Raw genomic sequence first — 72,089 nt, 5'->3', positions numbered from 1 at the left:
GCTTAGACCTTATAAGAAAACCCCATATAAAACAAATTAACGTCCTGAAAATTTGATGTGTTTTACAATAACCAAACAGAATAGCTTGTTCATACATTATAAATAATAGTACGGAATGGGTAATTTGACATAGGTATCTGTTAAAAAAAACACAGCAATTTGACAGGTGTACATATTTGTTTTCAAAAACTTGCGTTTGTTACAGTGCATATAAAGACATGGTATTGCATCTCGATATCATTGACACTCCCAGGGACGGATATTCAATATGGTTCCTATGAGGGTGTTACTGTTGTTCGCAATACCACTGATTGGTATTTTTCTGCAAAGTAAATATCAATCTATCATTACTGTAAATTTCTAATTATACGAGAGGAATTTATTATCGCGTAGTTTTGCGAGAAACATCACTTGCGAAAAATATTTGACGCTTTTTTTTTTATATTGCTAAAATACATGCAAAAAAATTAATCAACAGAACACTCGCGTATTTATTTTTTCGCGATTTGATGTCCATGAGTGATTTCGTAATCATAAATGCTCGCGTAAAATAAAGAATGTACAGTATCTACATGTGCAACTGTAATATCTATCGTGTTATTTTCATTTATATTTACTGAAAGCTGTGACTCACAAAACTTAAAATTTCAGAATCATCCAGCAGGAGCATTGACGAAAGTAATCATGTCGAAAGTTCCTCAGACCTCGGTGAGTAACTTCATCTGCTTATGAAATTAATAGCATTATATATCTAATTCCGTATTTAATCACTGTTATTTACTGCGGGCTACACGTGTTTACCCATTGGAGCTATACGCCTCACGCTGGGTGTTGCCGATTCAAAATGGATGTTTACTCCTCCTAGATTCCCGATCCCACTTTTAGTATATCTAAGGTTCCATATTTGTACAGCCTTATTGAATACCCTAGAGCTTGTTTTCCATATGAACAGTTATTGCATTGAGGCAGACTAGTGAGAAACAAACTGATGTTACATTGGTTTCAACACTCCCGCTTAAACTTAGTATTTCACAAATTATATGGCCGTTATAACGACATCGTTTACTAATACAACAGGTTGATCGAGGTGCTTACTCCTACTAGGCACATGATCACACTCCTGGTATATCCAAGGGTCCGTGTTTGCCCGACTCTGTATTTTGTAATGCCTGTAGGAGTTATAAGATTGATCACTGTTCGTTATCTTTACAATTCAGTAGTAATGTACCTTGAAATTAACAATGCTGGTCTTTCATATCTATATGGAAATATTCCATTATCAGTTGCATGTAAATCAATGTTCGGTTCTATTTGCAAACTAGATTGCTATAACGACCATAGAATTTGCGGTATGCTGACTTTAAACGAAAATGTTGGAAGTCCTGCACCATCAACTTGTTTGTCAGTAGTCTTCTTCATCAACAAAAATGGAAAACGCAAATGTTCATATCTATTGATTACTCATCTAAAAAATTACTTTGTTAATAACTACTCTGATTCCACACACAAATACTTTGAAATTGAAATGAGTTCCTCATTGATAATGTCTTCATAGTCTTTGGTGATCAGGTCTTCCTAAAGTCTGTTGAAATACCTATGGGCACGAATTGTGCTCATTTGCTAGCTGACCTGTTTTTATATTCATATGAAGCAGAATTTATTCAATAACTTCTACTTGAGAAAAAAATCCCTTGCTGTGGTCTTCAATGCGACATTTAGATTTACCGATAACGTTTTACGTATTAAAGATGTTAATATTCATTCATACGTAAATTCGATATATTCTTGTGAACTGGAAATAAATGAAACCACAGAGTCATCCACTTCGGGTTCATACTTAGATATTTGATTTAAAATAGATATTAACGGGAAATGAACAACTCAACTTTATGATAAACGGGATGGTTTCAGCTTCTCCATCGTCAACTTCCCATAGTTAGGCACGTATAACTCGTTATCACCTACACATGGTGTTTATATCTCTCAACTGATTCGATACACACAGGCGTGTTCTGCAATTAACCAGGTTATACAAATAAGAATGACCAACAATTTGATGGTGCAGGGGTTCCGACAGTCTCGTTTAAAGTCAGCATTTTGCAAGTTATATGATCGCTATAACAATCTCATTTGCCAATACAACTTATCATTGGGTCTAATGCTGACCGACGTATTTTATGGTGATTGCTATGCCGTTCTTGGCACACTGATTTTGACTACAGATAAGTCCGTTGACCTGATCAAGATATAGTACTCAAAGCGGGTGTGATCGGTCGAGAATGGATATTTACTCCTCCGAGGCATCTGATCTCAGCTCTGGTATATGCAGGGGTCCGTGGTTGCCCAACTTTCTGTTTTGTATTGTTTATAGGTGTTATGAGATTGATCACTGTTCGTTATCTTTATCTTTCAATAAGCAACTGTCTATAATGCCATATCTTTAAAATGTGATACCAATTGTTTGGGCGTTCTTGGCACATTCATTTTGACTTAGGATAACTTTGTTTACCTGATCAAGATATAGGGCCCACGGTGGGTGTAGCTGGTCGACATGGGATGCTTTATCCCCCGATACATCTGATCCCACATCTGGTATGTCCAGGTGTATTTCACTCAAAGTCAATAAAAGCGTGCAATCGATGTCGCCGGCACTTTATTAGAAAATAAGCTATACCAAATCATATATTTTGTGTGCTATACATTCATGGACCCATAGCCTCCCTAGGCATGGTATACTTTTTATTTCCCCTTTACTTATAAACTTGGTAGGAAGCGTAGATACCCCAATTTTGTAACGTACGTGACTGTCGCCGACTCAATTTTTAAAATTGAACAAGCAAATATAAAAATCTGAGAGCGTGTTTTTAAATTTTCTTTGCGTTAATATCATTTGTATTTCCTAAATTTTCATTCAATAAAAGTTTAACAACTTTTGCGTATGATTTTAAGCAGTGGTGTATATATTACTCCATGTCGCCAGATTATATTATGTGATCATAGGGTCAATTAAACACCCAATGTATGGACAAAGATTTCGTATTATCTTTATGTTTTTGATCTATTTTGGCGCTAAAATATTCAAAAACTGTGTGAAAATATTCATCAAGCGATATTTGGATGTGGCATTGAGAAGAAGTCATCATATTCTCAAAATTTCGAATTCTGATTTTAGAAATGTAACATACGATACACTAATTTTTTTTATGAAAACGTATTTGCAGAGCAAATGTTACCCCTTTTATGAAAATCTCGTAGTGTACAGAGAATGAAAATATAAACATTTCTTTTGCAGAAGTCATTGGTTGGTCTGAAATTTTACAAACGTGTCAAGATGTAACATTCGTGATGTAACATTCGTTACCGAGAAATTAATTAAAGGGAATGATAGAACAATTTCCAGCGTATTTTTGCTCTCTCTCTGCATGATGTGGTATACGACATGAACGTCTACTATGAACATTTGAGTTTGAAAGTCAATACGTGTTAAACTTTGAGAATTAGGATTAATTTTCTCTTACGGTAAGTACTGTTACAACAACTGCAATGTTTGATATACAATATTGATTAAGCAGATGAAATGTTTTGGTCTGAATTTGTTCTTCTGATATCAAAGAATGTATATCGTATTCCAAATATCTCGAAATTCTTCTGGTGTAAGAATTACATTGAGTAGAATGCTGGTAACATACATTACTCAAAGTAACATACGCTACTTAAGGTAGTACTCTACATCGTCATAATGGCTGACTTCCTGTAAAAACATGGATGAAAAAATCGATATCAGCAATATTTTACTTTTCCTTTACAATTTCAATACCTAGCCGAGTAGCTCAGTGGGTTTGAATACCGACTGCTGAACTGTAGGTCGCAGGTTCGAATCCAGCAGGGGTTTTAATTTTTTTCCAGTTTACTTTCTAATAAAACTGTATTTTTTGACAAAATAAAGTAAATTTGAAGATTTTCAACTTCAAAATATTGTTGTACATATCCTCCACTTTTCATCCACATCAAATTTCTCTGGTGTAGCATACCTTCTTAATGAAATGCTTGATTCGACATCAAATATTGAACTACATATTGACAAAATATCATCATTAATGATATGTTTGTTGAATATCAACTATGTTATGAAGAAACAAATGTGTTATTGTTCCCGTATTCACTAGCATATACAGATATCCTCTGCAAGAAATACAGGCCATGTTTTTCTCTGCTACTGTCCTATTTATGATACATGTAACTATGCAACTCTACATTTATCAATTTGCTAGAATTCAGCATCTTTTCATAATATATCTTAGAAATGAAGGGACTAATCTCTGATGATTGTTCTATGCAATCTTATGGAGAAATCAATCAAAAATATTTTATCTGAGTGTAACATATGTTACCACAAATTCCGTTACGTAATATTATTCTACTTGTTTTTAATTTTTTATTTATTTTTTTTTTCAGAAATGGCGCTTGTGAGAGTAGAAGTACAGAATAACTACCATGAAAAAAAATGTATTAAAACATAAGAACAACCATGAAAAAATGTTTTAGAAATAATATTATATGCTCCACTTGTGGCAATACTGAAAAGGTAGAATGTCTGTATAGACAGTGAAAATAAAGGTTTAACTACCGGTCAAAGGCTACCATAATGATACATGTAAGTTTTGTCTCTCAAAATACTTATAAGCAACTGGTCATTTGAGTAATTTTGTATGACCTTTGACCTTGTGACTTGGAATCCAATGGGAGTCATCTATTCATAAGGGGCACCAGTGTTTCAAGTTTGATGTCTATCAAGGAAAGATTTCTCAACGGACAATAGCGTATGTCCAGAGTAGTTTAACCGTTGTCCTTTTGACCTCAAAATTAATAGGGGACATCGTTAAATATTCATTCAGAACACCGCGTGGTGGATTATACTGACAGTTTCTATGGAAAGGTATTCCAAAATAAGCAACAAAAACATAAGATTCGGTATACATTTAATTAAAATGTTGGGAAATTAAACATTTTCTTTATATTATTATTGTAAACAGATTGTTAGAAATGGGTACATATGATTCTTTCCATTTTTTGAATAGAAATGGTGTGTTTATAGTAATGAAAGGAAAAATAAGAAACATACGTTACTTTCATTGTTTATTATAACAAAGAGCAATCCAGGTTTCAAAACATGTGTCTGTTATTTCTATAAGAATCATGAGCATTTAAATAGCGAAACATCAATCTATCACTTTTGTTTTAATCGCACATTTATTGCAAATTAACAAATTCAGAAGAAAAGACACATTTGGTAAAAAATTTTGCTTGTCTACGTTATATTTCTATTAAAATTGGTATTTCCATTGAATTAAGTGATGTCGTTATGATTTTGCAACATCAATCGTAAAGAATAACTGATGGTGGCATCGTTTTGGCACAATATTTTCATGGATGTACTGTTGTGTAAGTGTTGAAACATACGTTACATAATAATAGCGCTACTTCATTTACATACAAAAAAGCTATCGTTCTATATCTATTGCTAGTCTTTTGTTTTCATGTTTCATAAATATTGAACTGTTCGAGAATATTTGTTAATCAATTTTATTTTTTGCCATTTCAAAGATATTGAAAGTGATATCTAGTCGTTTATTTTGCGCTCTTAAAATCTTATTGCTGACTTTTACAGCAGATAATTTCTTGTTGTGTTGATTAAATATTTTCTTTGAAAAACTGTATTTATTGTCTTTCACAAATTAGAAAAATATATGCTCAGTCAATTCTAATACAAATTATGGAATAATACATGGAAAATTAATGTTTATCTTAAATATTATCATGTCAAGGACTCAGTAACGAAGGTTACATGTGAGAAAAATCTCGAAAAATATACCATACTTTGACCTACTGTAAAAAAAAATCTGTCATACTTAACTTGAAACAATTTGAGGTGAGTGTTCAACAGATATTTACCATTAATAAATGCATGTTACCATATATATTTTGAATGGTCGATAAACTATGATTTTGAAACCCTCAATTGCACGCTTTTATTGACTTTGGGTGATTTGTTTCCCCAATGCTCTATTTTGTATTGCTTATAGCTCTTAGGGCGTACACGTTTACTATTATTTCGGATTTCAAAATTTCGGTTGAGCATCACTGAAGACACATTATTTGTCGAAATGCACATCTGGTGCATCAAAATTGGTACCGTATAAGTTTTACATTATAAAAGTTATGAGATTGATCACTGTTCGTCATCTCCAGCTTTCATTAAAAAGTGTAGTTATTATTTCATCATGAGGAATGGTCGTGCAATGTGTTTAAAAGTCATACGTTTTGATGTTGTTGATTTGAGAAAAGAATTGTTTAGCGTCCACATTTGATTACCACCATTTCTGGCATTTGTAGTCGCACAGTACGTTTCAACTTTCTCTTTCACAGGTGTTGATATTCGTGAGGAGCAAAGATAAATTCGTGGTATGACATTTACTGGATCCAACAATGTATCTTTATTTGTAAGGGTTTTTATGACGTTTAAGAATGCAGAATAGGTTCGGTAACTCATATTCACCCAACCCATTGACTGGGATATTAAATGTGTTCAAAACTGAAGCATGGTTTTGAAGAATTTCATCTTTTGAAAGGGCAGTTGGAGTATAAGTACGATTGCCAAAAGTAGAATTGATGCCAATTCCGTTTAAAATACAATTGTAATAACGAGCCTAACAAACAAAGACAATGTTGTTACTAGCTTTGTCAACTGGAACCAAAACATATTCCTCATGTGACCTATCTTATTCTTTTATCACTTCTGGATAACTAACCTCATACGGATGGATTGTACATACTTTTGTTTTGATATGTCGTTTGTAATAACAACCCATGCATCCAATTTTTATATCATATTCTATAAACACATTTGCAATGTTTACTGGGTATATATAAAAGTCGATTAAAATAGATTTAGAAGATAGTTAGATATAACAATCTCACTTTTCCATCAAAACTTTTCATTTAAATCCAGTAAATGTTACATTTCAATAAAAACAGTAGAATTAGATGGTGATATCATAAATAACCCAACGGTATGAAAATTTAAAGTCCCAATTTCTGAAAACAAATAGTAAAACTCGCCTCATAATTATAAATCTTTTTTCAGATGGGAAGGATATGCTGATTCGAACCAGGCGAGATATAGATAGTGCAATTGCAGGTAGTATAGTGCCTAAATGATTTTGTATGTATTGCAGATAAAATTATCTCTTAGATGGTATGTTACGAAGAATAATTAAAACTTTTTTTCACATTTTTCTTAGATATGATAGAATATAAACGTGCAGTGGGCGATTCAGCGCTATCAAATGAGGGTAAGTGTTTGAAATCATTTTAGCATCAATGTTTTATTTGAGATTACCTGTTTGAATATATATTTCATTTCGAAAATATATAACATGACAGCAGGAACTGTGAAGTTTAAGGAAAGTTGATGGATGCTAGTTAACGTTTCATAAAACACATACTGGTGTGAAATCTTGCTGTTTAAACAGTCATTTTCAAATATGAAGTTTTTTCTTACATTTCTTCATTTCTGTTGAATTTGCAGCCATCATAAAATGCGTCCTATATTTTACAACATATATTCTGTCACTTTTTTGAAGTTTTCAATCATATTAGTGTAGAATACTGAACGATCTCTATCTCAATATAAATATATTATTGTAGAATATTTTCTCGCATTATAAATATATTAGTGTATACTACTTTATCTCAAGATATTCATGTAGATTACTGAATAATCAAGTATCTCATTTTGTTATTTTCGTGTAGATTACTTTATCTCTTTATAACTAAATTAATGTTGAATACTCAACAATCAGTATCTCATTATAATTATATCATTAAAGAATACTGAACACTCACTATCTCATTGTAGTGTAAAATACTCTCTCTTTCATTATAATTATATTAGTGTAGAAGACAGAGGAATCTCTGTGTCATTATGATTATATTAGTGTAGTAGACTGAACAATCAGCATCTCATTATAAGTATATTAGCGTAGTAGACTGAGGAATCACCATCTCATTATCATTATGTTATTATAGAGCACTAAACAATCACTAACTTCTTTTGATCATTGATTGAAAATATCAATCAAAATTGTGAATTATTCATCAGATGAAACGCATGACATACAAAAACGTTGGGGCCGACGTAGGAGAAAAGGGGGCCGCAGGAGGTCACGTCGTAGAAGGAGACTCGGCCGTGTTATGGAGGGAGTAGGACAAGGTAACTACAAAGCTTCACCTGATTAATATAATGGCATATGAGTATGTGAATATGTTTTTATGTTCATGTGTACCTTAAAAAAAGTGCAATTTATTTTGTATGAAATCCAAATGCATTTTATTTATTGTTACATATATTCACTTAGTACTTACAACTCTTCTCTTGGAGCAGATTGGCTTTCGTTTCCCATCTCCGTTTCGGGACATATTATGTGTTATTCATTGTCACATCGATCTGGTTTGATAACAAATAAGTATATATGTGTATGTTCAAGTAAGAGAAAATGTCCCTTCTGCACCAACAAGAACTGTTTCTAGTTCTATTCCCTCATTATGGGGTGCTGTGGTCATAGATAACGCTCGTGAGCCATTTATCTATTCATTTATTCAGGCATCTTTTCAAGAACAATTTAGCAATCATTCACTCCAATATGAGGGAATGGTTTCATGTTTGTCCGTTAACCTTTGATCAATGTGTGGAAAATTCAGATTTTTTTTTATGAAATACATATATGTATAGGCTCTTTTCACTGAATTATACGATTTCTGAAAGTGTATGGTGCAAGATTACGTCATCAACCGTTGTTTTCGAAACTGGATGTGAAATGACACGTGTTTTCTATCAGGTAGAATTTCCACGTCATACAATTGATGATCACCGTTTACATTTTGAATCACTGATATTTATCATTTTTGGTGATTAAAGACTCTATAAATGCGTTTTTTTGTATTGTTTTGCATTCATCCAAGTAAGAAAATGACACCAGTCATTGCTATATAGTTCTATTGAGATACCTGAAGTGTCACTGCTGCTTATCAATACCAGAACTTAAGAATCGTATGCAAGTACAACTTTGTTTTCTGATGTATACCTCTACTATTTTCACTGATCTCAATATTGAAAGATGTATTTACTATATGCAGGTTTAGGTATCGCACAGTCTGCCAAGGATCTTTTTTGGGGATGAGACACTGGTGGGAGCGATGACGACAATGCATAAGGATGAATATTAGAATGAAGATGCCTAAAATGCATGCACAACAAATCATACCAAATTTAAAAAAATATTTAGTAATGGCATTTTTTTCTTTCTACACAATGAAAAAAAACTTTCAATACAGACAATTGTTTTCCTAGTTTTCAGCTATCAGTGTGGAAAACAAAAAGTCCATAAGCATCATTGCTCTCCAGAGCAGCCGTACGTTCCCATGTAACGACTCAAATCCCACACGTTTCCTCACCCTTACTGCAGGATTCCGGGTACGAATAAAAAGTGAATGTGCACTAAAGAAACACGAATGTGTGTAAACACTTCCTACCGCTCTACCTTGTGATTTTTAAGAGAGAATTTAAAAAACAAACTTTCTTCAGATGTACACGAAATGGGGATTCCAGCAGACTTCTCAAATCCTTTAACACAGTTTCCAACAAAATACCTTAAAACCACCTTTTCTTCCTTGGTTTTAAGAATCATATCCAGTTATATAGCCACTTTTGAAAAGACTAATCAGATTAAAATGAAAAGACGCATATACACAATGGGGTAGATATGGCAACTTTGTTATCAAATCGCATGCTCCTTTATTGGCTGACCTCTTCTTTCTATTCTTACCAGGCAGAATTTATTCAAAAGACATATGACACTGATTTTGACTGCGGATAACTCCGTTTACCTGATCAGGATATAGGGCTCACGGTGGGTGTGACCGGTCAACAGGGGATGCTTACTTCTCCTAGGCACCTGATCCCACCTCTGGTGTGTCCAGGGGTCCGTGTTTGCCCAACTATCTATTTTGTATTGCTTATAGGAGTTATGAGATTGATCACTTTTCGTAATATTCACCGTATGAAGTTGGCTTCTCCAAAATCCATGACAAGCAAAATGATAAAAACAAAAATCAATGTTTAAAAATGTCCAGTCTTCATTGTCTTCAACAGTAGGGCAGTGGCGGGAGTTTAGGTTAGAGTCTTTAAGTGCCTTAAAACTCCCATTCTTCATTTTCTTATATCATTGGGGGAGGGGGGAGTATTTTACTATTTATGTTCATACTTCACTTAATGGAATGTACTCCTGACTTTCATGCTTATATTAATCGCTTTCACTGCTACAGCTAAAATAAATGATTGGTGGTAGAGGGCAGTCACCCAATATATTTTTCTTTTGTATTAGAAAGTAATGAATAAAGGTCATTGTCGAAAAAGGGAGCATCCCCCTGCACCCTGATTCTACGTGCCCAGAAACAAACAAACCAAAGTCGTACCTTCAAAGAATTTACAAAATGATTGTAAGAGCCACAAAACCAGAATGGTTTTCTTGAATATAATTGGTTAGATCAACGCTATGATGGCATTGCCAAAAACTATCATGAAGAATGTAAAGCTTGTCTTTGCAAAAATACATTGGAATGTAATTATATCAATTTTATTAATTATTTCCCAAATGATAGTAAGCTTGCACTTTTCTATCTAAATATTTAATGTAATGCGCTGTACATGTGTTATTCCTGTTGGGGTGTTGCGGTAGAAATACAAACAAAATGCGACATAGTTCGTATTTTAGAAATTTTGTCGCGATCTTGAAGTTTTTGCATCAAAACATTAAGTGAACATCCTGTCTCAGCATATACCCTGTCGATAAGGTAAGAAATGACACCGGACAACTTCTTTATTTCACAATTTACACAAGAAAAAGGACTGATCTGCAATATATATATATATATGAGAGATAAACACGACTGAAGAAGAGTTCATGGTAATTGCATGTGAAATCAGAGTATTTTTTAACAAAGTAACTTTTTCTATTACTGGCTCACTATCCATTGTATATATATGAATATATCTGATTTCCAATTTTGTTAAAGAGGCAACTGGCAATGATGTCTAAAAATATAGTCTTTAATTTATCGCTACGAATGGTAAAGTGTTAAAAAGTCAAACGTTTTGATGTTGATTTGAAAAGTTTTGCAATTTCAAATTTACTCAAAGTTGTTTAGAGTTTAGAATCCGCGTTTGATTTTCACCGCTTCTTGCAAATATAGTTGCACAGTAAGTTTTTCCTTTACAGCAATCAATATTTTCATGAGCTTTGTAAAACATTTACTAGATCCAGCGATGTATCTTTCTTTCTAATGTTTTTTATGAAGTTTATGAATCCAGTTTAGGTACGGTAACACATATTCATCGGACCCATTGACTGGAATATTATATGTTTCTAAAACTGAAGCATGGTTTTGAAGAATTTCATAATTTCAATGGGCATTTGAAGTGTAAAAAGTTTGCCAAAAGTGGAATTAATGTTAAGTTCGTTTAAAATACAGTTCTAATAATGATACATGTATACACTTGTGTACAAGTCGCAATTCTGTCGTTTACCTCTTGCCCCCGTCATGAAATAAAAATGGGATATACTTTGGTATTTCAATTATGGAATTGTTAAAAGTGAGGTTACCATGGACACAGAAGTGATTGGATCTTAATGTTTAAATAGTGGGCACATATTCATATATGTAAATAACTAATACATACGTAAAACAATACAGAATAGATAGTTGGGCAAACAGGGACACCTGGACACACCAGAAATGGGAACAGGTGCAAAGATAGAGCAAGCATCTCCTGTCGACTGGTCACATCGCCGTGAGCCCTATCTCCTGATCAGGTAAACGGAGTTATCCGTAGTCAAAATCAGTGTGCCAAAAACGGCCTGACAATCAGTAATCAAAGGGAAAATAAGGACCATTTCTACACAAACAATTTTCATAACTAAAAGTACACAGTTGACAGGATTGATTGATTATTATGGTTTTACGCCCTTTTTTGGCAATATTTCAACCATTTTACGGCGGTGAGGCATACTCGCTGACATTCGTAGCTTTCTCATCAGATTTGGTGTTCCCCTTTTTTAGTATAATGTGGTGGTAGCACAGATTATATAACAGTCATTTTTCTTTCGCTTCAAAAAAGCCACTGCACACTCGTATCTGCAGTTACACATCTACCAATTCGAAAATCACGTATGCAGCTACAAAAAGTTTTGTGAATTCAATCATTCGAGTACTTAACTCTAATCTTAAGTCAGACGTAAATCCTAAGTTTACGTTTGCTTCTACGAACTTTCGTAAATATGTATTCATTTGCCTAGGAGGAGTAAGTATCCCCTGTCAGCAGGTCACATCCACCATGACCCTTGTGTTTTGATCAGGTAAAAATGAAATAATACCTAGTCAAACCCAGTATCCATAGAACGGCCGAACATAAGTATCAAACACGTCAGACAGCATTTAACCCAATGGCAGGTTGCATTGGTAAACTAGACCATTTGGACGATCATTGAATTTGCGAAATACTAACTTGAAAGGAGACTAATGATACCCCTGTAGGACCAACAGAACGATCTTGCGCATCAAGAACCATTCTCTGTGAGCATCAAAATGTGGAAAACGACCGACACGGATTTTGACGAAATTTTACACAACGTATACAAACTTTAGTCCTTTAATCATGACACCATTGAAAATGTAATTTCTTTTGGTGCTTAAATGGCAACAAGACATCCGATTTTATGCAAAGACGTGAGTCTCACTAAATGTTAAATTTTCCCTCCAAAATTGTATGTATTTATGTTTCATTCAACTTCCATTTACTATTTAACCAAGCTATGAAAAACTTATACGGTTCCAATTTTGATGCACCAGATGCGTATTTCAACAAATAATTTCCCTTAAGTGATTCTCAAGCCGAAATTTTGGAAATCCAAAAAAAACTAAACTTGTAAGAGCTAAAAGGAAAAATAGAGTGCCAAAAAACTGGAGCCAAATTCGTCGAAAGATCAGAGTTATGCATGAGGGAAATACTTCTTAATTTTCAAATGAATTTCAAGTAAATATGCATCCATATTTTCAAACTAGTAACGAAGTACTTAGCTGCTGGGCTATAGATATTCTCGGGGACTAACAGTCCACCAGCAAAGGTCTCGACCCAGGGGTCGTAATGTAAAACATACGGTACCAATTTTGATGTACCAGATGCGCATTTTGACAAATAATGTCTAATCAGTGATGCTCAAGCCGAAATTTTGGAAATAATGAAACAAGAAAGAATAAAACAATAAACTTGTTAGAGCTAAAATGAAAAACAGAGCGCTAAAGACTGGAGCTAAATTCGTCAAAAGTGCTATGTTGTTTGTAATTTTTGAAAATAAAATCCATTTGCTGGAACGCCTTGACACGAAATATATGCTCTCAAATACCCCAAAATTCTACTGAAAATAAAAGAAAATTGCTTCTATATTGTGCAGAAACACAACAACTGGTGGATTTTTCTTACATTGATAAATGTATATCGTATCTACTAGAATAATATATCAAAAAATTAGAGATGTCTTATGTCATCTAAGAAAATAAATTAATTTCAAATCTTACGCTATTGCAAAAATATGCGAGTTTTTCCAAAATCTTGATCACCTCGACTCTTGGCTGCAATGATTATTCCAAGTATATTCATGATCAAGACAAGTTACGTCCCTTTTACGAAGTGAAAGCAGAAATTTGTGAACTCAGTGAAGAGTGCTTTGAATATTTGAGCCGGTTTAAGTCTTTGAATCAAGTAAAAAAATTCATTTGATACTTAAGTGTTTGTCGTAGATCGTTATGCTCTTGGTGGGTAGCTTTCAAACATGACATATTAGTGGATTTACCCTGCGATCATCTTTACAATTGGAATAACTTGAATGAAAAAACCTCTGAGAAAATTAGCCGGAAAAAATGCGTCCAATGCCACTCTCATAACAGTTCAGATCCGTGAGTAGTTTATTGTTATTCATTTTTGTCTAGTTTGTAAAATAATTAGACAGTAAACAAATATATCTGCAAATCACCGTTAAAACTTGTCACATTAAAATGAGTTCTATTAATTTATTTTAGTCTTAGTACCATATACCCCGTACTGAGCCCTTGTCGTCTCAGTTTCTTATCACTGTAAATATTCCATTTGTAACTTCAGTCCACTGGACATTTAAACCGCCAATCCGTGCTACAATTCATACTGCAAACGGTAGTCCAGGGAGAAGGATGTCAATATACTTCTCTCGTTATATTTAATTGTATTGCCATTAAATTCTTTATTATCCACATGACTGGCACTGTGATGACAAGTTTTATCTAGTTATATGGTCCTGCTTTTCTGAAGTCCTGTCCTGTTCGCCTGTGTATTCCTTCTGGTGATTCCTAACAACCTGCTAACCCGAGAAGCCTGGTTATGTGTGGTGTCCTACCTGTGGACAAGTAAGATGTGTGTGTGTGTGTGTGTGTGTGTGTGTGTGTGTGTGTGTGTGTGTGTGTGTGAAGGGACCGGTGGTTTTTTTTTGTAGAACAGGTCACAGGAGCGGAATGTATGAAAGACAAACCAGTAGCGACAAACCATACCAATCAGCATTTTATGTTTATACTTGTAACTTGATTATTAATTCCATTAAATATGTAAAGTGTTACAAAATTCTTATTTTCTTTGGGTTGTCTCGACGTAAACCGCCATTAGCTCAGCTATTCGTAACAAACATAAACTTCTAGCAAAACTTTAAACGAGAAATGTCTGTGCCGATAGGTGTTTGTGAATAAAGTTGTATCACATTTGTAACTATTCATAAATCTGACAATTAAATTGCATTTTGAAGTCTGTAATTGATCAATCTGATGATATGAACGTATTAATCAGCAAGAAACATTTATTATTTTCTATATGTATTTAGTTCTGACGGTCAGGGATGCAGATTCAAGATTGGATGTTCTAAGTAAAATTAAGACGGCAATGTTTTCTGTGAGGAATGTATTAAGACTCAACATATCATATGGCAACACAACTAAGGGTAATTAAAATTCAAGTGTATCCAACATGGCTGTAACTTGTTTAAAGATTGATCTGCTGGAATGTAGCCACTGAGAAAAATCACAGATGCTGAGATTCTTGGATAATATTTGATGGAGTGTTTTTTAATTTCTCGTCTTTCTTGGAAGGAACTGTGTACAACTGAATAATGCAAATGTAGATGTAATTTACTGAAGAATATTGATAAATGTAAAATAAATATCGTGTGTTAATCATTGTTTACAAACTCTATTTTATATAAATCTTGAACATATAATTAAAGATTGATTAATTCATTTCCTGCACTGACTGTGAGCTTTAGAGTCTGCAATTTAAAATGTAGAATTCTTAATCGAATAGAAAGCAATCAGGATAAGTCTGACAGAAACAGAACAACTTTAAATTCCAATTCTTAATATAACCAAAACGGACACAAAATTTGCTTTCAGCAAGAAAATAACACCAACACAGCACCCCGTTTTGGAAGGTGGGAAATATTTTTGAAATGCCTGTATTTTATAAGTCATTCACCTATAGTATATAAACCCATTTAATTTAATTCTGATAAATAAACCTTAAGCTCATTTAAACAACAGCAATCCACACGCCTGTAAATTGTGTTGTTATAAACGATGGATGTGTTGGAAATTTTATTAGGCATCAATTTTCAATTTTGCATTGTGAATTAACTTTTTAATGCCATCATCACAGAATCCAATATTCATGAAAATGAATGAAATTATTTGCTACAAATTAATTAGAAAAATGCGCTTATGTTCTTTTGGAGAGAGAACTCACACAAGCCAAAAGACCATCCCTATTCAGTTTTTTCACTAAAGTTGGATTAATCGGGAAAGAAAGAAATAAAATGAAAGGGCTGTGTAAGTATATTATGACCTAAGTAACATAATGTTTCTGATACCTTGCAGCTTTAGTTGACATATAAAACAAATTAGAAAGCTTTAGTGCATATGTAACAGTGTTCAGAATGTGGATAGCTGATAAAAATCAGTGCCAAAAAATGTTGGGAAAAGCATGTATACTCGATCATTAATATACTAGAGTTACGTGTAGCTGCTACAGTTCCTATTCAATGTTTCCATGGAGACAAAACAGTCAGATTACTAACATTTTTTAATAGGACTTTTGGACTATCTCTGGTCAAAACTGACTCAATTGAGTATAAGTAGGTAACATACTTGTAGATAATGTAATTAAAAAGAGATTTGAATAACCAACATCATGTTTCCATAGAATTAGTTTTCTATAGCAACGAAACTACAAATTGAATCATTCTTTAATTAGTATAGTTAAGCCAGCCTATGAATACAAAGATAAAGTTCTGATATTATAGAATCAATCTACTGAACTACATTGAATTGTTTTCAATGATTATGGTTGCTGGCCCTTTCATTTGCATAGTAACATATTTACCTTCACATTTCCCCTTTGTAATACTTAAATCTAAGCAGAGTCATATAATGTTTTTTATAGGAAATACCAATATAGATAAATATCTAGTTATCTTATCTTGTGAACAGCCAAAATTACATTCGATACAAAGTAATTCAAACACATTCAAAATATAGATGTATGTTGTCCTGTTTTCCTGTAAATGATGTCATAAAATAGCTTAAAATTGATTTTTTTTAAATAGTCAATATGCCAAAACATTAATTTTTCAACTTCATGAACAAAGTGTAATTCAATATTGACTTATTGATGTTTTATTATGTATTTGCTATGCTTAATCTAATTTTTAAGCAAGCAATAAAGAATTGTGTACACCAGTAAAATTAATTTATTAATGTTTAATAAAAACAGGCCAAAATCGGGCATTTCTAAGCATCTTGGGAGCTATTTTCAAGGTGTTCTTGTAACCATGGCAACGGTACCTCAATTACAAATTTTGATGACGAATTCTATGCGAGGGAATCAAATAATCACTATATGCCAAATTTCAGCAAAATCGGTGAGGGTACCTATCCATCCCTATATTCAAAATGTTGATGCTTACAAAGAATGGCTCTTAAAGCAGTTGAGAGAAATGATCACTATATCCCAGCGATAAGAAAACATTGGTACATGAATTTTGGAAATCCACGATGGAAAAGCTGAAGTCACCCAGTTTGTTTTACAGATAAATTCTTATTTTGCCGTTAACACAGATATTTAATACAATATCTATTTATATATGCACCTCTGGTATATCCAGGAGTCCGTGTTTGCCCAACAATATATTTTGTATTGCTTATAGGAGTTACGAGATCGATCACTGTTCGTTATCTACACCTTTCTTTCTTATCAGGCAGAATGTATTCACACGATTCTACATGGGAAGGCAAAATTTCTTCCTGTGGCCGAGTACGTGGCAGATGTTGAGTATACTGTGAGTGTCTTTTTAGTTCAATCTAGCCATCACACTTGACTTTCTAAACACCTGTAATTTTAGATATCGATTAAAGGTTCTTATCATGATGCACTTGAAATATCCATACTACATTTAGTCCATTTACAAGTTTGCGAATATTTATAATCTTTGATTACCACAAAATTGTTCCTGCATACCGATAGTATTCATACTTTCTTCATATATAACGTATTTAAAATTGTTTCTTCTATTCCTTATTTTAAAATATTTTATTAAAATTTTATTAAAAATTTTTTTATTTTAAAATAAAAATGGCATATCACATTTTCACTCTTTGTCCTTGGAAGCTGTTTAGGATGTTCAAAATGCTGACGGCCGATTCGATGTGATGGCTTAAAATGGTTATCGCTTATGGAAACATTTCTTGTGAAATTATATATTCACAACTTACACCATTGAGTTAAGCCATCTCAATTACCATGATGATAAGTTATATTGCAGTTTCTACTTGTGGAAAATATCATATTATGCAACATAATTATGACTGTTTCGTTGGGATTATTAATCGAAAATTATGTTTGAAGAAAGTAAACGGAAAAGTTCCCAACATCAAATACACTAAGTTACAACTCAGGTGACAGCTTGGAGAAGATGCTTATACCCTATAAGAAAACCCTATATAAATCAAATTAATTTCCTGAACATTTGATGTGTTTTACAATAACCAAACAGAATAGGGTGTGCATACATTGTAAATATTAGTACTGAATGGTTGATTTGACATAGGTATTTGTTTAAAAACCGGCAATTTGACAGCTGTGATTAACGAGGTAATTTCATATACGTATTTGTTTAAAAGACATGCGTTTATTACAGCGTATATAAAGACATGGCATTTTCTCTCGATATAATTGAGACTCGCAGAGACGGATATTCAATATGGTTCCTATGAGGGTATCACTGCTGTTTGCAATACCACTAATTGGTATTTTTTTGCAAAGTAAAAACAACATATCTTTATCTCTATGTTCAACTGTAGTGTCCATCATATTATTTTCATTTATATTTATTGATAGTTGTGACTCACAAAACTTATTATTTCAGAATCATCCAGCAAGAGCATTGACGAAAGTAATCATCATGTGGAAAGTTCCTCAGACCTCGGTGAGTAACTTCTTCTGCGTATGAAATTAATAACATTGCATATATTAGACCGTTTTTAAAGAGGTTTTTTTATACTACGGACTACGCCTTTTTACCCAATGGAGCTATATGGATGGTGGCGGTTGAAAGGGTGTGCTTACTCCTCCTAGATACCCGATCCCACTTTTGGTATGTCTAAGGTTCTATATTTGTACAGAACTTAATTTTGTTTTTCTTATAGAAGTTATATTTCTCAACTAATTGAATACCCTAGAGCTTGTTTTCCATATGATCAGTTAGTGAATGGAGGCAGGATAGTGAAAAACAAATTGATCTTACAGAGGTTTCAACAGTATTTCACAAATTCGTTGGCCGTTATAACGACCAAGTTTAGCAATACAACTGGTTGATACAAGTGCTTACTCCTCCTAAGCACATCACACCTGTGGTATATGCAGGGGTTCGTGTTTGCCAAACTCTGTATTTTCTAATGCTTCTAGGAGTTTTGACATTAATCACTGTTCGTTATCTTTACCTTTCAGTAGTAGTGTACCTTGAAATTAAGAAAGTTTCTCTTTTGTCAACTTCCCATATTTATATGGGAATATTATATTAGCACTTGCATGTCAACCCATGATAGGTTGTACTGGCAAACTAGATTGCTATACTGACCATATAATTTACGAAATGCTGACTTTAAATGAGACCGTTGGAACTCTTGCACCATCAACTTGTTTGTCAGTACCCTGGTTCTTCGACAAAAATGTAACACGCAAATATTCATACATATTGATTACTCATAAAAGGTGAAGATAACGAACAGTGATCAATCTCATAACTCTAATAAGTAATACAAATTAGATAGTTAGGCAAACACCGACCCCAGGACACACCAGAGGTAGGATCGGGTGCCTAGGAGTAGTAAGCATCCCCTGTCGAACGGTCACATCAGCTGTAAGCCCTGTATCCTGATCAGGTAAACGGGGTTATCCGTAGTCAACATCAGTGTGCCAAGAACGGCTTCACAATCGGTATGCAACACGTCAGACAGCATTTGACCCAATGATAGGTTGTAATGACGAACTTGATCGTTATCATGATTAGAATTTGGAAAATGCTGACTTCAATCGAAACTGTTGAAACCCATGTGTCATCTACTTGTTTGTCGGTAGCTTGCCTCAATTTAAAAACTGACTATACGCAGAACAAGCTCGTGCGTATCATATTCAGGTGATAATGGAACATTGCTACATAAATATGGTAATTTGACAATGGAGAAGCTGAAATCATCACCTTTGTCATTCTGTTGAGTTGTTAGTTAATGTCTACTTTCAATGAAACGTTTAAGTATGAAGCAGAAGTGAACAACTCTGTGTTGTCTTTTACTTCAATCTTACAGGGATATATCGAATCGACAAATGAATTAATCTTATTATTGTTAATGGACAAAACGTCGTCGATATATCTAATGTAAAACGTATACGGTTCGAATTTTGATGCACCAGATGGGCAATTCGACAAATAATGTCTCTTGAATGATGCTCAAGCCGAAATTTTTGAAATCCGAAATAACTATAAACTTGTAAGAGCTAAAAGGATAAAAACCGAGTGTTAAAGACGGGAGCCAAATTTGTCTGAGGATCAGAGCTATGCATGAGGGAGATAATACTTGATTTTGAATTGAATTTCTAAATCTTATCACAGCAATTAGTTATACATCCATATTTTCAAGCTAGTAACGAAGTGCTTAGCTATTGGACTGTAGAAACCCTCGGGGACTACCAGTTCAAAAGCAGAGGCCTCGACCCAGGGGTCGTAATTTAATACGTATATGGTACCAATTTTGATACACCAGATGCGCATTTCAATCAATAATGTCTCATTATTAAGTCCAAAATAACAATTAACTTGTAAGAGCTAAAAGGAAAACCAGAGTGACAAAGACTGGAGCCAAATTCGTCTGAGGATCAGAGCTATGCATGAGGGAGAAAATCATTAATTTTAAAATGAATTTCTAAATCTTATCACAGCAATTAACATACATCCGTATTTTCAAACTAGTAACGAAAGACTTAGTTACTGGGCAAATGTCGAATTGAAGGCAACAGCAAGAGATGTTTTCTTTTCGCGTAGAAGCTTTTGAATAAATTCTGCTTCATATGAATATAGAAACAAATTCGTGCCCATGGCAATGTCGGAAGACCTGATCACCAAAGACCACGAAGATATTGTCAATAAGGAACTCTAGCATGTACTTCATTTCAACTTCAGAGTACTTTTGCGTGGACCCAGAGTGGTGTTTAACAAAGTAAGTTTTTGGATGACTAATAACTAAATAAGAATATTTCATTTTTCATTTTGTGTTGAAGAAGCAACTGTCTATGATGTAAAAAAGTCTAGTCTTTGATTTATCGCTATGAATGATCGTGTAAAGAGTTGACAAGTCATACGTTTTGATGTTCTTGATTTGGGAAAAGTTTTGTGATTTCAAATTTACTAAAAGAATCCACATTTGATTAACATCACTTCTGGCATATTTAGTCGCACAATAAGTTTGAAGTTTCTCTTTCACAGCTTTTAATATTTTCATGAGGAGCAAAGATAGTAGGTCATCCAAAAATTACTTTTTTTAAACACCATTCTGATTTTACGCACTCAGTACTCTGAAGTTGAAATTGAAATGAGTTCCTCCTTGACAATATCTTTGTATTATTTGGTGCTAAGGTCTCCCTAGAGTCTTTTGGAATACATATGAGCACCAATTGTGCTCCTTTGCTTGTTGACCTTTTTTATATTCATGAAGCAGAATTTATTCAGAAACTTCTACGTGAAAAGAAAAAAATATCTTGCTGTGGCCTTCAATGCGACATTTAGATATACCGACAACGTTTTATCTATTAACATTGCTAATATTCTTTCACATGTCAATTCAATATATCCCTGTGAACTCAAAATAAATGACACCACAGAGTCATCCACTTCGGGCTCATACTAAATAATAATAATAATGATTGGTTTTATATAGCCCCTTTTCCAGCGTATGCTGCTCAAAGCGCTTTACAATAATCAATGTACATTATTACCCTGGCAGACCTTATATCTATCTAGAACTTTCTCAGCCTCCTAGGAAGCATACAGTGCAAGCTGCCATTACAAGCGCTAGAGCACTAACATTCTAACAATATCTTTCACTGTCTATAGCCAGGTACCCCTTTTACACTTGTGTGGAGTTAGGAAATTCATGTCTGATTCTTTTATCACTTCTGGTTTACTAACCTCAGAAGGATAGATTGTTCATACTTTTGTTTTGGTGCGTCATTTGTGAAAATAACCCTTGCATCTGATTTTTACCTCAAATTCTATAAACATATTTGCAATTGTTTACTGGGTATATACCATTAGAATAAATTTAGAAAATACTTAGCTATAACAATCTTAAAGAAATTCATTTAAATCCAGTAACTGTTACATTTCAATGAAAAAAGTAGAATTAGGTGAGGATGCCGCAAATAAACCAACAGTACGAAAATTAAAAGTCCCAAATTTTGAAAACAAATAGTAAAACTCACAACATAATTATAAAAGTTCAATTTCAATTCCTTCTCCAGGTGGGAAACACGAGCTGATTCGAACCAGGTGAGATGTAGATAGTGCTATTGCAGGTAGTAGACTGTCTGGATGATTTTGTATGTATTGCAAATGAAATTATCTCTTAGATGGTATGTTACGAAGAATAATTATGATAATTTTTTTCATATTTTTTAAAGATATGACAGAATCTGAGCGTGCAGTGGGCGATTCAGCGCTATCAAATGAGGGTAATTGTTTGAAATCATTTTAGTATCAATGTTTTTCTTTGAGATTACTTGTTTGAGTATATATTTCATTTTGAAAATATATAACATGACGGCATGAACTGTGAAATTTAAGGAAAAATCATGGATGCTCGTTAGCGTTTCATAAAACGTATAAAGGCGTGAAGCCTTGCGGTTTAAAGTCATGCTCAAATATGAAGTTTATTTCTTATATTTCTTTATTTCTGTTGAATGTGCAGCCATCATAAAATGCATGCTATAATTTACAAGTAGCATTGTATTCGTACGCAGATTATTTACAACTGCAGCTCATTCATGAGGAAATAGCTACCAATGCAATTTGTAAAGCTATCAATTGCAAAAACATTGAAAATATATATTGAAAATATACGTGGTAGTGATACATTAAAATATATTCTGTCACTTTTACGAAGTTCTTAATCATATTTGTGTAGAATACCGAACAATCTCTATCTCAATATAGTTATATTATTATAGAATACTTTATCTCGTTATAATCATATCAGTGTAGAATACTGAACAATCACTATCTCTATAATTATATCATTGTAGAATGCTGAACAACCACTATCTTACTATAATTATATTAGTGTACAATACTCTATTTCATCATAACTATATTAGTGTAGAATACTGAACAATCAATATCTTATTATAATTATATTAGTGTAGAAAACTGAACAATCAGTATCTCATTACAATTATATTAGTGTAGAATACTGAACAATCACTATCTCATAATTATATTAGTGTAGAATACTGAACAATCAGTATGTTATTGTAATTATTGATTGACGAAACTGTGAATTATTCATCAGATGAAACACATGACATAGAAAAACGGAAGGGTCGACGTAGGCGAAGAGGGGGCCGCAGGAGGCCACGGCGCAGGAGATTTCGTATCAGCAGTGTTTTTAATAGCTTAGAAACTGGTAAGTCTGGTAAGCCTCATTTGATAAATATAATGACATTATAGCATGTTAATATTTCCATAGTTATGCGTACTTGGAAAAAAACTACTATTCAGTTTGTTCCAAATTCAAATTAAATCTGTTTATTATTGCACATACTATTTACCACTCCTCATCCTTTGGGCCAAATTTTCTTATTGGCTTCGATTCCTATCTACTTTTTGGAGTATATTCTGTGTTATTAATTGTCTCATCGATCTTTTTGATAGCAAATGGATATATGTATGTGTATTTACACGTAGAAGAAAAAATATCCTGCATCAACAAGCACTGTTTCTGTATTAGTATCGCAATGCGTGGTACTGCGGTAAGAGTTAATGCCCGTGAGCCATATATCTATTCATTTATTCAGGCATCTTTTCAAGAACAATGTATCGATCATTCACGCAATTATTAGGCAAAGGTTTCGTCTTTGACCGTGAAGTGCCACTGCTGCTTATCAATATCAGAAATGAACATCCGTGCGCAAGTACGACTTTGTTTGCTGATGTAAACCTCTACCATTTTCATGTATCGACATATTAAAATATTTACTATGTGCAGGTTTAAATATCGCCCAGTCTCTCAAGGATCGGACGTGAGACACTGGTGGGACCGATGACGAATACTAGGATGAAGATGCCTTAAATACATGTACAACAAATTGTACAAAATAAATTCTAAAATATAATTGGTTTTATCATTCTCACAAACTTTTTAAAAGGGTTCTGGTAATTTACATAGCATTTAATGTTGAATGGTTATTGAAGTTAAATTGGTAAATAATGGCACGAGTTGACTGTTGAAATGCACGAGCTTGTGAGTGCATTTTGACAGCCAACGAGTGCCAAAATTCACCGATGTAAGTTCAATGACCCTTTTATTATATAGCTAAAGTATTTTGTTGTTAAATTCTATCCCTTTTCATTCAAACTACTCCAAAATAGATGAGAATTCATCAATATTGGTATCTAAGGTGAAGGTGTACAACATTAGCATGCATTTCTTAACTGTTCAATATCAAACCCGTCATTATGGCTTGCTTATGTCGTTAGGTAGCAGGGGACAGTTTCGCACTATAGGCCCGGTCAACTTTTTTTTTTAAAAAATGGAAATACCCTATATTTGAAGTGATATTACATGTGTAAAAATGTATACAATAATTTTAGGATGCATGTCAAATGTAGCTGAGTGCTTAATAAAAATGTTGATATACAACATGTAGGTGTCACCATGATTCCAAGCATATAGATGGGTGCAAATACGAAACTAAGACACGTGGTCAGTTGCTGAAGAAATTCTGGTGAAAACATGCAGGGTTTAGCAAAAGGTCTGTAGCTGTGAGGGAAGGTGGATGGCCCCATATGAGAGGTAAATTTTTGAGAAGGGCAGATAGGGTTCTTGATTGTGCACAGTGTCTAAATCCCCATGTTTGGTATTGTGATGATGTGGGGGTGGTGTGGATTAGCCCAAATGAGGGAAAATCAAAGCAAAAAAGGGGAACCTGCTCAGAGCATGTTTTGTGCACCAACACCAGTATTTATAGATTACATGTAATTTAGGATCATAATTTATTAACTACACTAATATGAAATACAAGTATTGACATAAAAGGGAAAGATGATTTTTCATTAGTCTGTCATAATCTGACTTTGGCGTATACCCCCTATCCACATGTTTCAAAACCAAAAAACTGTCCCCTACCACCTTACGGTAAGGTCAATATTGAACACTCATACTTGGAATGTTTCGAGCGCACAAAATTTACGCAATGCAACATTAGCGTTCAGTAAATTCTCAGGATGTTTAACGCTAACATTCTCTAGATTTTACGCAGATTTTATCATAGACAATTTATTAGCTATATAATTATGGCATTTACATGTATTTCGTTCAGCATATTGAAAAAACTGTCAATAAATATATATTATTACTACAGTAACTTGATCACGTCAAGTTGACAGGGATGGATCATCAGATCACACGAGACGCGATCCAACTCTCGGATCAAGTTACTGTAGTAGTGATAAATTTACTATATACCCCTTATGGATTTTAAATCCACATTTAAAAGATAATAAATGTAATCCAAATTATCGAAAACACAGACATACAGTGAAATTATATTTTGTGTACGCAGTTTCGTTTGTGACGCGGGCAATGTTTTCCACCAAAAAAACGTTGTGTTGATGCATTGTGACGTCATTGTGACATTATCAGTTTTAGAGGATACTGATACAGAATCAGAAAATCCTGGTGTAGTGATCAGGAAAACCGGATCACACTCTGTGAATTCCACAGTATCAAAAATGAAACATTGATGGGTATGTACTAAAAACAATTATTTTCCTAGTTTTCAGCTATCAGTGTGGAAAACTAAAATCCGATAAGCTTCATTGCTCTCCAGAGCTCTCGCACCTGTCCCCGACTTTACCGCAGGATTCCAGGTACGAATAAAACGTGAATGTACACTAAAGAAGCGTGATTGTATATTGACATGTTACCCCTGTATTCTGTGATCTTTAAAGACAAAATTTAAAAAAAAAACGTTCTTCAGATTTACACGAAATGGGGATTCCAACCCGCTTCTCAAATCCTTCAACACTGGTCCAAACAAAAATTCCCTAAAACCACCTTTTTGTCCCTCGTTCTAAAAATCAAATTTGAAATTACTAAACAGATTAAAATGAAAAGTCCCATACAAATAACTGCGGTAGATTTACGTACTATCTTATCAAATGGCAGTTCCTTATTGGCTGACCTGTTTTTGTATTCTTACCAGGTACAATGTATTCAAAACCTACACGAGAAGAAAAACCTCTTGCTTTGTCCTTTAACTTAATATTTAGATATGTTGACGATATTTTGTCTATTAATAATAATCATTTTCTTTCATATATCGATTCAATGTATGGCAGTGAACTCGAGATAAAACAACAACATAGGGTTTTCCACATCTCCTTCGTAATTAGATATTTGGTTGAACATAGATGTTAACGACAAACTAACAACTTATGACAAACGGGCTGGTTGCGGCTTCTTCAATGCTAACGTTCCATATTCATGTAGCAATATTCTACTATCACCTGCATATAATGTTCATATCTCTCAACTAATTCGATATGCAAGATCTTGTTCTGTAAATGAACAACCAAAACAGGCTACTGACAAATAAGTTGATGTCACACTTAGTTCATTAGTCTAGTTTAAAGCCAGCATTTCGTCGGTGCTATGATTGTTATAGCGATTTAATTCACTGATATATAACCTGTCATTCAGACAACATTCTGTCTAGCATGTTTCATATAAATTGTTAGGCCGTATTCTGATTACCTGACGTAAATAGAGGGTTCACGGTTGGTGTGACGGGACTACAGGGGATGCTTACTTCTCCGATATATCTCATCTCATCTCTATTATGTCCAGGGTCATTGTTTGCCCAATTCTTAATTTACAATTCTTTATAAGAGTTATGAGATTGATTACTGTTCGTTATCTTCAGCTTTTCATATTCATGTGTTTTAGCAATACAGATGTAAAAAGTGCTAGTAGACTTGAATTAGGTAATTACCTGTTTGCACTTATACGGGAAAACTTATCATCCACAGGTTTAAAAACTATTGAGGAGTACTGTCATTTTTTGGTGAACAATTGCAATGAAGTTACAAAGTGTTGTCTTAAAATTGAATATGGAACTTTGAGGGTTATAGATGGAAAGTTTTAATTATCTGATAAATACTAAATTTTCGTATACAATTTCGACTGTATTATTTCAGATGTATTAAAGCATCGGTATTTCGTCTCTACTACTTATCATAAATCACAAATTGAAAGACAAATCGAAGAATAAGATATTGTCAATGAAGAATATTCTGCCTCAATAAGGACTCTCAGCGTTTGAAAGTTTATTTTGACAGACAGTTAACCATCAATGTGACATGTGCACACAATTACACGTGGTGCTCGTTCACCGTTGTGTGGAGTCATACACAGTTTGTCAGCGTAAATGTGGTAAAAAGCTACAATGAATAAAAAAATAAACAAATTAAGTTTTTGACAAATATTGCTTTCCATACAAAAATTTCTCAAACCTGAATCTGTGTAATACAAACTTGACATACAACATTTCCCATTTCCACACAATCAAATGGCTCATGAACATGAATTACCAATTCAATTCACTAAATTCATATATCAAGACAATTACAGTTAATAATCATCGGCTACAGAAGATGACATTAACAGCGCACCATACTTTAAGCACATGGCAAGAATATAAACTCGGATTATGCACAATTGCGTTCATGAGCATAGCTGACAGTATAGATACAGGTTATTGACAATGTAATTAATAGAATAATCAAGTGTAAAATGATCATAACTACTTACACCGTGGCTTACAAACGTTCAGACCGGACTAGTTTCCCCGAGAAATTTTGCCTGACAGTATGGCGGCACAAACATACCAAGATAAGTCGTACGTATAAACATTCATATTCAATTCAAGTCTAATTGACGTAAATGTAATACATAATATTCTTGACATGGAAATTAGCAAACAACAGGCAGAATACTCCCCGTCTGATAACTCGAATTATTACTATCAACATTTGAACTAAAAGAAGCGTATTTAGGAAATGAATGTCTTACTAAACCTAATTACAGTTTCACATGCTTGTCAATCACACAGTCACTAGACTTAAACACGTTCACTCTCAATGAGAAGAATCATGTCAACCACTGGCCTAACATAAACTGCAGGCTTTCCATTCACTATAATGCGAACCTCAACTTTGCGTACGTGGTCATCGGAACTCTTTAAGGCTTTCAAGACTAAACCAATAGGCCAGCAGTTCTATGTAACACTCTTGTCTCTGATAAGAACCACATCTCCCTCGGCTATGTCGCGTCGTCTCGCAGTCCACTTCCATCCACTCTGTAGTAGCGGAAGGTACTCCTTCCATCGAGACCAAAATACAATCGCTAAAGCTTGAACGCGTCTCCATTCAGCCTTGAACATATCACAATCATTGAATTCTCCAAGTGAGTTGGCATCAAACTCGTGCTCAGTCTTCTGTGTTAACAGCATTGCTGGGGTAAGTATCAATGGAGAGTCGGGGTCTGTGGAAACTGGAACGAGAGGTCTCGAATTAATAATTGCACAAACCTCCGTCATAAATGTGTTCAGAACATCGTGTGTTAAAGTCTTCCCACTGGCACCAATCAGCATGGAGTCGAGGATCCTACGGGTGATGCCGATCATCCTCTCCTATGCTCCACCCATGTGGGATGCATGAGGAGGATTAAAGATCTACACTGTACCAGAGTTGTGAAGATATTTTTTCAAGGGTTCATCATCGACATATATGGAATCAATGCACAAGTCATCTACAGCCCCAATGAAGTTGGATCCTTGATCGGAACGGAATGTCTTGACTTGACCTCGTATAGCAGTGAATCTCCTAACAGCATTGATAAAGGCAGATGAACTCATCGTCTCAACCAATTCAATGTGCACTGCTCTAGTCACCAAGCAAGTGAACAGTATTCCCCAGCGTTTCGAGTTTGCGCTACCTCCTTGCGTTTTACGTGAAACAATGGTCCAAGGTCCGAATGCATCCACACCCACATTGGTAACAGGTGGTGCAGGGTCAAGGCGATCTGCTGGCAAATCAGCCATGATCTGATACTGGAATTTCCCTCGGAGTTTTCGACAGTTTACACATTTATAAATGATAGATGACACAAGTCGCATCACACCCGTTATCCATAGCCCAGCAGCCCTGATAGCTCATTCGGTGAAGTGGCGCGTTGGATCGCTTGTTCCCTGTTGTTTGGTAAACGTTGCCTCTTCTCATGAAATGGTAGTGGGGCAACCCAACTTCCTGTGGAATCTCTGAGAAATTCACTGTCCATTTGTCTCAAAAACATTTTGTCTCCAATCAACATGCCTAATGTATCGTCGTCCTTAGTTCTGATGAATAACTTGGACTCATCCCACATAGACTGATCCACTAGTTCTCGTATCTCGAAATTGTTGCTACATGGTTTCAATATTGTAGGCTGATCTGTTGGTAGCAGGTATGTTTTCTTGACACTTATATCCTGTGAGGCATGTTGTGTATCAAGACAAGTTTCACCAATGACAGCCCATCCCAATTTTAGTTGTTGTGCGTATGGAGCTTTTGGTGGTCCAAATATTTGATGTAGGATGTGATGTGCTTCTATCAGATCTCGTCCAATCAGCAGAATATGGCGCTGTTCATCTAGTGGTTGAATATGCTTGGCAATATCTAAGAGGTGTGCGTGATGGAATGCGACTTCAAGTGTAGGTATCTCATATCTGTTATTTGGTATATGATCACATTCAATCAGGGTTGGCAGTTCAAAGTCTACATCACCTTCCATTGATCTGATAATAAATCCTTTTCCTCTTCCTCCCGAAATGTCGACTCTGCCAGAACATTTTGAAATAGTATAGTTCTGTGGTTTATCCTTCACAGTGAAGAAGTCGAAAAATTCAGGTGCTGCTAAAGAGCGGTTATTCTGATCGTCGATTACTGCGTACATCTTTGCCAGTTTGCTTGGATTGTCACGATGAAACACATTGACCGGTAAGATTTTTGCACATGATTTTCCACTGTAAGGTCCTCTGCATATTTCGGTGCAGCTTCAGCTAACCTCTGAAACAGGTTTGATCTTGTTCCTAGACTACCCGCCATTCTCCTTTGAGGATGAGTATAGACTGTGGCTCTTTGCCTCTGTATCTTTTCCTTGCTGAGGTGTGGAATTATCCACTGCTGCTATTTGGTCGTTCCTGCTGATGTGGAGTGCTGTAGTGTGAAACTTGCTTCCACATTCCTTGCACGAAACACTAGCACTGCAATCACGACTTTTATGAGTGTTTGACGCACAAAATCTGAAGCATATGTTGTTTGCTTTAAAAGTCTCTTCCTTTTCTCAAATGATTTGGATCGAAATCCTCTGCAGTCGTCTAGAGTGTGTTTGGTTTTGTGGATGATACAATGTTCTATTGGAACGGTCACTTCAACACCTGTCTTTTTCACACTGACTCTGTTTCTTGCAGAACTTGTTTGTTTTGAAGCAGCGAACCTATCATTGTTGTTTGTGTCCAGTTCATCCTGGGTCATAATTGAATGCCCGATTTGTCCATTTCTCCTGTAGACCGTACGGCAATTTGGAAATGATTGGTCTTATCCCAGACGACGAGTCCAGATATGCTAACATAGCACTATACTTCGGATCTTCCTTTAGAAACTGCATTTCCATGAGACTGTCTGAAAGGTTATACAGCTTCTGATGATCTCTGTTGCCAAGTTTTGGAAAGTCTAAAAGTTTGGTTCTTATTAATGCTTCCACATGCTCTGGTGCACCATAACGCTCATCTAACTGTTCCCAAAGTCTCTGTAGTCCCCTAGGAATGTTGAAAATGTTAGATTTTCTTATGCTGATAGCGTGCTTCTTTGATTCAGGCTCCAAGTACTTGATTAGAAGGTCCATCTGCTCAGAATCCATGACTTGAAGCTCATTCACTACACACAAAAAACTGTGCTTCCATTCACTGTAGGATTCAGGTCTATCATTGAAATTTGTAAGTCTGGAAATGTAAAACATAATATTCTTGACATGGAAATTAGCAAACAACAGACAGAATAAAGAACCCCAGCATTGCTTTGATATCACCGTCTGTGTAGTTGTGCATGAAATCAGAGTTGTGTTTAATAAGGTAACTTTTTGAATGATTTTGTTGTTGTTAAAGAAGTAACAGTCTATAATATTAAATCTATCATATTCATTTGATGTAATGATTAATTTGTGTTGCTTGTGTTGTGTCGACACTAACAGAAGATATATTTGATGCAAATGAATCTTAAAGGGAACGTAGGGTATAAAAATATTTTCACATTTCAAATACTAAATATGTAGTAATTAAGTCCACTGGTTATTTCCATTTGATTGTAATCTGTTGTGTAGAAATCGGCTATTAAATATAGCTACACATCATCTGCTGGAGGCTGCCATTTTGCAAGATAAGACATTTCCCAAAACCCCATCTGCTTATGACGTATACCGGGCAATTGCCTCTCAGTGAAAGCAGCTGATCATGTCTGACTGCAAATGATATCAATTTGTGCCTGATTATAATGAAGAGGAATTATTAGCAGCTTCAAATGAAAACACTAGTGAATTGGGATGGATTGATGTAAACGACACTCTTAATTCTTACATTTTTAATTTTGTATTCTCATTACAGTTCATTATCTTCACTTCTTCACTTGAACATTCCTTACCACATATGATGGACAATGACTGGGCAATTATATCTGTATATGTTGCACAAAGTTGATTTGTTCTTCAATATGTATTGAGAGTTGGATATTTTTGTCACTATTCATGTCTTCGTTGAGCTGAAAATATAAAAATGAAATCAAACCATTACTTTATAACTTAAGTAATGAATTTTCATGAAAGTGCATGTACATGTATATGTATTTCACACAACAAAGAGTTTATTTTTCATAGTAACTAGTTTTCTCTCTTTCTGATTTATTGGTACATCTGTTTACAAGAGAACTTGCAATGTGAAACTGTATACAGCACAAATCAGTTGATTATCACTACACCTCTGCAGTAATTGCCACGTAAATGTCAAGACTTGAAAATTTAACTACATAGGGGGAATTCAAATGACCTTGGTTGTAAAACTTTGTTAATCATTTAATAGAGAAAATATTATGCATCAAATTACCTGTTTCCTTAGATGCTGATAGTCCAGGTTGGTCAATAGGTTCTGCATATGAGTTTTCATTGGTTTCCAAAAGAAAATGGATTAGCTAAAAAATGAAAAATACTCATAATGACTTATTAATTATATATACTATACTTCATATATACTATACTTCATATATACTAAACTTGATTTGTTTACTTGTACATTTTCAATTTCTTTCAAAACAATAGTATAATGCAAAATGTGCTAGTGCTGTGATGATTTTTTAAAGTATTACATGCATCCTGCTTTTCCTTTTCCTCATCTTTTTGAGCTATTTTCTCTTATTTTCTTAGACTTGCTGCCATCAAAGATTTTAGTTACTGCATCTTCTTTTTAATAGGTTTTTGGTATGTATCCCAATATCTTAACTTAAATAGATATTAATTTTAACTTTGAATATTTAAAAAGCAGTGTTTACCCATCCCTTCATATTTAGCCTGTACAAAATGTTCACTGGATAAGGATATTAGAATAAACTGAATTAGATTTAAATTAGAAAATTATTTAGTTATATAAGTAAAAGTTTGTTGTAAATAAACTCTGGTTTGTTGTAAATAAACTCTGGTTATTTACACATTAATAATTATTAGTATTTACCAAGTAAAATGCAAATATAATTCATACTTACCCTGATATCCTCTTTAAAAGAATCTTTCTCAAAATGCCGTTCAAAAACAAAAGAATCATTTCCAAGGTTATGTATCCAATTATTGCACAATGTTCATAGTTTTTTGGGGAGGTCAGGGATGCTAAAAGGTAAATACATGTATTCCTTCTCCTTTGACCACAGTGCAAAATTTCGCTTGAACTCCCGACATTTAAATTATAGATACAATGTACCCTGTAACCCATTTAGTGCTATAGGCACAGCAGTTGTAATGAATTGCCGCATGCACGTCATCAGCCGCCATGATAAGAGATTCTCCCATTCAGCTCAGTTTTCAGTATAAATGACAGATTAAATCTTGTTATCAGCAGCAATTATTTTCTCTATGCTAGATTTTGTTGTCTGCATGATACCAGTTTTCACATATTAAAATTTGATTTTTGACCCTACGTTCCCTTTTAAGTAAATATTTAAGTTTAACACACCCATTACCAAGCACCATTACAAAAGTTTTCCTTTTTAATTTCATGATTCTCTTTCGATTTGGAAATATAAAAGATACTTTTAAAACGATTGTCAATGCTCCAAACCTCAAAGCTAACTTCTGTAAACCGCGCCATATGACGTGCTATGGTTGACGTTACAATGTATTTGGCTTCTCCATTTCCATTTTATTGCACCGCGTCATAACAAAATCATATTGCCTTTACAATCATGTATCAAATTACATCAAATTCGTTTTTCTAAAGTAAAGTATGAGAAATTAAGGTAAATTCTACTCTTTCTATACGATCTAAAGTAATACGGGACATTTTACGCTATTTTCATGACGCACATCACTGTTGGTATGTAAAATGTATACGGTACCAATTTTGATGCACCAGATGCACACTTCGACAAATAATGTTTATAATACATATACTACTCAAACCTTCTTTATATCGTGTAGATGAGTAATATATATTTCCTAATGAATAGAAGTGTTCTTGAGAGGAGTTTAGAGATGTATCTTATTTTCCTACATAATATAAAACCCCTAACTAATTGTTGTCCATTCATTTAAGGACGGTAATCGTGTGTGAAATGTCAAACATGTATATGTAAGCTTGTTCCATGTAACTGAAACATGCAATGGTCTTGATTTCTTAGTTTCAAGTATGTTAAAGATATTGGAGTGACAGTGTTTAAACTAACAAATATGCTTAACTTCCCGCCATTCTGTGGACAGGGTACTACTCTAACTTTGACACTATCTTTGCATCATTTCCAATACAATATTATTTCAACAGTAATATGTATCTTATAATATTTGGTGTATTACTGATAGATTGGAACGATGTTGCAAAGTACAGCTATGTAAACACAACGTCTACAATAGGAAATATGCTGGGATGACCGCGTAACTTAGGAAGCTATCAAGTTGAAAAGCATATACATGCACTTCTATTAGGAGAAATGAAAACTAAGAAATCAATTGCACGAATGAAGAGTACAACAGTTTGTGCAGTGACGGTTCATTCACCCGCTGATTAGAACTCATGGTTCTTTCGTATCTAAATTGCAAATAGAGGTTTCGCGTTGTGGTAGGTGCTGACACTAGAAAAAAAAAAACCTCTTTCGTTGGTAGGGTCATGACTGCCATGCATTGGTCAAAATTTGTGTCACTTCATCTACATACGGTATTGTCTCCATAAGAAAGAAAAACTCTCAGATGGGACAATGAAACACATACAAACCGGACACTTATCATTTTTCGAAGGCAAGAGCAAGGCAGCTGGAATACAGATTAAAAGCTAGCTTCTCAAAAATTCTTAACAAGCAAAATAAAACAACCAAAATAAGTGATAAAAGTTTTCAAGTCTTCAGGGTTTTAAACCGTAGGGGCTGGGTGTCGGATTTAGGATTATGATATTCTGTTATGTGTGTCATAAAATACCAAAGTTTCTTTTCTTAAATAGTGTGGAACGGTTGAAACGTTTATTTATTAATGCCCATACTTTGCTAAAGAACATCAATTCTTGACTATCAAGCTTACATTCTTCCCATTTACTGTTACAGTTAAAATTAGTGGTAGGGGTATTAGTGGATTTTGGTGCAGGTTTTGTTTAAAAATCATATAAGCCTTGTAGAGATGGGATCTGAGTCCATCCACAGATTCATAGTAAGACGAAACTTCACGACTTGAACTTGATGAGTCATTCGGAGATCTTGATCGAACATAAGAAACTTACATGTATGGGTGTGTCCAGTATCTCCATACTGTGATCAATATGCCGATAAAAGACAGTTGAGATAAGGATCCCATTAATTATGAGCATCATTCATAACTCACATAGATAATGAAAGCCCTAATCATCCAAATTAGTTTGCTGTTGACTTTCTTAAATAGATTCACAACTGAGATTTGAAGTAATGTGAATTTTTGGGGTAGTGTATTTTTGATTTCTACATAGAAGGAAAATTAGGAATTTAAAAAGAAAAGCTGAGGTCGCAATGTTTGTTATTGGGCTATAACGATCTAAACATGACCTCTTTGCACGTACTCTTGATCCAAGATTTATTCAATCAATCTTGATTTGTCTGTTGGTGTAAACGCAACAAAAACAGCACAAATCAACCATTACATAAGATGAAATAAAATCATGTCTTCTAGCAATACCTATTTAAAAAAGTCTAAATTCTATATGCATGATACTCAGTTCTTTTGGTGTTTTAAGACACAGTCACAAAACAGAAACTTGACATTTGCTAAGTACATATACAGTACACGACACGAGTTTTATACACTCCACCGTGGAAAGACCACGGTGGAAAATCCACGGAGATACACCGTGTCCTCTGTGTTCCACGGTGTGTGTTATTTGAGAATACACACAGCTGCTAAGAGCTTTGTTCTGGCCACGGGCGCCTTGCGGGAGATGTGAAAATGTACCGCAGGCCAAACAATCAAGATAAGGGTGGAATTTTAAGAAAAGAAAAAATGTCAATATTTCCCCCCTGATACTTATATTGTTTTTCAGCATTTTGAACCAATTCCAACGATACCAAACACTATATGTTATGTTTTTAAGAAAATCTGGTTTTGAATTTTTTTCTTTAATAGTCTTCTTTCTTCATTAAAATATTCTTAAATTCTATGTTTAAATAATGCGTACTTGCAGGCAATTCCTGTTTTGAATGCGAATTAGTATATTCAGTAAATGAAAAACATACATATACAACTTGTGATAGGGATATTTAATAATTACCGATGTGCTCTCTCTCTCTCTCTCTCTCTCTCTCTCTCTCTCTCTCTCTCTGACAAATGCGCTGTTTAACATAATTACTTCCATCATATTGTGTTAATATGCATCTTGACAAATATAACTTGTTCCAATATAGAAATTAGAGCATTGTCGATGATTAACAAATTGGAATTAATTTATTACGTAATTAATAGAAGCAAAAATACAAACCATCGAATGATTTATTTTTAAATTCCCGAGTTAATTACATTTGACCGAGACTTATGTTCGATGTACTTTGATAGAGGTTTTCATAAAAAAAAATGTTCATCGGGAGTGTCTGGATAATGCAATGATTTTTGTATAATAAGTATATACCATGCAAACTCCTAGGGTCTTTGTCACAGTATAACTAAATTATAGCCTGGTACCCGAGGCCTTCCGATGTTCAAAGAACGAAGGCCAGGCATCGGATGTCGAATGGATTCTTCCACTGATCAAAATCCAATATGGCGGACTCAATGGTAAGTAATGGGAATGTACGTAAATGAGCGTATCATGGCTTAATTAGCTGTGTCACTTTCGATTTTATGTCATTAATTGCCAGAGACAGACCTTAGGAAATGTATAATACTTGGTTTTCCATGTGACACGCTTGTTTGATATAGTCTTATCCCTTTGTTTTCAAGTAAGTAGGTGATGATCAACTCGCATATTTTTCACGTGTGTTAAATTAAATCTAACCGTGTCACTTCGTTTTTTCTACTATTGATGGGTTGTATTGTGTTGCTGGCGAAGATACATACTGAGTTTTATAGATGACACGCGCCAGTTTTCTTATTTTAAACCGACAATTTCAGATCGAATTTCCTCGACTCATTTTTGGATAATTTTTTATTACATATAGATCTAATGACGTGCTTTACTTTGATAAGACTATAGGCTATAGCTGAAGTTTATATGATGACTTTCTTGTACGATGATAGGGGTGTTTTAAGCTTTTATTGGACTTATAGTGTACAATTTTACAGATTCTCAATATTATGTATATCAATCGTTTTAATTTCAGATGAATTTCCATACATATGGAAAGAAGAAACACTTGATAGTAGATGAAAAAACACCCTCATATATAATGCTTCATGAATATGCAAAACCATGCCAACAGGTATAATAAGATATATATATTGCTTGTGTAGCAGATAAGGCTATTTATGCATTTTATAATTCAGTAACAATGGTGTCTGACAATGTAATTATTTAATTCTTATGTTGACCTGCCAACTTTATGCTTGATCCAATAGGCTTGATTTAAAGTTTCTGTTGTTACTTTGGTTTACTGTGAATATTCTTCAGATTTCAGAAGGGGTTACTAACAATTTCATTGTCAACAGTTACTATTCCTCACTGATTCACTGTCCTGTTTGTCTAAAATTATGTTTGTGGGTCGGTCCACAATTTTTATATTTGCCAAAAGTTATACATTGAGGTATTCTATTTTTGTGTTAGCATTATATTTTGCATTTGTTTGTAACTCAAATTCTTTGTCTTCTTTATGAGAGAACTGAGTTCATACACTTCAATTTAAAAATCTTAGGCTGTAGTAGCCAGGAATTCTGTATCACAACAAAAACAAATTTTACATAATGTGAAGTACACAATATGGCACTATAGTAACATTTCATTGTTATGCTTTTGCACAAACTCATTGTACTGCTTGGATTTGATAATAAAATCACACCTGCTAAAGCTTCAAAGAAAAAATGTAGAAGATCACAATCTGGAGAAACCCAAGACATTCATCCCCAAAAACAAAGTTTTGCATTTCTGTTTCTCTCACTGTATTGCAAATTTCAAGATAGTTTTCAATACATTAAATTTGTGGTACTTGTGTACCAAATTAATGACTCTTAATATAGTTTTGTGGAAAAGGGAAAAGAAAGATAACCAGATTGATCTCTTTATTTTACCATGTAGTCTACAGACTCCAGATGGAAAAAGACAGAGAAAGAAATTCTAAAGGGGTATTCAAGGACCCATCCTCCTCGAAACCAATTCATATCGGAAGGAATTAACATCCAACTTGAATGAAGAATTACAGACTTCCAGAACAGGTTAACAACTAAATCAATTTGTTACAGTCTGTTATTTCAAGTTTCCAACCTCTTACAGCAATAACAAAAACAATTATTTCTGGCATCTAAAGGTGTGAGAAGTTTATCATATTCTAAAATATGTTCTATTTGTTAGTGGAAGAAATTTAATCCCAAATTGATTATATTAGATACTGACAATTTCTGTATTGATAAAACACAATAGTGAAAAATGCATGATTTTGTGTATGGAATGAACTGACCTACCTTGTTTTATTTCATGTGATCATGCAGACCCTTTAAAAAAGGAGAAGCCAGATCTTCAGAAGACTTCCTTGAAAATGAGAATTTTTTGAGTGGAAGTGAAGAATATGGCATGCATACAAGCATTCCCTCCCTCTTGTTTGTGTAAGTAAAACCTGCATGAATATAAAACTTTAGATGAAAAGGGAAATATATTGACATTCAAAATTCACAGTTGGTTGTTCATCTTCTGCAAAAATTACAGACTTGTTTCATTATTTATCTATAGTAAAATACATGTAACGACATAATTAATATTTATGATGTATGTGCATTGTGTATTTACTACTATTCCTGATCCATATCAATGCAAATCTTTACTGATTATACTGATGTTTTGTGACATTGTTTTTAATTTTTAGATCAGAGGTGAGCTTTTTGAGAAAGACTTATGGAGGAACTTTGAGAGTGTCAGTTCTCAGATCAAGAAGTTAGCTAACAGTAGGAGGAGTAGTAATTCATTCCACTGTATGGCCAGAGAAATATATGACATAAAAGACCTGAAAAAGGAGATTTGGCATTGTTTCATGTGGAAATTGAAGAATCTTTGAAATGGATACATGCAACACAGACATGTTTCAGTTACTTGGGGATAAAACTTATGAGGAATTTTGCTAACTTTCAGATGGGAATATGTTGCACAAGAAATGCTTGATCACAACCTTCTTTTATTAGAAACCTTTTCTATGCAAATAATTATTTTAAATGAAATTTAGCTATTTCATTAGACTAGTAAACCTGTTTTCTGTGCAAATGTGTGTCATTGACATTAAATGCTATGATATATTGAAGTATTCTTAAACAATGGAAGATCTCTACTAGTTCTTTCAAAGGAAAGCCAACAACAGGAATCGAACCTGTTCCTCCATCGTACAGATACGAAAGTGTGCACCAGTACACCATGTTGGCATATATTAAGAACTAGTAGCCTTGGAGGGTAAATATTGTATTATTCTTGTACAGTTGATGTGATATATATATATATATATATGTGTGTGTGTGTGTGTGTGTGTGTGTGTGTGTGTGTGTGTGTGTGTGTGTGTGTGCATATATAATATACATACAGCTTAGTGTATATATAATTGTATGCCTCATGTTTGCTAGTCGTCAATAAAGCATTTGAATTGAATATATTCCTTGTTCATGAAGAAAGTCTAATATCCTGAAATTTAGATAAATCTAGCATTTCTGTTTGTGAAATACCTTTAAATCTAGCTGAGAGAAATGTCTTTGTAACCCAGTGATTATCTGGGTCAGAATAGGTCCTCTGCACCTGATTGCATATTATGAGAAAAGAGTTAACATAGAGTGATCATTGAATAAGATTGTTAACTGAAATATTGTGGCACAATTAATTAGGAACAGTCTGATCCTCACTGCTCAAAAGGCCAAAGTATCAAGTATAGGTCTAAATACAGGCAATTGATGGTGGCCCTTGAATATGAATGAATTTTAAACAATAGAGAATCAAACAATGACTGTAACTGACATATATACATTGAAATATTCTCGAGAGGGACGTTAAACAATATACAACTATACAGGCAATCAATCTTGAGGCCAAAACTTATTTCCACATTGTGTTTACATAATTAGTGCATGTAGGTTTAACTTGTATCTTTCTAGAATAAAATGTTATCTTTCTTAATATCAATTATTTACAAAATGCAAGGGTGGCTCATAAACAGCTAGCAGTTACAATAATATTTATACTGCTTAACAAGAATAACCTGTCAAAATTAGTCGAGGAAATTCGATCTGAAATTGTCGGTTTAAAATAATAAAACTGGTGCGTGTCATCTATAAAACTCAGTATATATCTTCGCCAGCAACCCATCAATAGTAGAAAAAACGAAGTGACACGGTTAGATTTAATTTAACACACGTGAAAAATATGCGAGTTGATCATCACCTACTTACTTGAAAACAAAGGGATAAGACTATATCAAACAAGCGTGTCACATGGAAAACCAAGTATTATACATTTCCTAAGGTCTGTCTCTGGCAATTAATGACATAAAATCGAAAGTGACACAGCTAATTAAGCCATGATACGCTCATTTACGTACATTCCCATTACTTACCATTGAGTCCGCCATATTGGATTTTGATCAGTGGAAGAATCCATTCGACATCCGATGCCTGGCCTTCGTTCTTTGAACATCGGAAGGCCTCGGGTACCAGGCTAAACTAAATTACGGTTAGCTAGTTTGGGTTTTGACCTCTTATGAAAAGTGTAAAATATATTGGGTCGGCGCGATATCAGATCTAATCTAAGATCACGGGTATCTTGCGCCGACCCAATATATTTCACACTTTCCGCAAGAAGCTAAGCACTTCTGTTGATTTCAAATACACGGATTAGCTGACCCCCATTGTTCTACTGAGGCGAAAACCCCTTCGAATTTGCATGGAATGTAGGCCTACTACAAGTTATACACAGGCCATTGTTATAGTCATACATCATAGTACCGCTAACCCGACAAACATTTTTTTTTTAATTTTGAATAAGTTATTGAATGACGAAGTATGACCAAACTGTAAATTGAACTTTATAGAGCCCCGTGCTAACATTACTTATATTTTTCAATGTATCAGAAGGGGTATGTTGCCGGTTAAGTTGTGTAAATTTCTTGACACGCAATCAAATAACAACAAAAATGGTGCTTAAATTGTCTGATTACGAAAACCTTAAATTGGGAGCATGTGTGTGTGTGTGTGTGTGTGTGTGTGTGTGTGTGTGTGTGTGTGTGTGTGTGAGGGGGGGGGGGGTAGTAGTCTGAAACTGTCTCCATTCCCCCTTCCGACTTCAATTTCTTAAATCGTGCAGTGGGTAGGTCGCTACAAGCTACAAGGCTAAATCCTTAACTTTCAAGTTTTCAAATTACACCCTCTCCGATTCTACGTGCTTGTAATCAATATTTAAGGATGTAAATCCTCGGTATCAAATGCAACTATTTGATGAAAAAAAGACTTAATATCAATATAAACAGAAATGACTTAACGATTATTTGCTTTTATTCATATACGCTATCGATTATTAAAATCTTTAATTAATCTTTAGATGCATTAGATAATGAAAGCAACAGAGAGAGAGAGAGAGAGAGAGAGAGAGAGAGAGAGAGCATTGGTAATCATTGATTATAATATTCATGAATGTATGCAGATACGGGAAGTTTAATACGTTCCAATATAAATCTTCAAAGTACAATTTCTTTCTGATTAATTATCCATCCCCTTTCATTCTGATATTGTTTTTATTTCCCATTTTGTTTCTTTACACGTTAAATTTTTCGACAGGTCCGGGTTAGGACTAATGAATGAGTCCCCCCCCCTTCTAAAACGATGTTACATGTACGTGCTTAGCTGTCTATCTCCCTCTCAGTCAAAAATAAAATAAATACATGCTATATATACTGAAACATTGGATTTACTGGATAATTCTTCGATTTCACCTTCATAATACATGTTAATGCAAGCGAACTATCTAGGCTTTTTTTTCCATCTTCGCTAGCCGAGATTATTCGTTCACGAAGGCACAATTGACTCAAAACCCATTGCTAGCGGAGATTAGATGAATTTTACCCCCGTATTATGTTATAACTGACCAAAACCTAGTACGTTTGTTTTACAACTTTCATTCAGAAGACGCGCAAATTATTGATCGAATTACTGAATAAACGAGAAAACGTCTGCATTTTTATTTCAATGGTTGTCAACTCTATACTTTGTGATATTTCAAGACTACAAGTACTCAATTCAATTGATTGGATCTCATCACCATTATGCAATGGTATACAAAAATACAAAGACAAAAAGCTGTTATATATGCATTTAGTAAATAATACATGCGTGTAATAAAGTATTTATCAAGTTAGAAAAAGAAATAAAAACCGTGTTATTATTAATGTGAAGTATGGGCATTCTAGGTAAGGGAGCACATTTTATTTTATTATTTTCTTAATGAAAGTACGGAGTTTTCTAAAGGTTTGCTTAAAAGGAAAGATATTCTTAATATTTATTTGTGTAGGTGGTAAAAATTTGATTCTTTGCTCACATTGCTTCACAGTTGAGTACATAATGAAATTCATATCCAATGTAAACCTGTACATGTATATAGCTGACCTTAATCACATATTCCTAATTACAATGAAATCTTTACGTAAAAATAAACCATTGCCTATGGTACACATTTCTTTGAACTGCTATTTTATAAGGTTGAAATTACTGGCATGTGATTGTCGTTGTTCATGACCCTTCTTTTATTTGGTGAAATTGTGCTGCACGTGCCGTGAAACAATGTACCGACGAGTGGTAGGAATAACACAGGTATTTATATACAGGATGTCGAGAATTTGGGCGCTTAAAAAAAAGGTGTGAACGTTTGCAGGGAAGTCTACATACGGATATGTACCGAAAACACCAACGTATCATTAAACAATTACAAGAATTGAATTATTGATAGCTAATTTCTAAATAAGTAATGGGGTGGGGGCATGCATGCTGGCTACACGAAAAGGTTTTTGGGAAATTATTTCTTTGTTTTATCACACGGAGGTACACGGTGGCATCGACGGAGGTACAGGTGACATCCACGGAGATGCGCGGTGGCATCCACGGAGATCCTCCGTGGACTTCAATGTCTAGCTCGCGCGGAAAAATAGGACTTCAAAGGTGCCGACAATTTTAAAGGTCCACCGTGTTTGGGGCAAATTTGTTCCACCGCGTTGCGTGGAACACGCATAAAACTCGTGTCGTGTACTGTATATTATTACCATCGAAATTATTTCAATAATGAACAAAGTTAACCATTTTTATCAGACAAGTTGTTTTATAATTAGATTGTCAATGTGGTCAGATAATACAACAATCTTGTTCATTATATAAAAGATGTAGATAACGAATAGTGATTAATCCTATACCTCCTATAAGCAATACAAAATAGACAGTTGGGCAAACACGGACCCCTGAACACACCAGAGGCGGGATCAGGTGCCTAGGAGACGTAAAGATCCGATGCTGACCGGTCACACCCGCCGTGAGCCCTGCATTTCGATAATGTAAAACTTATACGGTACCAATTTTGAGGCACCATATGCGCATTTCGACAAATAATGTATCTTCAGTGATGCTCAACCGAAAGGTTTGAAATCCGAAATAAGTATGAAGTTTTAGAGCTAAATGTAGCCAAAACCAGCGTGTTTACCGTAGTCAAATCAGTGTGCCAAGAACGGTCTAACAATCGGTATGAAACACGGCAGACAGCATTTGACGCAATGATAGTTTTATTGACAAACTATATCGTAATAACGACCAAAGAATCTGCGAAATGCTGACTTTAATCGAGACCGTTGAAACCCCTGTATCACCAACTTATTTGTCAGTAGCTACCTCGATTTAAAAGCTGACCATACACAGAACAAGCTCTTGCGTATCGAATCAGTTGAGAGATATAAACACCATATTCTGGTGACAATGAAATATTGCTATATAAATATGGGAAGTTGACGGTGGAGAAGCTGAAATCATCTCGTTTGTCATACAGTTGACTTGTCAGTTTGCCGTTAATGTCTACCTTTATTTAATGTTCATCATGTATTTGAAACAAAAATTCAAAGGAGTTGTATCTCTACTGAAGTCTTTCATTTCTTGTAACCACGCGTTCCCTGACATAGTTTGATAGTTCGTTAATACGTTTCCTTCTATCCATTATTAATCAGATGTCACTAATGTACGATTTTATATGAATTAATTGCAAGATGTACTCCCAAGTATAGCATTTTTTGAGACATAAAAGCAATTCTTTATGTCCTTCTTTGGGAAATTGATGATATAAATAAATCAATATAAAATGAAGGGATTTTGATATCAATACATTACAACTGCGTATGTATACAAGTATAGATAGATAGATAGATATTTGCTTTCCGAAATGAAAAATATAGGTAAAAAGATTTTTAAATGGGATACACGAAGACGTTTAGTAAAGATTTAACGTTTTCATTAAAATCTTCAAAAGCTTTACATACAGTAACAATGGAACGTTAGAACTGAACAAATCTAGCCACCATTAGATACTGACTGTTAAAACGGTTTATTCATTGTGACATCATAGTAAAGCACCGCGGGGAAAACAAATTTCGACGTCATAAGACACTAACCGTTAAACGTAATGTTTACGGTGATGTCATTGTAAAGTAATGCGTGAAAACATTTCTATATACAAATGTGATCACGTTGAACTGAATTATTGAGTTTAGGTTTGAACATACATGTATTAATGAAATGTTTTTCCTTTTCACATCTCTGAATGTCACTTCCACCTGTAAACTTGTGAAATGGACATCTATCGATTTCTTTGTCCACACAATATAGGATATATTTAATATCTTTCCATTTTACAAGTTTATCAGTGTGTAAAGAATGGAATAACATGACGTTGAAGAGTTCATCCAGTTTGATTGTTAGGTGAACCATACCTACAAAATGCAATGAAACTTTACAGTGATCCTAGGGAATATTAGCTTGTGGACTTGCCCGGTTTTGCTAACGGCCTACTCGTGGCTGCAAATCAATCTCGGCGTCAATTTCCGTTGGTCTATCATTCAAAGCATTCCAAACGTTGCTGTTTCTTGATGACAACTTTGGCCTCTTTTATTGTTTCTAGTAGGTCTATGTCATTGCGTTAAAGGTACATATATGTAGTTGTTACACGCTACTATAGAGCTTAAAGCAATATCAAATTCGAATTTCAGAATAATAATAATAATAAATTCTTTTATTAGGCCACAGTGGGCCTAATGGCGGTCAAGATAAACAAAGACTCAGAAAAAACCAAATGCAAATTTGTTCCGAAAACAACATGTGAAAAATCACTAACGATTATATTATATTTTACAGAGTTATTGTAAATATAGGCTAATAGAAACAGCGGGTACGAACATTCATATCAAACGACGACGGAAAAGTCAGATCGAGTTGATAGAGGTACACAAGGAAGTTGATGTCGGCCACCACGTAGAAACCAATGACCACACATTAACATAGGAAGATGGAAGACGGGTGATTCATTTAACAGATCGAATTTACTGTAAAAATTGATCCCACCTTAGGATATCCTCTCCATCTACGCACATCATTGAGAGTATTTACACATTAATCGAATTAATGTGACAGCCCGTTTTGTAGCTTTGTTTAGACAGTTATCATTGTCAACAAATTAACAAAATTGTATTCGATATATGAACAATAAAGCTATCACAGGTGTACAGATATACAGAGCTACAGTTCGTCTCCATTATGCATGTAACAGTCGTAAAAAAAATGCATAATTAAGTGCTTGTCTCAGAGAAAAACAGGCAAAATCAGAAAAATATTCCAGAAGGGGGGTCAAAACTTTCCAACAATGATGATATTTTTTTGATGTATGGTCTAAAATGAGTCAATCGTGAGACCAAAATATAGGTCAAGTTCATTCTATTTATAGTAACACGAGCAACCTGCATTTCGGTCAATCCCTATAGCTTCCCTACATAGAAAATGATTTAAAATTACCCGTTTTGCGATAAATTGAATTAGTTAATATCAGTTTTATGAATTAAAACTTATTGATATGGTGAAATATACAGTCTAATGTATCATTTGCGACTGTTAGATGATTTTTCATATTTGACGCATTAAAAAGGGATGCGACAAACATGGCTTACTATTTGAGATGTTCATTTTTAGTCAACTTTGAGCACCTGTATCGTGTAAGATAGACAACTAATTTAATTGGTAGTATTTCAATATTTTTAGATACTTAGGATATATTAAGAATTATATTATGGAGCTTGGCAAATAATGAGAAGTAGCTGAAAATTGCCATAAATAGTAGCTATATTCCGACTTATATGAAGAAAATTAATTTGGTTGTAAAACCGTTTCTTTTAATGATTTCTAAACAATTTTTTTTATAATACTCATTCAAAAACATTTATATTATCATTTCTAAGCTCGGAAATAGTACAAAAACGGTCGAAAAAACATGATAAATATACTTCTGTATAAATCGAAATGGGAATTCCCCGTGTAACTCTTCAAAAAAGGGGTCTCAAAAGGTATACGAGAAATGCTGGCATCGTCTGACTTGTAATTTTTGCAAATGTTTTGGAGATAATAGCTTTATTTGTGGAAATTTTGGTCATAATTTCGAAGATTCTGACACTTCATCGTTGATTGATTGTAAGAAAGATACTTCTGCACACCTATGTTCATCAAACGGTTCGAAATACCCTTATTGATTCTGTACCGGACTAGAGTTTTATGCGTTACCGGACAGTTAAATATGTCAAAAACAACGAGACCATTACGGCATATATTGGAAAAGAACACGGACAAATGCAGTGTTCTAGACAATTGCTCTTCCAGAAAGGCGAAGGCAGATTGAGGTGCATCACCAATGTTTTGGTATCGGTCAAGGGAGGCAATTCAGGTTGAAGCTGGTAAGGAAACTTTACATACATTTGTGTTTACAATGTCCCACTCCCGGTTCCGGCTCCCCGAAAAATATTAGCTGGGTTTTTTAATGTTTTTTTTATAAAGTGTGATGCCAAATCTGTGGGTTTTGTAACAGTACTTAGGTGGTGGAAAAATGGATATTTATGTCTACACTGAGGAAATGTTCATGTAGTATTATACAGTATTACAGAGACCTTCCATAGGAACTATAAAATCTTCAGAGCCAGGGACGTTTTTTATCTAACACTCAGACAGTATGAAAAGGAGATTAAAGATCTGTAATTTATTCCAAATTTTAAAAGCCAGTCACATTCCATTATTTCAATAGTGATTGGGGGTGGAGTGGTTTAGAAAGAATAGAGGAAAAAATTCCAACTTCCACAGAAGGTGGAAAAAAATCTGAACAGGAAATATGAGTAATTTGCTTTCGGTCATTGAATAATAAATTCATTCAAGGACAAGTGTAGTGTAAACCTTTTTTAATGCACTGCTTTTGTTTTTGCTTTTGTTTGAACAATTAACCTGCCACGAAACATGATGCGGAAAGTAGGTAAATTCCCTAACTGAAAATATGTCAGGATCAAGGAACAGTACCAGTATATCATCTGATCTGAACACCTGATATCAAATTCATATTGCTCCTGCACACTACTGTCTGATGTATAGAATCATTCAAATGTATGTAGTCAAATCTAAAGGCATAAATTATAATAACATAAACCTACAAACATATATAACTAATGTCATATACTAAATTTTCTACAACCTACCATTTATCACAGTACTGTATCCCTCTTTGTAAGAAAATTCTTAATGGTATTTTTTACTTTATTGCAGTGTATAAAGCAATGCAGCATTATGCTCAAGCAAACTGAGGAATTCTTTGGCATGTTTGAATGTACCTACCAGTATTGAGGATGATATACAAGTAGGTAAAATAAATGCACATCCTGTACTAATTCTACATTTATAAAATTGATTTTCAATCTGATGCCCAACTGATCAAATAAACCTGAACTAGCATATACATGTATGGTCTGAAAATGATAACTTATTTTGCCTTTGTTTGTTGCTTATTAATGAACCTGTTTTCAAATACTTCTTGTGTTTGATAATCTAAATATATTTTTACATTCAGAATGCTTTAAAAATGAATTACATGTGAATTCTAATTATTAATCATAATTATCCAAGAATTTGTTTTTAGCATGTCTGGCTGTCTTTTTGTCCTTATTCTGACAATGAAAGTCTTACAGAGTGTTTTGTATGTATATATATAATAGCCTCTCCCCCCCCCCCCCCCCCCCCCCCCATTTCATGTTTTCAGAGAAAGTTTTCATTAAATGTATGATTTTCACTTATAGTGTAAGAGAATGAACCAAACAAAACAAAGAAACTGTGAATGAGTGTCCAAGGTGTCACGTTAGAAGCAATGGAAAATATGCACATAGATGAACATTATCTGAAGTATAGTTATGGATCTGATAGCAATGTTCAGTATCAGAAGAGACCTTGTCAACAATACACATGTACTATAATGCTGTGTACACCAATATTTCTTAATTCTACAATTGTTATAGACTATGGTATAATACATGATGGGATTACATTATATTTGTCTATTATATACACATTGCATGTATTTAATTTTATGAATCAGACTAAAAATGTAAATTTTTGTGTTTCTGTTAACATGTAAGTCAAAACTGAAGTAGGCTGGTAGAATATACATTATAATTTTTTTCTCAAACTTTTATTTTCAAAAGAACACTAAGAGACAATCTGATCACAATCTATATTTTTAAAGTTACAGGTACATTAACATATTTGATTTGAAGGGCTCAGTTTTTTCAGTTAATGGTACTTTTAAATATGCTTGATATTATTTACTTTGAAATTAGTACAAGTGTGAACTTCAAAACAATGTTTATTGAAAAATCTCTTTAACAATATATATTTTATTTTAAATTCAAGGGTAGGAGGTATAATTTCAAAACAGTGGAAACACAGTAATTTTCATTTTAGTCCCCATTGTCATTAAACATAATGCAAGGATTTTGTAAAGAACTGAATTTTTCTCTCAAAATGCTCCATAAGATAGGTTAAAGGTTGTTAAAACTTAGTGGATGAAAATTTGTTTTTTTTTTATTTGATATCATTGTTTTATTTTTTACCTTCAAAACATAAAACTTGTAGTGAAGGATTGAAGCTTAATCAAGATAAATAAAATTTAATGAAAGTAAAGGTCATATTCAAAGTCACTTCTTTATTAAAAATAGATCGATAGAAACCCAATGAATGAAAATCATGTTTAAGGTCGCATTTACATGTAAGGTCAAATATATTTCATGCAAATGATGTTTTTATTATGTTACACATGTTAAATCTTGCACAAACGTCAATCTCATGAAATAATCATTCTGTCCATGTTCAGGGATAAGGTTAAATTTATATAATACTATACTGTATCTATTTCTACTTCAGTAATTCTACAAGATCTCTCAAACATTTAGACAGCTTTGATTGTTATGGATTTTTAAATCTTATGTACATTGTTAAAAAAAATCTTTGTAGATTGTTTCATCTACAAGATATTTAAGGTAGCTCATTACACCAAGGCTCATATCACAAGTTAGCAATTTGAATGTTTTGTGAAATTGTTTTTATCGATTGATTTGGTTGCATGTCTATCATTGTGGCTCAGTGAATAAAGCATTGCGCTGGTGAACCTTGGATCCTGAGTTCAAATCCGCCATAGGCTGTTTTTCATAGTTAATGATATTAATTTTTAAAATCATGTTATTTTTATCCAAAATTGCATATTGTCTGCCTTCTTGACATATATACTTATGATGTATCATATCCTTCATGATGAAATCATTTTTGTGCTGATTTGAAAAACTTTTTAAGTTGTAGTGAGCCACCTTACTTCTCCTTGAAAGAAGATTGGTGTATTGCTTTGCACATATTGGTATATCTCTCAATTGGTTCATAGACAGACATGGTATTAGAAAAGACTTTTCTGTATAGGTTTCCTAAGGCAGGTTGATGTATCTTAGTACATAACCCCTATTCAATTTTAGGACACTTGGTTAAAGGAGTTGGAGTAACATAAATATCTCTAACGATCAGGGGATCAGATTTATGTGGTCAAACATGTGGATTATTTTGAAATTGTGCATATTAATACAGTTTTGGTGAATAATTACTATGATTTGTATAAGATACTTTGAATTACCAATTTCAAAATTAGTATTTATTAAAATTTTCTTAAAATGAGAATGTTTTTTCCTTTGGTATTGATATAATTGTTGGTATGGTATGTGAAATTCATTGTGTGGTGGATTTTATCGACTTTGTCAGATTTCCTAATGGTAGTCTCTTCGCATCCCTTGACGAAATGGACAATATTATTTGCCGAGCTCAATATTTTTATGAGTTGGCTATATATGACAGAGCTTTTACTCAATGAACACAAAACCCTCAAACTTGGCCTACCTTGGAAGACTGATGCCTCCGATCATAAGGACAAAATGCTGAATCAGCTATTTTTTTTTTTGGGGGGGGTACCCATAATAAAGGCTCGGTACTCGATTATGATAAAATATTTTCACCTCATTTTTAGTTTGATTTATAGCATAGAGAAGGTACTTTTTTAAGTCTGTCCAAAATTGGACTGCCTATCTCAGTTATCTATATTTCGGGTATCGAAAACAGCTGAAAAAGCTGTATTTTGGCTTGATAATTGATACCAATATGCCTCGAATAGGTGGCGCTGTATAAAAAGAACATGCATGGATATTTCACTGAAATATTTTGTAAATGGAGATAGAACCCATAGGTGATTCTCCATATAAAATATCACAAGGATTGGTAACATGTGCTTCTGTACTGTTTTGCATGGTTTTATCTGAGACAAGCACTTAATACATGTGATATTCACAAACTACTAATAAAATCAAAGTACACAATTCTATAATTTTCATAACATTCGAGGGTTGTCTCAAAAAGTCGTAGACAATGTTAATAACTCGTTTATTCGTTAGAAAAAAATAGTAATTTTCTTTTGTTATTTAAACACATCATTTTGTAGTTTTGTTTACAAAGTTTCATAATAATATCTTTTTCATACAGACGTAGGACGCACAAAAAACATATGACCATAGCTGTCGGCGCACAAACTTCATCTTCGTCCATTACATGCCGTTATTTACCTTTAGGATTTCGTGGTTTTTATTTTCTTTTTTATGGCCTTCCTATTGTCGGTTCTTGTGTCATTCCCTTCACAATATCTCGTGCCATTTAAACAATAATGCCCCGCTAACATGCTGGTGATCTGATGTGCTTTCCATTTCATCTTTCCTTGTGGGGGGGGGGGGGGTCAAACAATGGCCTACATAATATTTTCTCGTGCGCCAAGAATAGCGTTGACGTCGTCATATCGCGCAAATTTCATTACAGGTACGTTTAAAAATGACATCACTTCTCTGCCGGTTATGACCTCATGAGGTTATAAAACCAATATATTACGCGAAAAAGATAGCTGATTCCAGCGATATAAATTTGAATGCGATATATTCAACATGGAACTATTTGCTTTCATCTAAATCAGTGGTACAAAGGAAATATATACTTATTTTTGTACGTGTGCCAAAAACGCAGATACATATCTTTTTATTCAGTAACATCCCATTTATCTCTTTTATTACTTATTTCAAATTTTATATTTTCGTTTAAAATAAGTAAATGTTTTCTCATGTAAAAAGTATTTTAGATTTGATGCTCTTTCGAAAATCATTAACATTGTCTACAACTTTTTGGGACAACCCTCGTATATACGGTGTGAATGTAGATAAATTAATCTAAAATCCTGGAAGTACAACATCCAGCGAAAGTCGTGGAAACGTCTATTTCGTAAACACGTCCTCTTGAGTAAAAACATTGATGATTTCTATTCTGCCCAAGTACATGATACAAAGATGTGTTAGGAAAAAATAATTGCATCATTATGTCCTTTGAAGCATTTGTAAATAAAACACATTATTTGGCTACATAATGGCGTTCGTCGTCTACTTCGAGATCGTCAGCAAGTGGGAAATCAAGAGGAATCTACTATGCAACATGGCTGATTAGAATTATTTACTTTTTACCAGAAATCTGGAGACCAACAGTGTGTAGTATAAAAAACAGTAGTTGCTGTAGTTATCTTGATTAAAAATTATTTCAATGTTAAAAATACCAAATCATTCACATCAGCAAGAATGGATCCAGGGAAAAGGGGTGAAAAAACTGAAAGAGCAATTTAATGCTTAGCAATATTGAATTTCCGTGAAGGGGGGGGGGGGCTTTCAAGACACTCATATTTCCTGGTTCCGTCCAAACTCCATGTTTTGCATGATTGATCGTTTTCAGCAATAAATGTGTTTGCTTTATGGTAGGATTTGCGCTACAGACAGTAATTCAAATTGCTAATTGAACATAGATGTATATATGAAGAATATTTGTCCCTTAATCACTTTTAAAAAGTAATGATATGAGTTGACATTTTTCAATTATTGTCCAAAAATTCAATAAAATGTTTGTGAAAAGGAGAGAAGAATTAACAATGATCAATCCCATAACTCCTATAAGCAATACAAAATTTAGAGTTGGGCAAACACTTACCCCTGGATATACCAAAGGTGGGTTCAGGTGCCTAGGAGGAGTAAACATCCCCTGTCAACCCTAACAAGCACCCTATATCTTGATCAGGTACACAGAGTTATCCATAATCAAATTCGTGTGTAAAGAACAGTTGCAATTGGTATCAAACAGATCAGAGAGCATTTTGTTCAGTGAACTTGAAATAAAAGACACCACATAATCTTTCACATTTGTTTCATGCTTAAACATTTTCTTGAACATATATGTCAAGGAAAAACTAACAACTGAACTTTAGAATAGATTAGAATACAGTAAAACTCGAATATAGCGAACACGGATATAGCGAAATTACGGCTATAGCGAATTGAAAACGATTTCCCCGGCAAATTCTTTATATATTCTATATTAAAAAAATCTGCGTATATAACGAACACGGATATAGCGAATTTACGGATATAACGAAGTAAATTCCTATTTCCCTTTAATTAAAAATGTACGTAAAAATCACCTTTTATAACGAATTTATTTTTTTCATTTTAAACTCTGATTTTTAACAATCGTTTTCCATTGACAAATAACATCGCAAAACGATACTTACACATACGTTTAGGAAATATATTGTCGGTATTGTTTATTATTCTCGTTAATTAAATTTGAAGTTTGGTTGCATTTATTTTATCGTACACTCCTTTATTTGTGTAAAGCAACAAGTAAATGACAATTGCAATAGACTGTACATGTATGTATTGCGCAAAATTTTGTTGACATTTCTTTTTCGACATGTTCTTGCATGACTTAATAATCCATCAAGATAAATTATCATATATAAATCAATGTGTATATTTCTTGTATAAAAATATTTCTTCTCGAAAATATGTAGGCTTCATTTCTCTTACAGACAATACAAACGCAAGTATATCGATTGCTGCTTTCTTATAGAACATTATTGTGAAAGGGAAATATATCGAATAGTGATCAATTTCATACCTCCTCAAAGGAAAACAAAATAAAGAGTTGGGCAAACACAGATTTCTGGGCATACTAGAGGTGGGATAAGGTGTCAAGGAGGAGTAAGCATATTTTCTACCAGTCACACCAACCACTAGCCCTCTTTTAATCAGGTTAAGGGAGTAATCCGTAGTCAACAATAACAAACTAACAATCGGCCTGAAACACCTCAGACAACATTTGACCAAATGTTACGTTCTATTGGCAGGCTAAGTCATTATAACTACCATGCAAGGTGAAGATAACGAACAGTGATCAATCTCATAACTCCTATAAGCAATACAAAATAGATAGTTGGGCAAACACGGACCCCTGGACACACCAGAGGTGGGATCATGTGCCTAGGAGGAGTAAACATCCCCTGTTGACCGGTCATAGAATTTGCGAAATGCTGACTTTAAACGAGAGTGTAGAAACCCCTGCGGCATCAACGTTTTTTCAGTAGCCTGTCTCGATTTAAAAATTTATATGCCGAACAATTTTTGCGTATTAAATCAGTTGAGAGATATAAACACCATATGCAGATGAAAATTGAATATTGCTATATAACTATGGGAAGTTCACGATGGACAAGATGAAATCAGCCCGTTTGTCATAAAGTTTACCTATTAGTTTGCCGTTATACAATATCTACGTACAAAGCAGATGTGGAGAATTCTGTGATGTCTTTTATCTCGAGTTCATGAGGATATTATTCTTAGCAATATCCTCAAAACAGTCATGCCTTTCACGTTTATAGATGTATACGGGACATTCAATCAGTGTGTGAATCTCACCTTGCATTCCACATAATTCATGTCACGCGTTCTACATTTTTTTCTTTCAAGGATGGCTTTCTGTCCTTCTGCGCTTTTTCTAAGTTTACATATACTTTTTCTTTCCTTAAATCTTTTTAAAGATCTTTTTTCAATTTCAGAAAAATCTTTTCAAGTAGAAATATGTGGTAGATTACATGACAAACAACCCTCTTCTCTTTTCATAAACCAGTATTGTAGGAAATTCTCTCCCGTATTTGTTTTAGTTTTCATCTTTAAAGTTGTAGATTTCATTGATTTACATATAGATCATAGTAAGCCCATTTTCTTACATAAATAGTTTTACAATTGAAAAACGACTATTTACATTACAAATATCCTAGATCATTCTTTCGTTGTGTGCATTGTATAACAAAGAATTCTCGGGCATGCTCAGATATATGCCAGTAAGAGATACTGTAAATGTATTACATTTGGCTGTGTATTCTATTTAGCGCCTTTGGTGGAACGCAGCTTCCGCTAAATCAAGTACATCGCTAAATGCCATCTGTAAATCTAGATGTTTAAAGTAATTCAGGAATGCGCTAAATCAAATCTACGCTAACTTGTTGACAAAACGATTTCCGCCAAATATCGTACACGCCAAATATAATACGTTTACAGTAGTTTGCATAATGATAGAATAAAATATATTGGTTGTCTACCCAGCTCTGATAGAACTGTCATATTGGTACTTTCCTTCTCTCATTCAATGATACACTGTACGAGTACATTTACAAAATATCAGATGACGATTTTCAATCCTCCAATCTTGAAATGTTTCATACAGGTATTTATCTTTACCTTGCATTGATGTTGACAATACATTCCATATTTCTTACTCATAAGTAGAACAAACAAGACATTGCTTCTTTAAAAGAACCAGGATTAGAGAGTTTTAGGCCTAAGTATGTATACATTGTACGTTGTAGCACATTCATTTAAATAGACCATTAATTGTATACTTTTCTATCATTAAATATCCATTTTTGTTGGAAATGATTATTTTTGTTTCATAAGTATGACAAATGGGGTGTCTTCAGTTTCTCCATCGTGAAATTCCCATTTTTGAAATACAATTATATTGTATATCATCGTTTGATACCTCATTTACTATCATTATTCGTTCAACTTTCGACTGTCAAAGGCGAACATAACGAATAGCGAGCAATCTCTTAACTCCTATAAGTATTACAAAATAGAGAGGTGGGCAAACACAGACCATGTAATATATATAATATTCCTTAAATATTTGTTACTATAACTATACGATCAACTTGCGACTACATTAATTGTTGCTTCCAACATTATTTATATTAAGTTTCTATGTGTATTTTCTTTTCATTTCTCTTCTTGTTAAATATCTGTTAAAAAGATATTAGTGAGGTCCCGTTCATGGCAGCCCATGTTTCAAAACAGATATTTAAGATTTGTATGTATTGTATGAAGGAATCTGCAAATGAACTCATGGAATTATAGAAATAAGATAATAAGCAAAACTGAATTCCCATATTTATAATTTGAAGTTACAAAGGTATCAGCAGTCCCGTTAAAAGTCAATCTGTCGCATATTCTATGGTCGTCATACGATCTAATTTACCAATTTAGCCTGCCATTGGGTACAATGCTGTCTGACGTGTTTCATAATAATTCTTAGGAAGTTCTTTTGACATTGATTTTGATACTTATTATTCCGTTTATCCAGTTCAGATGTATGGCTCACGGCGGGTGTGAGAATGCTTATTTCACCTAGGCACCTGAGTCCACCTCTGGTATGTATAGGAGTCTGAATTTGCCCTAGTCTTCATTTTGAATTCTTTATAGGAGTTACGCGATTGATCACTATTCGCTATCTTCACCTTCTCATGGTCATATGTCGATTTGATATATCCCTGTGAGCTCGAAATAAAGGACACCGCAGAGTCGTCCACTTCTGCATCATACTTAGATATTTTATTGAAAGTAGACATTAACGGCAAACTGACAACTCAACTGTATGACAAACGGGATGATTTCAGCTTCTCCATCGTCAACTTCCCACATTTATGTAGCAATATTCCATTATCACCTGCATATGGTGTTTATATATCTCAACTGATTCGATATGCAAGAGCTTGTTCTGGGTATAGTCAGTTTTTAAATCGAGGTAAGCTACTGACAAACAAGTTGATGGTACAGGGATTTCAACGGTCTCGATTGAAGTCAGCATTTCGCAAATTCTATGGTCGTTATAACAATCTAGTTCGTCAATACAACCTTGCATTGGGTCAAATGCTGTCTGACGTGTTTCATACCGATTGTTAAGCCGTTCTTGGCACACTGATTTTGACTGCGGATAACTCCGTTTACCTGATCAGGATATGGGGCTCACGGCGGGTGTGACCGGTCAACAGGGGATGCTTACTCCTCCTAGGCACCTGATCCCACCTCTGGTGTGTCCAGGGGTCCGTGTTTGCCCAACTATCTATTTTGTATTGCTTGTAGGAGTTATGCGATTGATCACTGTTCGTTATCTTCACCTTGCATGGTACAAAATCCTACTTCGGGTGTAATAGGATTTGGTCACATTACCAACTTTATCTCTCTCTCTCTCTCTCTCTCTCTCTCTCTCTCTCTCTCTCTCTCTCTCAGTCGTGCACTACTACATGTGACGTTTAACAGAAACAAGTATATACCTCTGTTGACGATCAAGCCCGGGACCACTGGTACGACCGTCCAGTGCTCAACCGATCGAACTAAAGGGTTAAGACACCAATGAAAGGTAGTAGGAAAGCCATGAATCTAGCACTACCACACAGTCCCCATTCAAAGGGAGAGCCGTCCTCAAATCCAGGAGTGCTAATACCTGTGGGGTCAACTTCTGGAGGTCATTCCTCTCACCACCCAGATATTATCCAGGCTCATCATTGGGTTCAAAATTAACTGACGAGTATATACCGTTGTTGAGAATCAAGCTCGAAACCTCTAGCACACAAGCCCTGTGCGTTAAAAATCGAGTTAAAGGGTTAACACACTCGACAGATCTAGTACAAAGTCCACACATCCAACACGACAACGTGCATGATCTGTGTCTCTTTCTCTTCCATCAGGTGTCAATGTGAATGCTACTTTGATATTGTTTTATGCCTTTCATTTTATTACCTTACCCACCTTACCCATCTAACTTCCATGGTAGCAGACAGAATAGCATACTGATTTTGAATGGTAATTATGTCTGTCATATATCATTTGAGTGTGTGTGTGTGTGTGTGTGTGTGTGTGTGTGTGTGTGTGTGTGTGTGTGTGTGTGTGTGTGTGTGTGTACGTGCGTGCGTGTGTGCGTGCCTGTGTGTGTGGTCAAATACCTCCGCGTACAAAACAGGATATCCAGTCCATTCAGTCCTTTTTATTTTCTTGCCATTCCGTTCTATTCAGTTTGCTTCATTTCCATACCATGATAATTTAATCATTTTGCTTGAATTAATTGAACTTCTTCAATGCAAATTAGCATATAAACAATGAAAACGTCATGTTAATATCTTTCTTCAAATATCTCTCACAATAAACTTATAATTTCTATACCATATTATGGTATCTACAGGTTAGAGTACATTTATAACTTCCAAAAACTACACAAGAGTTCCAACATAAATCATAGTACTCGTGCTGTCTTATGATGGGAGTACCTTAAAAATCTTCTTTTTCCATCTTTTTAGCTAAAGATGACATATCAAAATCACCCTCGAAACAGTTTAGAATCCTTAAACTTTTAGCGATCGATTCAATAAGGAGGCGTGTAATGGTCATCACTGATGAAACTTTTCTAGTGAAATTATACATTCCACACTTACTTCTTGAATATAAGCTAACTTACTTGGCATGATGAGAAGTACAGTCTCTACATGCGGAATATATCATATCATATCATGCAACATTATTACGACTTTATAAATTAAAACTAGATTTATAAACTAAAATTAATTTAGGGTAAGTTAACGGAAAAGTTCCCAACATCAAATACACTAAATTTACAACCCAAGCGACAGCATGGAAAAGTGCTTATACTTAAAAGGAAAGACAAACATATATCAAACTCATTTCCGAATAATATGATCTGATTGTCAATAATTAAACAATATTGTATGCATAAACTGTAAATATCAATAATAAATGGGTAATTTGAGGTAAGTATTTGTTCACAATTCGGCAAATTGGCAGATGTATTTGTTCAAAAGGGGATAGTTTCACGTTTGTATTTGTTGAAAAGGGTATAATTTTACATACGTATTTGTTCAAAAAGAAAATATTTGTTTGTTACAGAGTATATAAGGAGATTATATTTTCTCTCCATATCATTGAGACTCACGGAGGGAAGGATATTCAATATGGTTCCTATCAGGGTCTTGCTGCTGTTCGCAATACCGCTAATTGGTATCTTTCTGCAAAGTAAATATCTACAAATCTTTTTCTAAATGTTCAACTGATTTATTTATCATGTTATTTTCATTTATATTTATTGATAGGTGTGACTCATGAAACTTATTATTTCAGAATCATCCAGCAAGAGCGTTGACGAAAGTAATCACCATGTGGAAAGTTTCTCAGACCTCGGTGAGTAACTTCACCAATAGATGAACTTAATAGTGTTACATGTCATTATCGTGGTAAAAATTAATTCAAAACATGATTATTGTGATTAGTCATTTGAAAGGGTCATGTATCATTTGATATTGAAAGTCAATTTGATAACTCAGAAAAATTATCTCACCTTAATAGAAAATAAAATTTCATCCAGTACGCTCAGTGATTCATTTTCCGATTTATGGAATCATGCATTTTGACGGATAAACATGCTTCCCAAGGATTCACAACGAAACATACTTTTCTACGAAAGCCCATAAGGCTCATTCGAGATTCGAAATTCAAAATACGAGATTCGAAATTCAAAATACGAGATTCAAATTCAAAATACGAGATTCAAATTTCGAAATTCAAAATCCAAATTAACCAATCAAAATGTAGGTCACAATAGATTAAAGATTAGAGGGTACATGTATGTAAACTTAAATGACAGAAAGCTTATTCCTCTAATATGTTTGTCAAACAACGAAACATTTTTTTAAAACTATAAATCAAGCTTCCTATAAATAAGCTTTTTTGAAACATAAACAAAATATAAAAAAGATACGACATAGATCGAACAGAAATATTTATTCATGGTTCGAATTTTCTCCATTGTTTACACACAGGCGCCTATAAAATATGGAAGGGGTTGGGAAGATATTTACATATTAAGTATCGACACTACTACTAGCACCCTCCCCCTTTCTGATATTTTTGCGGTGATAATTTCTCCAAAATGTGTGGATTCCTTGTCTATCCCATTCCTATTTCGATTTATATTTAATAGTTTCACGCTTTTTACAAGTTTTCTATCGGTATAATAGGATTACTATGTTTTGAATTCCCAACATATCAAATAATTATCGGTATAGTAAGCGCTGGATATATTCTAATAATTTCACCGAACAAAAAGAAAAAAGAAAAGAAAAAACAACAACACTTATTATAATGTCATTATTATTTTTATGCACCACTTTTGTTTCCATTAAAGATTCATATTTGTATTTCGCAATTCGTGTTTTGTAACGATGTTGTGGCTGGGTGAATGCTTTTTAATATTTTGCATTCCTAGTCAAGATGCGGTATATTTCCTAGCCATTTTTTTCTGTATTTATCTATAGGACTCCTATTTGTTCGTGAATTTAAATAGATGACAAGTTTTTTTAACCTTAAGTCATCCTCTCTATTATGATTTAATAGAAACAAACAGTTCATATTCAGATTCTTTTACTTGTTCTCGTATTCTTTATTTCGAATCTCGTATTTTGAATTTCGAATCTCGAATGAGCCTTCTGGGCTTTCGTACTTTTCTCATAGGTGTTAAAGCGAAATCGCTTTATCGATATTTTATACGGTAAATAATTTATTTTCCTTTTGATAAAGAAAAAGAAAGACTGGTAGGGAATTATTCACTATTTTAGAATTTATCGGGTTCAATTATCTACCGTCTATGAAATAAACTTTACTGTTACAAATATATATTTTAAAAGTTTAACATGAACACAAGTACATATTTTCAACAAAATGTTAATTTTGTTCAATCCATAGGTATGTACATGCGTTCGGTGAATTATTATCTTAAATAAAATATCCAAACTTTAAAGTTAATTTCTTAAATTCCATGCAAGGTACGTGGCTAATAACACTTGTATTGAAAACTAACATTCCAAAATTCTGGAGTAAACTAACATAGTAAAAAGCACGACACAATTATACTGGTCCAATTTCAATTCTTTTTTCAGAAGGGGAGAATGATCTGATTAGAATCAAGCGAGACGTTGACAGTACTATTGCAGGTATTGAAGAGTCTGGTTCACCTTGCTCGCTTTTGATGTGAAATTATCTATTAGATGTTAACTAGGTCAGAAAACATTTTGACTTATTTGTTCGTCATTTTTCTAGACATGACATAGTATAAACGTGCAGTAGGCGATTCAGCACTATCAAATGAGGGTAAGTGTTTGGAATCGATTTGGTATCGATGTCATTTTTCTAGATATATATGAATATATATTTCAAATCTGAAAATACCTAATATGACGGCATGGATGCGATACTCCACGCCAGCATATTTCATGAAACGTGTTCGCGCTTTATGAAAAGTATGACGCCATAAAGTGATAAAATCATACCCTGATGTATTTTGAAATATGAAGTTATTTCCTCATTTCTGTTGGAATTTTCAGTCGTGAAAATACACGTACTACATGTACATGTACATCTTATAAGTAGTTTTGTATTGATACATGGATTATTTACAACTACAGCTCATTTATGACGAAATGGTTATCATTACAATGCGTAAAGGTGTCAAAGACAAAAGCAATGGGAATATAACTAGATATATATCTATACGTAGTAGTGATGTATGTACATATATTCTGCCACTGTGTTGAACTTTATAATCATATCAGTGTAGAATATTGAACAATCTCAATATCTATAATTATATTAGTGTAGAATACTCTATCTCATTATAATTATATTAGTGTAGAATACTAAACAATCAATATCTCATTATAAGTATACTAGTGTAGAATACTGAACAATCACTATTTCATTATAATAATATGAGTGTAGAATACTGAACAATCACTATCTCATCATAACTATATTAGTGTACAAAACTGAACAATCACTATCTCATCATAGTCATATTAGTGTAGAATACTGAACAATCACTATCTCATTATAATCATATTAGTGTAGAATAGTGAACAATCACCATCTCATTATAATTATATTAAACAATCACTATCTCATTATAATCATACTAGTGTAGAATACTGAACAATCACCATCTCATTATAATTATACTAGTGTAGAATACTGAACAATCACTATCTCATTATAATTATATTAGTGTAAAATACTGAACAGTCACTATCTCATTATGATTATATTAGTGTAGAATACTGAACAGTCACTTGGTTTATCAGATAAAACACAATAAATAGAAAAGCGTTGGGGTCGACGTAGGCGAAGAGGTGGCAGCTCGTTGCGTCGCAGAAGGTCTGGTCGATGAGGAGGAGGGGAGGGGTATTGGCACTGCAGTAGAAGCTATTGGAGATGGACTTGGCGCGGTGTAAGCTGGTAAGTAAAAAACATAGACTTGATGAATTAGCTTAACAGTATGTGAATATTTTCATTTTGATATACTTCACAAAAACTGCTATTTACTTTTTCTAAATTGATTTAGATAGAAATCTGTTTATTGCTACATCTATACACTTAATTAGTATCGAACACATTTCCTTCTCTTTGAGCTGTACGTTTCTCCCTGTTGGTCGCCTTCATTTTCCTTTATCCCCTTAAATTGAATTTTTGAACTCCTCATTTTCTACAATACAAACTTTATTAACATGTAGTTTTAAAAGCATTTTGGGTACAGGAACAATACTATTACAACGCAATTACATGTTCCTGTTACCCCAAGAGAATAAGAAGTGGTGCTAAAAAAGCTTTTAGCTATAGATCTTAATTTTAGTGTATTCCATGTTTCAAATATTATGTTCTACTCTTATTCATTGTGTTTTATTGTTGCATTCCTCTTCTTACCCTTGTAATGCGTCTTATGATAATTTGTTTTATGTAAGACGTTATATGAATTTTATTAATATCATATAAATTTTATCATTTTTATGTTCCCCAAACAAAGTTTGGGAACATATTGTTTTTACTCTGTTTCTTATTATTATGTTCCCCAAACAAAGTTTGGGAACATATTGTTTTTACTCTGTTTCTTCTTATTATTATTATTCTTTTTCTCCGGTACTTTTTTGTCCGGTAGTGTTCTCAGAAACTACAAAAGGGGTCGATATGAAACTTTCCAGGATGATAGTATAGCGTTTGTAGATGTGCATAGTGATAGTCATTTTGTCTGCACTTGCATGCACGCGCGCGCACGTGCATTGCAATTTTGGTACAAAAAATGGAAAATCAGAATATTGAAGGAAGCGATGTAAAACCTAAATAGGATAATAGTATATCATTTGTACATATGAAAAAAAATAGTTATTTTATAAGCACGCGCACGCATGCGCGTGCACGCGCATTACAAAATTTGTACGCTAACTTTGGAATCAGTCTAACTTTTTTGTTGTTCATTGAAATGGCTTGAAATTCATATCATAGATAGATATTGAGACCCTTAACTGATTTGCATGGTCAAAATTACCAATTTGCACGCGCATGCACGTGCGCTTCATTTTGATTGGATAATACTAAAACGTTTGTAACTATCTTATTTATGAAGCGAATGAGATGATATTCACAGCATACGTAGACAATATGTGTATCTATATGTTGGTGTAACCAAAAAAATGCCAACGCACACGCGCATGCGCATGCAACGTTTTTTAAATGTTCAATTTTTAAAGGACGATAACGTTTTTGTTTTTCATCAAATTCTATTGATATTAATGGTTTAGATGTGTCTTGGTACTCCTTACAATTTGCTGTGGTTAGAATTACTGCTCAGCACGTGCATGCACGTGTGCTGAATTCTGATTGGACGATTTTAAAATCGCTATAACTTCCTTGTATTTGGTGGAAACGTTATGAAATTCACACTGTAGGTATATGATACATATGCCTGTTGAACGACATCAACAAAAATTCTGAATCATACACGCGTGCGCGTGTATGCGCGTGCAACGCTTTCTTTCATTTTTTGGTACTGAAATGACCATATTGAACGTACTACATGTAATTAAAGGCTAAAATAAAATGATTTTTTGCTATAGATTCACAAGATGATCACTTTTTTAATTGGGGGAGGTTTGGGGAACATATGTAACGGTCCCCGTTACAATTAGAACTAGTTATTATTATGTTCCCCAAACAAAGTTTGGGAACATATTGTTTTTACTCTGTTTCTTATTATTATTATTATTATTATTATTATTATTATTCTTTTTCTCCGGTACTTTTTTGTCCGGTAGTGTTCTCAGAAACTACAAAAGGGATCGATATGAAACTTTCCAGGATGATAGTATAGCGTTTGTAGATGTGCATAGTGATATTCATTTTGTTTGCACGTGCATGCACGCGCGCGCACGTGCATTGCAATTTTGGTACAAAAAATGGAAAATCAGAATATTGAAGGAAGCGATATAAAACCTAAATAGGATGATAGTATATCATTTGTACATATGAAAAAAATAGTTATTTTGCCAGCACGCGCACGCATGCGCGTGCACGCGCATTACAAAATTTGTACGCTAACTTTGGAATCAGTCTAACTTTTTTGTTGTTCATTGAAATGGCTTGAAATTCATATCATAGGTAGATATTGAGACCCTTAACTGATTTACATAGTCAAAATTACCAATTTGCACGCGCATGCACGTGCGCTTCATTTTGATTGGATAATGCTAAAACGTTTGTAACTATCTTATTTATGAAGCGAATGAGATGATATTCACAGCATATGTAGACAATATGTGTATCTATATGTTGGTGTAACAAAAAGTGCCAACGCACACGCGCATGCGCGTGCAACGTTTTTCAAATGTTCAATTTTTAAAGGACGATAACGTTTTTGTTTTTCATCAAATTCTATTCATATTAGGGGTTTAGATGTATCTTGGTACTCCTTACAAATTGCTGTGGTTAGAATTACTGCTCAGCACGTGCATGCACGTGTGCTGATTTCTGATTGGACGATTTTAAAATCGCTATAACTTCCTTATATTTGGTGGAAACGTTATGAAATTCATACTGTGGGTATATGATACAGATGCCTGTTGAGCGACATCAACAAAAATTTGGAATCATACACGCGTGCGCGTGTATGCACGTGCAACGCTTTCTTTCATTTCTTGGTACTGAAATGACCATATTGAACGTACTACATGTAATTAAAGGCTAAAATAAAATGATTTTTTCCTATAGATTCACAAGGACATCACTTTTTAATTGGGGGAGGTTTGGGGAACATCTGTAACGGTCCCCGTTACAATTAGAACTAGTTATTATTATTATTATTATTCTTTTTCTCCGGTACTTTTTTGTCCGGTAGTGTTCTCAGAAACTACAAAAGGGATCGATATGAAACTTTCCAGGATGATAGTATAGCGTTTGTAGATGTGCATAGTGATAGTCATTTTGTTTGCACGTGCATGCACGCGCGCGCACGTGCATTGCAATTTTGGTACAAAAAATGGAAAATCAGAATATTGAAGGAAGCGATATAAAACCTAAATAGGATGATAGTATATCATTTGTACATACGAAAAATAATAGTTATTTTGCCAGCACGCGCACGCATGCGCGTGCACGCGCATTACAAAATTTGTACGCTAACTTTGGAATCAGTCTAACTTTTTTGTTGTTCATTGAAATGGCTTGAAATTCATATCATAGGTAGATATTGAGACCCTTAACTGATTTACATAGTCAAAATTACCAATTTGCACGCGCATGCACGTGCGCTTCATTTTGATTGGATAATGCTAAAACGTTTGTAACTATCTTATTTATGAAGCGAATGAGATGATATTCACAGCATACGTAGACAATATGTGTATCTATATGTTGGTGGAACAAAAAATACCAACGCACACGCGCATGCGCGTGCAACGTTTTTTAAATGTTCAATTTTTAAAGGACGATAACGTTTTTGTTTTTCATCAAATTCTATTCATATTAGGGGTTTAGATGTATCTTGGTACTCCTTACAAATTGCTGTGGTTAGAATTACTGCTCATCACGTGCATGCACGTGTGCTGATTTCTGATTGGACGATTTTAAAATCGCTATAACTTCCTTATATTTGGTGGAAACGTTATGAAATTCATACTGTGGGTATATGATACAAATGCCTGTTGAACGACATCAACAAAAATTCGGAATCATACACGCGTGCGCGTGTATGCACGTGCAACGCTTTCTTTCATTTCTTGGTACTGAAATGACCATATTGAACGTACTACATGTAATTAAAGGCTAAAATAAAATGATTTTTTGCTATAGATTCACAAGGACATCACTTTTTAATTGGGGGAGGTTTGGGGAACATCTGTAACGGTCCCCGTTACAATTAGAACTAGTTATTATTGATATTATAATTGTAGATTAATATAATAATTACTTGGACTGACATCTTCACTGAATTTTGGAGCAGTCCTTCATAATTCACGTCTGGAAATTCATGTTTAACTTCGGCCGGTTAAAACAATTAATGTGCGTTTCGGTGGCCCTGCTGTTTGCTTCAAATAAGTTATTTACCTGCTAATTTAAATTTCCATCACTATCAAGTTTGTATTGCTTACCGTTTAGGTATAAATATCCGCAAATAAAAACTTTTAAAGTAGATGAAATTTTCAGTTCAAATGAGGACTCTCATTTATGATTTGTTTTTCTCCAAATAGAGTTCATAACATCTGATTTTTTTCTTTATTAATGTTATTTAGTCAATGGCAATGCCTACGGTGTATCACTAATAAAAACACAGACTAAAAGGAAATCTTCAATATCAGGAGACACACAATTTCTTCATGGCAGTCATCCTTTGAAAGGAAAATGTAATGACTGTTTTACGTCTCCATATGAGTGAAAAATACTCGAGTGGGACATTAAACAATATGCAATCAATCATATTATGGGACTTTTATAACTATAGACGGTAAGCAATGCAATATGATAATTAGAAAGAGTTAGCATAACATCTTAAGCGAACAGCAGTGTCATTTAATGTGCACATTGGTTGCTAGGACCGGTAGAAGTTGAATGTGAATTTTTAGACATAAAGTATGAGGGACTGCTCAAAGAATCAGTAAAGATGTCAGTCCAAATATCCAGCCCGGTCTAATCTTAGTCAATATTAGGCCATGTGATACCTTTGGTAGACATTGTGATTGAGAGTAAATTGTCAGTGAAAACGTGAGAAATTTGGAACGAGATGTTCTGATAGCAAATGAAAACATGCAGCGTTTGCATCAACAGGCACTGTTTCCAGTTCTAATCTCTCATTGTGTGGCATTGTGGTGAAAGTTAATGTCTATGAGCCATTTACATATTTTTTCATGTATTATTTTGTTTTAAAAAGTATTTATTGATCATTTCCTTCAATAGATGCCAATTATTTGGTCTTAAAATGAGATTTTGTTAATTTTTCCATTCAACTTCAGTCTATATCTGGAAAAGTTCCCAATAAGTTTTCTTTCGCGAAACACATTGATGCCTCTCTGTATAAAGGTGTTATTCGGTGAGTTGTTCAATGTTTGTAATATTTTGTTCAAGGTAGCGTCATCGACTAACTGGATAAGGATTGCCACATATTATTTTACATGTATAAATATTGACCACAATATGCATTTTAAATCATTGGTATTTTACCATTTTCGGTAAATACCAAATCTCTGATTACAGTGGCATTATATTTTATTGTTGGCAATGACACCGATCGTACATGTAGCTGTACTACTTTAAAGGGGCATGGACACGATTGAGCTGAAAATTTTATTTTTCCATTTTTACTGTTTGCAATGCTTAGCTAAAGTATTTCTATAAGTCAACCAAAATTTGAATATCATGTTTTGAGTTACAAATGAGATACAACACTCTCAATTCTTTGCTATGTAAACAAGGTCCGTGTCATGTTTTTGTTTCATTATAGATTGCTTAATTGAAAACTAAAAATCTGCTTTAAATGAAAATATAACTAGTATATCTAATATATTTAACCTATGTAAAAAGCATGACACGGGCATTATTTACATAACAAAGAATTGTGAGCGTTGTATCTCCCATGTACCTCGACAACTGACATTCAAATTTTGCTGACCATTAGATATACCTTAGTTAACCAATCTAAACATTAAAATTAGGAATATAGAATTTTTTTTAAAAATCAGTTCAAATCGTGTCTATGCCTCTTTAAAGTATCACTGCTGCTTATCAATACCAAAACTGAACAACTTAGCGCAAGTAAGATTTAGTCTGCTGATGAAAAACCTTAACCAGCTTACGTATCATAATGTTAAACAATGTTTACTAATTACAGGTTTAAGCATAGCCGATATGTTGAACAACAAGGGAGATGATTATTAGAAGGAGCATGCCTAATATATCTGTAAAACAAATTATGCAAAATAAATCAACGCTTTATTGATTATTTGTTGTTACAAAAGAGTTTTAAAAAAAAGATATATACATTAACAAAGCATTTACCATATTCAAACATCATGAAAGAATTTTCAATGGAACATTTATTTTGTTAGCTTTCAGCTCTAAAACTTCATAGTTATTTCGGATTTCAAACATTTCGGTTGAGCATCACTGAAGAGACATTATTTGTCGAAATGCGCATCTGGTGCATCAAAATTGGTACCGTATAAGTTTTATACTATCAATGTTGAAAACGTCCATGGGCTGCAATGCTCACCAGGGCACTTGTATGTTCTCATGTAAAACATCAAGTCTCATATATGTAGGACTCCAAAGTGCGATGGGACTCCAAAGTGCGATGGTCACGCTAAATTGCGATGGTCTGCACCAAACCCCGATGATGTGACACGCCAAAGTACGATGGTCCACACTCATGCGCCAAAGTGCTATGGTCTGACACACCAAAGTGCGATAGCGTAACACGTCGAAATCCATTGGTTTGTATACGACACCGTGTTTTGGTACAGACTGAACCAACCGCGTGTTGTAGCACAAAAATATCAGTGCAAAATCCATGCACAAGAAAAAGAATAAGAACTTAGTTTATGTTATGAATAAGAACTTAGTTCACGTTATGAATAAGAACTTATGACGTGTTATTAAACACAAAGTTTTCCAACGCGAAATCTTATAGAATATTTTGTATTATAGCATATCCCAAGGAACTTGTCAATTTAATACGTGTACTTCAAAGAAATAAATGATCATGAATTAAAGAATGTTTGGGCGAAGAAGATAGTTCAACAACAAATGTATTTAGCCGTTCTCGCAATTCTCAACAGTGTAAACATTGCCAAACGTTGCTGTCGTCCATGTAACATTTCTTCGGTTTCATTTCGAAAGACGTTAAGAATGACGTCACAATGATGTGACATCACAAACGTTACTGAACTCTGCACAATCGGACTTCGGTGTGACCATTGCACTTTGGAGTGACCATCGCACTTTGGAGCGACCATCGCACTTTAGATTCTATTTTGTATTGTTTATAGGAGTTATGAGATTGATCACTGTTCGTTATTTTCACCTTGCATATATTCCCCAAAGGTGTCAATAAAAGGTTTATGTACACTAAACAAGGTTGAATGGTTTTTTGTTGTTGACATTTTGTACCTTTCATCAATGATTCGTAAAGAGAGAATTGGAAAGAAAAAACTTTCTTCACATCTACACAGTATGGGGATCCCAGCACTCTTCCCAAATCCTTCTACACAGGTTCTGACTACATTGAACCATCTTGTCTTCCTTCGTTACAAGAATCATATAGTTTCAGTTAGTCTTGAAATGACAATGCAGATTAAAATTATGAAAGATAGAATATAATATAACAATATTGAATTTACATTAGGAGCTGCAATCCCGTGTTACACATGAATTTGAACCCTCATTCCCTTCCTTACATAGATGTACATTCACAAAATCTTGTATAATCCTAATCCTAAAGGCAAAAAGCATGAGCTGGATGTAACAATGATGTCTTAAAATGTGTACATTTATATGTAATTAGTGTATATGTAATTTACTGTGTAAGAATAATACAAGAATTGCCTTTAATAAGGAGACAGTTGCAAGACTTTATAACGACTAAATTAAATTCATACATTCGCTGACACTCTTCACGACTGTTTGAGAGAACTAGCACGATTTGAAAATAACCCATGTTACTACAGAGGGATAAAATTTAGAAATTCACTTCAAAATTAAGGATTATATCTCCCTCATGCATATCTCTGATCCTTGGACGAATTTGGCTCCAGTTTTTGGCACTCTAGTTTTCCTTTTAGCTCTCACAAGCTTATTGCTATTTCACATTTCCAAAGTTTCGGCTTGAGCATCACTGAAGAGACATTATTTGTCGAAATGCGCATCTAGTGCATCAAAATTGGTACCGTGTAAGTTTTACATAAAGCATTCTTACAACCCGTGCCCCACATCCCCTTTATAATATGGACTCATTCTGAATTTCTGATTATAATGTCTGTCGTGGCTTCGCTTTGGAACTAAAATCCTTCTGATCACTCCACTAAAACCGCAATTGTTTTAACAGGGTACATATGATCACGTGTATAAGACCCATATATGTACATTGTATACATACACATGTATTAGTATCTCACGAATGCTCGTCTCATGAGCTTACAGGAAGTAGAACCTGATTAGATACAGAACGACTTAAGGTGATCAGCGGGAGAGTCACATATTGTCGATAAAGTATTTGTTCTATAATTGTTCATCGCAGATGCAGAATAAAGTCCTCTCTTCAGAGACAGCTTTGTTGCGATAAATTATGGACTGATGTCTGTAGATTTAAAGAATCAATAATTTTACTGTACATCAATAATATTTAAAACTTTTGAATTGTTTCACATGAAAGGTGAAGATAACGAACAGCGATCAATGTGACAACTCCCACAATGAACACAAAATAAAGTGTTGTGTAAACACGGATCCCTGGATATACCGTAGGTGGCATCAGGATCCTAGGGGGAGTAAGCATCCCCTGTCGACCGGTCACATCCGCAGGGATTATTCCTACCTCTCAGACGTCAGTATCTTCCTTATTTTGACCAAATCATACAGAGACTTCAATTCAGCAAGTGTGTTAAAAACTATACCTAGAACAACAGCAGTTACAAAACTATACCCAGAAAAACAGCAATTCCAAAACTATACCTAGAAAAACAGTAATTACAAAACTATACCTAGAAAAACAGCAATTACAAAACTATACCTAGAAAAACAGCAATTACAAAACTATACCTAGAAAAACAGCAATTACAAAACTATACCTAGAAAAACAGCAATTACAAAACTATACCCAGAAAAAACAGCAATTACAAAACTATACCCAGAAAAAACAGCAATTACAAAACTATACCTAGAAAAACAGCAATTACAAAACGATCTCATTCCTTTTTTAACATATTGCCACATATATACAAACAATTTAATAGAAACATTTGGTAAATCATAATCTTCAACACATGCAAATTTCGGTAATGGTACATGGATATGAAATATTCTAGTCAAATATAACATCATACCATTTAAGTACCCCGTATCAATGTAACATATCCCTCCTTGTTTTTTGGGGGTTTTTTGCATGTTTTTATTTAAGGTTACGTTTAGTCTTTGCAAACTTATTTGTTTGTTTGTTTGTTAGAGAGAGAGAGAGAGAGAGAGAGAGAGAGAGAGAGAGAGAGAGAGAGAGAGAGAGATCTGCCGTTAACATCAATGTGCTTGAAAGATAACTTTGCGTTACAGATTAAACATGTTTGTTATAGGAGTTATGAGATTGATCAGTGTTTGTTATCTTCAAGATATAGGGCTCCCGGCGGATGTGACAGGTAGACAGGAGATGCGTACTCCTCCTAGGCACCTGACCTCACCTCTTGTGTGTCCAGGGGTCCTAGTTGGCCAAACTCTCTGTTTTGTATTGCTTATAGGAGTTATGAGATTGATTGCTGTTCGTTGTCTTCACCTTTCATCTATTATATAATATAGTTCCGTTTTAACATTATAATGTCCATTCAATCAAATTTAAAGTCCTTTTTGAATTTCAAATTATCAAACCATGTCGAATATCACTTTAATTGATAGGCATATTATGTTCATGTAGCAGACAAATTTAGAATATCCGTAAAACACATGTGTCTGCAATTCAATTTGGCTTTAAAAGTATCTAGAGATTTGGACTCTCTTATTTCAGTTGGTAAGCTGTTCGACAGTCTAGGACGAATGGTTCAGAAACTTCTGTCACTGAAAGTTTTACGCCTGTTAAAAAGAACAATGTAACAACTATCAGAAGATTGAACCACCTGACAATCATTCATGAAAATCAATAATTTAAATGATATCCTAAAATTGATAGGTACCCAATGAAGGTCAATGAGAGGATCCATATAGCTGTCAAATTTC

The 72,089-nt window shown here is 34.0% G+C and overlaps 1 protein-coding gene and 5 long non-coding RNA genes across 10 annotated transcripts; 5 read left to right on the top strand and 1 right to left on the bottom strand.

The window, feature by feature from the left end:
- Positions 1 to 246: 246 nt before the first annotated feature.
- Positions 247 to 9,415, top strand: LOC125652058 (uncharacterized). 2 transcript variants are annotated; one of them, XR_008803127.1, is made up of 7 exons: positions 247 to 329; positions 652 to 708; positions 6,427 to 6,462; positions 7,145 to 7,198; positions 7,302 to 7,352; positions 8,162 to 8,272; positions 9,196 to 9,415. XR_008803127.1 is itself a non-coding variant. In XM_048880979.2 (6 exons), the coding sequence occupies exons 1-6, from the start codon at positions 269 to 271 to the stop codon at positions 9,237 to 9,239; spliced, it is 378 nt and encodes a 125-aa protein (XP_048736936.2). In that variant the 5' UTR covers positions 253 to 268; the 3' UTR covers positions 9,240 to 9,415. The 2 variants fall into 2 exon arrangements, 1 of the variants encoding a protein (XP_048736936.2); XM_048880979.2 differs by lacking the exon at positions 6,427 to 6,462 and having other exon boundaries at positions 253 to 329.
- Positions 9,416 to 17,457: 8,042 nt separating this feature from the next.
- On the top strand, positions 17,458 to 24,788 carry LOC130054787 (uncharacterized). 2 transcript variants are annotated; one of them, XR_008803125.1, is made up of 6 exons: positions 17,458 to 17,522; positions 18,609 to 18,836; positions 22,256 to 22,283; positions 22,415 to 22,465; positions 23,302 to 23,415; positions 24,659 to 24,788. It is a non-coding gene; the product is annotated as an uncharacterized LOC130054787 (long non-coding RNA). The 2 variants fall into 2 exon arrangements; XR_008803126.1 differs by lacking the exon at positions 24,659 to 24,788 and adding an exon at positions 23,998 to 24,043.
- Positions 24,789 to 27,323: 2,535 nt separating this feature from the next.
- On the bottom strand, positions 27,324 to 27,908 carry LOC130054786 (uncharacterized). Its single transcript, XR_008803124.1, has 2 exons — positions 27,823 to 27,908; positions 27,324 to 27,452 (listed from the first exon to the last, which is right to left on the bottom strand). It is a non-coding gene; the product is annotated as an uncharacterized LOC130054786 (long non-coding RNA).
- An 8,569-nt stretch (positions 27,909 to 36,477) lies between these two features.
- Positions 36,478 to 39,191, top strand: LOC130054785 (uncharacterized). 3 transcript variants are annotated; one of them, XR_008803121.1, is made up of 5 exons: positions 36,478 to 36,582; positions 37,128 to 37,226; positions 38,036 to 38,172; positions 38,446 to 38,559; positions 38,817 to 39,191. It is a non-coding gene; the product is annotated as an uncharacterized LOC130054785 (long non-coding RNA). The 3 variants fall into 3 exon arrangements; XR_008803123.1 differs by having other exon boundaries at positions 36,529 to 36,597; XR_008803122.1 differs by lacking the exon at positions 36,478 to 36,582 and adding an exon at positions 36,611 to 36,746.
- Positions 39,192 to 46,504: 7,313 nt separating this feature from the next.
- Positions 46,505 to 50,732, top strand: LOC125652062 (uncharacterized). Its single transcript, XR_007361466.2, has 3 exons — positions 46,505 to 46,937; positions 47,791 to 47,881; positions 48,318 to 50,732. It is a non-coding gene; the product is annotated as an uncharacterized LOC125652062 (long non-coding RNA).
- An 8,007-nt stretch (positions 50,733 to 58,739) lies between these two features.
- On the top strand, positions 58,740 to 68,113 carry LOC130054784 (uncharacterized). The gene is made up of 6 exons (XR_008803120.1): positions 58,740 to 58,823; positions 58,929 to 58,988; positions 60,743 to 60,796; positions 60,903 to 60,953; positions 61,940 to 62,093; positions 68,008 to 68,113. It is a non-coding gene; the product is annotated as an uncharacterized LOC130054784 (long non-coding RNA).
- The last annotated feature ends 3,976 nt before the right edge of the window (positions 68,114 to 72,089 follow it).

The sequence above is a fragment of the Ostrea edulis genome, chromosome 5 (assembly GCF_947568905.1).
Source record: "Ostrea edulis chromosome 5, xbOstEdul1.1, whole genome shotgun sequence".
Lineage (NCBI taxonomy): Eukaryota > Metazoa > Mollusca > Bivalvia > Ostreida > Ostreidae > Ostrea > Ostrea edulis.
This window is presented reverse-complemented; position numbering and strand designations above follow the sequence as displayed.

What these genes read in the sequence shown, in the direction of transcription:
- LOC125652058 (XM_048880979.2), top strand. Translation starts at nt 269, where the DNA reads ATGGTTCCTATGAGGGTGTTACTGTTGTTCGCAATACCACTGATTGGT. An exon ending in CGAAAGTTCCTCAGACCTCG is followed by an intron (nt 709 to 7,144) that starts GTGAGTAACTTC and finishes ATCTTTTTTCAG; the next exon opens with ATGGGAAGGATATGCTGATT. An exon ending in TATGGAGGGAGTAGGACAAG is followed by an intron (nt 8,273 to 9,195) that starts GTAACTACAAAG and finishes TACTATATGCAG; the next exon opens with GTTTAGGTATCGCACAGTCT.